This window comes from Apium graveolens, chromosome 3 (genome assembly GCF_009905375.1).
Source record: "Apium graveolens cultivar Ventura chromosome 3, ASM990537v1, whole genome shotgun sequence".
Lineage (NCBI taxonomy): Eukaryota > Viridiplantae > Streptophyta > Magnoliopsida > Apiales > Apiaceae > Apium > Apium graveolens.
In genome coordinates this window covers 56717855-56789943 of record NC_133649.1, presented here as the reverse complement: position 1 = coordinate 56789943, position 72089 = coordinate 56717855, and the positions used below count along the sequence as shown (strand labels likewise).

The 72089-nt window shown below is 32.5% G+C and overlaps 7 protein-coding genes across 7 annotated transcripts; 5 read left to right on the top strand and 2 right to left on the bottom strand.

Annotated features, from left to right (window-relative positions):
• The first annotated feature begins 17904 nt into the window (after positions 1-17904).
• Positions 17905-23686, top strand: LOC141712311 (protein LIKE COV 2-like). The gene is made up of 7 exons (XM_074515195.1): positions 17905-18171; positions 20000-20052; positions 20141-20250; positions 20979-21146; positions 21520-21617; positions 22608-22734; positions 23333-23686. Exons 1-7 carry the CDS (start codon positions 18043-18045, stop codon positions 23431-23433), a joined length of 786 nt encoding a protein of 261 aa, XP_074371296.1. The 5' UTR covers positions 17905-18042; the 3' UTR covers positions 23434-23686.
• Positions 23687-24230: 544 nt separating this feature from the next.
• On the bottom strand, positions 24231-31039 carry LOC141712310 (5-formyltetrahydrofolate cyclo-ligase-like protein COG0212). The gene is made up of 6 exons (XM_074515194.1): positions 30566-31039; positions 28355-28445; positions 27590-27816; positions 26432-26507; positions 25673-25798; positions 24231-24518 (listed from the first exon to the last, which is right to left on the bottom strand). Exons 1-6 carry the CDS (start codon positions 30983-30985, stop codon positions 24370-24372), a joined length of 1089 nt encoding a protein of 362 aa, XP_074371295.1. The 5' UTR covers positions 30986-31039; the 3' UTR covers positions 24231-24369.
• A 1091-nt stretch (positions 31040-32130) lies between these two features.
• LOC141714239 (egg cell-secreted protein 1.2-like) lies at positions 32131-32544 on the bottom strand. Its single transcript, XM_074517771.1, has one exon. The coding sequence runs from the start codon at positions 32542-32544 to the stop codon at positions 32131-32133; it is 414 nt and encodes a 137-aa protein (XP_074373872.1).
• Positions 32545-40862: 8318 nt separating this feature from the next.
• Positions 40863-42272, top strand: LOC141714238 (protein FAR1-RELATED SEQUENCE 5-like). The gene has a single exon (XM_074517770.1). The coding sequence runs from the start codon at positions 40863-40865 to the stop codon at positions 42270-42272; it is 1410 nt and encodes a 469-aa protein (XP_074373871.1).
• A 12767-nt stretch (positions 42273-55039) lies between these two features.
• On the top strand, positions 55040-56875 carry LOC141714237 (uncharacterized). The gene is made up of 4 exons (XM_074517769.1): positions 55040-55316; positions 55435-55687; positions 55830-55996; positions 56094-56875. The coding sequence occupies exons 1-4, from the start codon at positions 55040-55042 to the stop codon at positions 56873-56875; spliced, it is 1479 nt and encodes a 492-aa protein (XP_074373870.1).
• Positions 56876-56914: 39 nt separating this feature from the next.
• On the top strand, positions 56915-57767 carry LOC141714236 (uncharacterized). The gene is made up of 2 exons (XM_074517768.1): positions 56915-57539; positions 57694-57767. The coding sequence occupies exons 1-2, from the start codon at positions 56915-56917 to the stop codon at positions 57765-57767; spliced, it is 699 nt and encodes a 232-aa protein (XP_074373869.1).
• Positions 57768-57800: 33 nt separating this feature from the next.
• On the top strand, positions 57801-58586 carry LOC141714235 (uncharacterized). The gene has a single exon (XM_074517767.1). The coding sequence runs from the start codon at positions 57801-57803 to the stop codon at positions 58584-58586; it is 786 nt and encodes a 261-aa protein (XP_074373868.1).
• Positions 58587-72089: the final 13503 nt, after the last annotated feature.

Below are 72089 nucleotides of genomic sequence, written 5' to 3'. Positions count from 1 at the left end.
AGCAGATCAAAATATTTCTTTTTGTAATCTACTTGGTCAAATTTCTTCTTTTCAGAAGTTGGCTTTCTGCACTCACTTGCAAAGTGTCCACTTATACCACAATTGAAACACTTGACTTGGATTTGTCCACCATGTTCTTATGAGGTTTAGTGGCTCTAGTGTTTTTCCTAAATTTCATCTTTGCAAATCTTCTGGACAGAAATGCAAGATGCTCATCAATACCATCAGAGTCATCTTGGCTGGAGTTGTCTTCATTCTCAGCAACTTGCTCCTTACCCTTGCTTGATTCTGATTTGCTTGTGCCATCTTTGGAGTTTAATGTAGATCTCACAGTTTCTTGTCTGCATTCTTTCTCATTTTCAGCTACCAAGGCAACTGAACCTCCTTTCTTTCTTCCCTTCTCCAATACCTCATCCTGTTCCAGCTCTAGTTCATAAGTCTTCAAGATTCCATATAATCTTTCAAGAGTGAAGTCCTTATAATCTTGAGAGTTTCTCAAGGAGACAGTCATGGGTTTCCATTACTTTGGCAAGGATCTTAAAAATTTAAGATTTGAATCCTTCACCTGGTACACTCTACCATACAGCTTCAGTCCATTCAACAGCTTTTGGAATCTATTGAATGTGTCATTTAAAGATTCATTTTCTTCAAAATGAAAATACTCATACTGTTGAATGAGAAGCTGCATTTTGTTTTCTTTTACTTGTTCTGTACCTTCACACAGTAGCTGAACTGTGTCCCAAACCTCTTTGGCAGTTGTGCAATTTATCACATTATCAAACATATCATTGTCAAGACCATTAAACAAAATGTTCATAGCCTTCTTATCCTTGTGGACTTCTTCTGTGTCTTCCATTGTCCATTCTGCTCTAGGTTTTGGAATGGATTGACCAACAGCAATTGTGGCTGTAGCAACTGTGGCTACTTTGTGGGGAATGTGAGGACCATTCTCAATGCAGTTTACATAACCTTCATCTTGGGAGAGTAGATGAAGGTGCATTTTCACCTTCCAATGGTGATAACTGTCTTTGTCAAGAACTGGGATTTTTACTCCAATATCCTTCTTACTCATCTTTGTTAGTTTCCAAGATCTTTAAACTCTTTGTGTGTCAAGAGCTTGCTCTGATACCAATTGTTATTCCTAATAAACTAACAATGAGATTTACAGAAGGGGGGTTGAATGTAAATCTCAAAAACTTTTTCAAGTTTTGAGCAGTTTCAAAGGCTATGTGTTTAAGATAAACAAGTGTATGAATTGCTTTAAGCTAATACAGACAGATATATATTCAAACACTAATGTAAAGAACACAACAGACCTTAAAAACTTTTCTGGTGGATTGTTGTTCCACCAGAGATGGTATTTCAGAAAATCTGTGATTCAAGAAGTTGATCACAGCTGCGTCCTAGTACAAACTAGATAATTTTTCTCTCAAGATTTTTCTAAACAGCTCTGGAAAAATTCTTGTCTAATTACTAGCTGCTACTTGGTTTATATATCACCAAGTTTACAAGTGAAGACAAAGATAAAAAGTACAATAATAAAATAAGTTCTCCACTTGTTTCTACTCCATTTTACTCCAGTGCATTGTTGACTATTACCTCTTTATGCTAGAGTAGAACGGCTACTTTTTCTGATGTTCCTGAATTAGGCTACCACATCTCAGTTGTCTCTGTCAACCCATGTGCCTCTGTTTGTAGGTACAACTACCACTTGTCAACTGCTATTTAACAGAACATCCGTTGAAGCCTTCATCCGCTGATGGCTTTATCCGTTGATGTGTTAGCAGTTAAAGCTCTATCCGTTGATGCACTCATCCGTTGAAGGATGTTATCCGTTGAAGCTTTAGAGACATCCGTTGAAGCTTTATTTCTCATCCGTTGAAGGTCTTTAAGTTATCCGTTGACACCATTTCATTTATACAAAATTACAAGGCATGAAATATTTACAATTGGCCTTCCTATCTGCATATCCTCTAGTAGTCAACATGACTTATAATTTCCCTCAACATTTAAGAATTATATCTCAAATTCAGAGACTGAAATGTGCTACAACACTAGACTTATTTCTAAGTAAAGCTACACCATCAACGGATAGCCAAAATGGTCTTATCCGTTGAGGCTACAAACACTAGATTTCTACTTAAGTGTTTTGTTAAACATATCATCAAACTAATGCACATATATTCCTAACAATTATCGACAGATTGACAAAGTCAGCGCATTTTCTTCCTATCAACGAAAGATTCTCAATGGATAAATTGGTACGATTATATCTTAAGGAAATTGTGACACGACATGGAGTTCCAGTATCCATAGTTTCCGATAGAGATCCTCGATTTAATTAAAGATTTTGGAGAAGTTTTCAAGATTGTCTCGGAACGAAGCTGAACATGAGTATCGCGTATCATCCACAAACAGACGGTCAAAGTGAAAGGACGATTCAGACTATTGAAGATATGCTAAGGGTATGTGCACTAGATTTTGAAGGTAGTTGGGAAGAACATTTGCCATTAGTTGAATTTTCCTACAACAACAGCTATCATGCCAGTATTGGGATGCCGCCTTACGAAGCTTTATATGGGAGAAGATGCAGATCTCCAATATGTTCGGAAGAAATTGGTGAAAGAAAAATTTTGGGTCCAGAATTAATCCAGCAGACAAAGGAGAAAATAGAACTCATTCGGAAAAGATTAACAGCAGCTCAAGACCGTCAACGTAAATATGCTGATCCTACCAGAAAAGATATGGAATTTAAAGTTGGTGAAGCAGTGTTATTAAAAGTTTCTCCTTGGAAAGGTTTATCAAGATTTGGAAAGAAAGGAAAGCTAAGTCCGCGTTATGTTAGTCCTTTTGAGATTTTAAAGCGTGTGGGAAAAGTTGCTTACGAGTTGGCGTTACCACCTCACATGCAGCATATTCACAATGTGTTCCATGTGTCGATGTTGAAGCGTTATCTGCCTGATTCGAATCATGTGAGAGAATATGAGCCAATCGAGATCCAACCAGATCTATCTTTTGTAGAGCAACCAGTGCAGATTTTAGATAAGAAAGAAAGAGTACTTAGGAATAAGTCTGTATCTTTAGTGCGAGTCTTGTGGAGGAATCCCAAGGTTGAAGAGTCGACCTGGGAATTGGAAAGCGAAATGCGATCCAAGTATCCTCATTTATTTTCCAAGGCTGATTTTGAGGACAGAATCCTGTTAAGGGGGGGTAGATTGTAATATCCCTTATATTTTCAAATATTATTATTATTATTCGGAATTGTTTATGTGATTTTATGTGAATTTCGGTGAATTATCTGAAAAGTGGAATTGATGTCTGAATGTTTATATGTGACATTATTTGAATATTTGAATTTTTATATGTCCAGTATAAAATATAGATAATTGTGGTATTTTCTGGTAATTTTTGGAGTGTTATATGATTTTATAATGATTTATGAATTATTAATTATTTTCAGAATAATTATAAAATTATTTTATTAAGCCGGGAATCTTCTAACTTTAACCGTTTTTGTGTTTTTACAACCCGAAACTCTTCCGAAAACTCCTTCCTAACCTAATCTGGTAATTCCAGACATTTTCCGTATTTTGACTTTTTCGATCCTGGATTACAGTTTGACCCGTGCACGGTCCGACGCAATATTTTGATACGATAATCATTTCGGTAATCAACAACACCCGTATTCTTTAAGGACGGGATATTTTTACGTTATTTTCGTATATGGTGTTTTATAAAAAGCCCGGTTTTGATAATTATCCAATTCTGGTATTGAATTGTATCATTTTTACAGTTACTTAGCGGCTAAGCAACTAATTTAACGATCCAGAACGATCCAATATTCCATAAATATAAATAGCCTATTTCTTATTTCGTTTATTCCGTTTATTCATTTGCAACCAGTTAAAATACCGTAAATACTGAGAAAAACCCGAGAAACCGATATGTTCCCGAGAATCAAACACACGAACGAAGACGTTATCGAACTCCGATTCGGGCGTGCAGCATATCAAAACGAAGCTCTCGAAATCTTCTTTCTGAATCAATCATCAGTTTCTGCCCAGAAATCACGGTAATTTTCTTATTTAATTATTTATATTCGAATTATTTAATAATTAAATTATGAAAATTTGTTCTTGATGTTGTTGATGTGATTTGATGCTTCCATGTTGTAGAGCATGTTTTTCTGGTCGATTTGGTATATTATACTTCAAAAATAGAGTTCAATATCATATAGAAATTAAGGTTTGATTTTCTGAAAATTTCTTAAATATGTGTTCTTGGTGTTCTTGAAGAATTCTGGAAATCAAAGTCAATTTTGAAGGTGTTATTGAACACCAAATCACAAGTATGAATAACCAAAATGAATCACAGACCATTCTCTATCATTTTATATCATCAAATCGTTCCAACAGTTGTTAAATTTTAAAATCGATTTTTAGGGTTAATATTCGAATTTTTGGGGGTTTATGATTTAGTGGGTTTTGATTGTTTGTGATGACCTGAGTAGATTATAATTGTTCTTGGCGTTATTTTGACACTGGAATCATCGTATTTGGTTAAGGATTGAGTGAATTCGAGTTTTTGACCGGAAAATTCAAGGTCCCGCCGGTTTTCATGGTGAAATCGCCGGTAAATAGCAGGAATTCTTGGTTATCATCGCTGTGGTGACACCTGAGTAGAGGGAGAAGTAAGGAAGTGATTTAGACTGAAAACCGGGTTTAATCCCGTTGGTTTTGATCCAGAAACGGCCTCGCCGGAATCGGCAAGAGCCGCCGGATTCTGGGTTAAACCCAGTTTCCGGCCGGCGTTCTTGATGACCCGGCTGGCGACCCGTTCTATTACAACCCCGACCCGGTTTCGATCCATTTGCCCCAATTCAGTTTTCTAAAAACATGTTTCTGAATTTCTATTTAAAAATAATAATTCAAAAATCCTATTTTGATTTCTGAAAATTCATTTTTTTGAAAATCATTAATTTAATTCTGAAAATTTATTTTTAATATAAAAATAAATCTAAATTATTTAGTTAATTAATTTTAGTTGATAATTAATTATTTAATTAGTCAATTAATTTAAATATTGATTGATTAATTAATTTAATTAGTTATTAATTAATTTTAATTGATTATTTAGTTAGATTTAATTATTTATTTTTTATTTAAAAATTTCGACAAATAGCTTCGAACTTTAAATTATCTTCCAGACTCGATAATTTTTATAAAATTATTTTCGAGTGTTCGAGCCCTATTATTTAATTATAAAATAATTCGGAGATCATTTTAATTCCGAAAAAATGATCAAAAATTCATAATAAATCAACCGTTTGTCCGTTTAATATGAAACGAACGCGTACAGACTCAGAAAAATATTGCGCTTCCAATAAAAATACTTTTGAGGGATAATTTCTGTTGTATTGCAATGTCATTTGATTTGTGTATCAGTTTGAGTTGGTATTTGATCGATAAATGTTAATATTTAACTGATTTTCATTCTGAACGCACTGAGGCGTATCTTGTAATGATCTAACTTATGTGTTATATGAAATATATGATTACGTGTTATACAAATGCTATGATTATGTGTTACATGATATGTATGTTATTTATTTACAGTTTAAAATACCATGCTTAGTTATATACGATCGGGTAGATGTCAAGACGTATAGTTACGTCGATTGAGTTTGGTTTTGTCAATTAAGATAGTCCTTTTGTTTATAGAATCAAGTAGCAAGGAGTGCAGTCAAGTGTTAGACGGAGATAGTAGCCCGCATCTATAAGCAGAGTTATAGTAAGAGGTTATTGGGCATACCAGGCAAGTACCCCTAACTTCACTTATTATTCAAGTGACGTTTATTTCGAATCATATTATGCAAGTACCTATATCTTTATTCATCATTCAATTGATATTGACTCTGAACTTTATTCTTTTGATTTCCATACTATTCTAAGTTCAGAATAGTTAAACGTTTTATATTTTGCTATAAATTACTCTATACAGTGGAACATTGAATTGAGATTAGCAAATAACTAATTGTTCTAGTTATTTCGCCATCGATTGTTGAGATAACTCTGGACCATGAGAAATGGGGAGTTATATGGTTAAGGATGTCCTTTGATTCGGCTCCTTTGATCAAAATGTTTTATGGATTAGATGAATGCGTAAGTGACCAGGACGGACGGTCCAGCGGAGGGCTATTTCTATATGTTGTATGAAATATTATGACAACATTTTTGCCACAGGCAGGTATATTACCTTTTTAATTGAGTACTCGTATTTTGGGGACATGTTTCTATGAATCATGACCTTGTGCTATCACACGGGCTGATCAGCATGTGATAGTACGTCCTTCGGAGTTAGATTCCAATCTAAAAATTATCATTTATTGTTGATAGCTTGTGAAGCTTTATTATTGATCAAATATTACTGCTTTTATCCTTTTGTCCAGTTATTATCAGAATGTGGTTTATCATTTCAAGTACATTTTATATTGCTTGCTGAGCATTTCTTTCGCTCATACTTGTTTATCAATCTAATCTTTCAGCTAAGCCAGAGCAGGCTTGAGATCCAGGTTTGGTCAGAAGTCGAGCGCTTGTAAATAGTGGTGTGTATTCCAGGTAGACTGTTTTGGGACGCTTGGATAGTCTAGGGGTTTGTAATAAAATTTGAATAATTTGTAAAACTAATTAGACTTATGGTTTGTAATAACAGTTGGTTTGTAATAGTGCCTGTTCCATACTATAACCTGTGATCAATCCAGTTGCATGCAAGGGGTCATATTTATTATATTATTCCGCTGCGATTATTTTATTACAGTTTAGTGGCAAGTGACCCCAAATCTAGACCCCGGGTTTGGAGGGCGTCACACTTATGACTCCGATTATTTACTAATTATTAATATTTATTTTATTAAAGAATAATGTGTCGATAATCAAACTCACTTTTGATTATTAAAATAAAGATATTACTTTCGTATAAGTATATCTTTGGTTATTTAATATTCATTTCAAGTATAATTTTTAAAACTTCTACTTCAATTATTTTTATAAAGATTATTCTTTATGGGAATATTATTTAAATAATAATATTCAGATATTTTCTAATATATTGGGACTAATTTATTTTATTAAATCAGCATCACTCCAAACATTCTTAAAAATATTTTCGAGTCTTCAAAATGATTTTAAAGGTTAGGGCGGATCCCAAAACTCATTTTTATATTTAAGATCCTCCTTTCGAAGGGGATTTAAATACTCGCTCAAAACCTGAGGGATCCGGCTCTGTGGTGTATTTTATATTCGCAACAAGGTTGCTATTTTGATAAAAGAGTTTTTGATTACTTATCCAACACTCGGGAAGTAAAATTCTTTGAACAAGTTAATCCATTAACAGGCATTGCCTGGGAAATATCGGTGAATTCTCCTTTCCAACTAGATATGACTTCTTGGTGGAGCCGTATCAACAAGTTTCTACTTGGGGAAAGGGGGGACGAGCTTTACGTTTCAGAGTCATGGATTTCATCTGAACTAGGAGTGGCGTAAGTGGTCGAGTGGCGCCGGCCCAGCCTTATTATATTGGCCCAATTGGCCTCGAAGTTCCGCTAAGACGGTCCACTCCTTAGGAGTCCAGTGTTCGGTTGACAAGTAAATCCGACAGGTTCTCCTCTATATGTAGAAAATGGTGGGGTTGCACTACTACGACTGATCATCGTAAGTGGTCTTCCTGGCGCGACAAACTCCCGTAATGAGTTCATCATCCAATTGGATATTTATGCAACACTACCCAGAGCACTTCGATAGAAAGGCTACGGCTGGGCGATTGTTGAGTGTTGGCAGGGTCGAGTTTTCAAAATGATGTTTTCATCAAATGAAGTATCTCGTAACTTCATTTCATTTTGATGATATTTCAAAGATTGATTCTATACAAGTTTTATCTTGTAGTTTCATCTATGTGATGAACTATTTATACCTTGAACGGTGGAGTTCAAGTAGTATTCGGAAAAGATATAAGTATATTGGAGTATCTTGTAACTTCATCTCTTCAACTTATATCTGGTTAATGATTATCTTATGAATGACAAAGATTTTCAGAAAAATGTTGAGCCAAGGTTAGATATATGAGATCACCTTGCAACGATACTTTTTTATACAGTTATAAACTGGAACTCTGTGTATATTATGCATGGAAGAGGACTTCCAAGATTTTGAAAAGTATATATACATATATACTGAATATTTTGTGACTTGGTCGTGTTAAGATATCAAACTTGGTTCATTTCTTCTTGACCAAGACTTTCATGAGTACTATGAGAATGCTCATATATTGTTAATTATTATACATATTATTTCGGTGGGCTTGTTGCTCACCCTTGCTTTCTTCTTTCATCACACAACATCAGATAGACAAGATGAACAGGACCAAGCTCCCAATTCGCGAGCGGATAGGAAACGTTCCGCAGTTTCCTATAGGTGTTGATGTCGTTGTAGCTGAGGTAGGAACTACCAATAGGCTAGGCTTTCAACTTTTGATGTACCAGACTTATGTATCTTTATGAATTGTAATAATGGCAAAGAAATGTAAATTTATTCAGAAACCCTTTTAAGGTGTAATGGCATATAATTTTGGAATAAAATGACTCGTGTTATTTTTGGATATTCATCTCTAAGACTATAACTTGTGGTGTGTGTGTATATTATGGGGTCACAGTACGCAGTAGTTGTTTGTTTATTAAGATTGAGTGTTATTAAGGGAAATGGAACTCGTGACAACCCGGATCCCCGACCCCGGATCAAGGTTAATTTACTTTGGCTAGAAATCATCCTAGCTAAATATCTTGTTAACCTTGCTTATGTCATCCTGCTTATGTCACTACTTAGCCACTTATCAAGTTCCTATGGTTTGATGATGTTACCCTGCTTCTAGTTCCTTACTTCTTGTACAAGCTTAACTCTCGGTCGCTTATTTGTTTTACGGTTCGCTTATCTCTCATTCTCGTTGATCGTGGATCAAATCTGGGATCTTATTACTTGGATTTCCCTAAACCTTTCTCAATATCTTATATTCTTTTAATGATCCTCTGTTATAATCCTTGAATTGAAATTATTTTAATCATGTTACCTTATACTTAATTCTTTCGGTATCTGGTGGATTTTCAGGAAAAATTAAAGTGTCTGAATTCGAATTCGGATGACCTTTACATACACCCATTTATTTTATGGAATACTAATACGATCTCAGAATTTTCATAACAGTACTCCTATATAGCGTGGTCTGATAATGTTTCTTAATCAGCATAATCAACAAAAGTTACTATTCATCATGATTTCAAAAATTTCAAAAATTGGGGCTATAACTCTGTTAGCATTGTAGTTAAAATTAAGTCTTTCGACAGTTTACAAGTATACCGTCCAAATATTCATAATAATCATAATTATGTGAATAATTCATGAATTTAATATATCACCTAATCATTCTAAAAATTTACATATACACACATGCACACAACATAATTACAAGAACCGGTAAAATGAGTTGAAAGTATCTGTTTTAGATAGCAAAATTAATGGCTAGAGGTTGTGAAGAGAGAATACAAGGTTAGGGGAGTTATTTTTTGATACAATTACCCGTTGTCAATAATTTCAATGAATCAAATCAGAAAACAAAAATAACAAATATACTCAAGAAATTTAATATTTGTATTAATAAATACAACATAGTTATAACATAAAAATAAATTTAACATCATAAGTGAAATCTTTTAAACAATAATATTTCAAGTGGTGTCTCATCTAAAATGCAATTAAAAAATGTGTAAAGAAAAACAAATGTTACTATTTTAAGTGTTTAAATTTGAAATACCATATCTCAAGTAATTTAAAATGTACACATATTACAGTTTACTCTTACAAATATGTCAAATTTATGAATAAAATTATATTCCTATTCAAGTTTGTATGAATAAACATCAAGAAAAATAAGTATATAAATTATACAAATATGGTTCAATATAAGAAAATGCCCGTAATACCCAAGAAAATGCCCGTAATACCCAAGAAAATGCCCGTAATACCCATTTTTGATTACCATTATCTCTTGATGCTTATATTTAGAATTATGGAAATCGCTTGAATCAGTAAATGACATGTCATGTTTATTCATTTAACACTCATTATGAAATATATATAATATTAGAATTTTTGCCCGATACGCTTGGCGGTTATAAATTAAAATTATATTTATATTATTTAAATTTGTTTGTTAAATACAAACTTTTTATTTTTTTATTTGGATAAAAGATTATTCACAGTAAAACTTGAAATTAACTTTGATTGACTTATTAAAATAATATATTTCTATTGACATAAATTTTTATTACTAAGACTTTTTAATATAGCCCAAGTCTTTATAAAAATTAAAATTTTAAATTAATTGTTAAAATTTTAGTAGTTTGCAAATTTTTATTAAATTTTAAAAATTATAATTTTGATTTAAACTAAACATTTATCTTGCGTAGTGATGATAATTATAATAATTAATAGAAAGGTTTAATATTAAATTTGAATTTACATTATTTGTTATATAAAAAAAACTCCAAAATATTATTTATTACTTTTCAATTTGTCATTTTTTCATGACAATATACATGAATTCTTATTTAACATTTTTACAATAATAAAATCAAAAATAGGTGACGATTTCATCTTAATATTAATTAAGAGTTAAATTTTATTACAAAGACATTTATGCCTCGACTTCTAAAATACCTCCTTCTAAGCATTTATTTTGTAATAATTATTGAAAATAATTATAGGATCATATATTAGTTTTTGATATTTTTGTGAGCTCAAAACAATTAAATTATTGTTAAAATGTACGCTAAATCTCATAAAATTTGTTTTTGAATTTATAAAAATATTAAAAATCATCTTATTCTTTGAGGTGTCTTCAATAACAAAATATTTGGTTGTATCTTTTTTAACCAATCAATTTTTCTTATACCGTAATTCTTTAGAATACAAAAACAACTTTTTTATTAAACAGAAAAGAAAAATAATATAAACTCACTTCAACTACATCCACTGTTGTCTTGAAAGACTACGAGGGCATTTGTTTACAACTGAATAGTGCTGAACCAGATGGAATCTGACCGATTCTGCATTTGTTTGCAATTTTTTTATTAATGGTCCATATTTAACTGAATCGCTCATGCTTAAAATTTCTGATGAATCATCCAGGAGACTTCATGAATAATGCTGCTACCTTGTATTTCATGCTCAAAATGTATGTTTGCTTCACGTACTTGTACCATATTTGCCTAAAAATCAAATATTATTATACATTTATATTTAAATAAAATTTGAGTTTGGTTTGTTGTATTAATTTTAGAAAATAATCTTAATTATTTTTTATGTTTGTTGTATTTAAATTACAGTAGAACTTCGATTAAATAATAGCCGACAAAATAATAATTTTGTTAAAATAATTTTTTTCCCGATCTCAATATAATGAAGACAGTATATATTTATTTTCGTTGAAATAATATATTTTTTCCGGTATCAAGACAATTACTCTGTATATAGTATTTAAGTTATAACTTTAATTTGACATAAAATTATACATAATTAGGACATAAAGTTGTACAATAATTTATGGATGGTTCAGTAGTTTTACAAAAAAAATTATTCATTCATATTCAGATTTATTAATCTTTCAGAAATATGAATTATTCAGATAAATTTGTTCAGATTTAACAAATGGCCCCTACATAAAAAACTACATGATGAAACTATCAAGCCTTTTATCAATTGGCCGATTACAAACACAACAAAACATAACATGTGTAGACCAACTTCAAATACACGAGAAACAAGGCTAGAACATGTTCATAAACATAAAAACATAACAAACATACATAGTTCAAATATAACTTTCTTAACTACATAATTTCTACTTATTTAAATGAAAAAACAGACTCCAAAATATAGTAACTGATCACTAGGGAGCTTCCAGGGATTTATTTAAATGAAAAGACAGACTTATTGACATAATAACTAATAATACTACCAGTTAAGTTCTCAGCTGCAGAACAAACTACTTCTTGTCCGTATCTCCTTCATCCTCAAATCCTGTATTGTTGTCAAGGCTCAGAAAAAACTGTAAAATACTGGGTACGGGATGAAGCCTTACCCTGAAATCACTTCTCGTAAAGCTTCCTTAAGGATGCTTACATTCACGAAAAAGTTAGCCAAGAGGTCATAAAAATATACTATTCAAAATTCATAAACACGTATTTCTTGAAAAAGTATTGACCATTTTAAGAATATGTAAGACACCACGATAGAATTTATATAAAATGGTGATGACGAAACCGGAACTCCGCAACACTATCTAGGTACTCAGGGATATAATTCTGCATACGCATCTGAACAGGCTTGATTCCCCTTGGTACATATACACATCCCATTAGTACATATACACGCGGTTTGATTGACAAATAGTAGAATACTTCGCATAATCAAGTTGTATATGTGAATAAAGCAAATTTTTACATACCAATACCTCATATACAATAGTTTACATAGAGGAGGAACACACTCATTCGCGAAAAAAAATATTATATAAAATATTTAGCTAAACACAATCTTCAGATCTTAATTAATGTTACCAACTAAAAAATCCACCAAGTAAAAAAATACAATACAATATTGTGGATAAGCTCATTTAGTTGACACCAAAAAATATCAAACGAAAGCAAGTCATGATAATTTGCTCGGTGCTTTGAAAAAGTTTATTCAAATTTTTATTAGCATGACATCCAAAGATGGATGGTCCTGTAATTCGTTCAAAAGAAAGGAGAACAATAAAAACAAAATGAATCAAAACTGGTAAAGAATTATAAATTAACCAAAGATAATATACATGTGCGTATAGATATAACTAATTAAATTAGCACATCAAGAAAATATATGCAGGATAGTTTTAAATACATATGGTAAGTTATAGAGATTGCATATCCATCGTTCAAACTCCATAAAGATTATTCAGAAATGTTATCATTAAGATAAACCAGAATGTATGGTTAATATATAATCAAGTAAACTAAGATGATAAAAAAGGAGACACGCTTGAATTTTAAACTCACATTGGCAAGAAGATTACAAACACCGCCCACATCATCAGCTACTGAATGAAGATCCATAATATATATGTATTCTTCATGCACTATAAATTTGTAATGATATATTCTCGAAGGCAGTACCAAGAGAATTGTATAATACTTTCCCGTTTTTTGCAAAGTCATCCTGCAAACATATATTACATTTCAGGCGGTGACATGATTGTCATAATAACTTTCACAAGAACAATTTCTTCACCTGCCTTTAATCTATTGTGATCTAACTAGTTAACTTTAGTTATATATGTACACCTTTGGTCAAATATTTGCTCCTTGTTATTTATTTTTTATGTCTGCAATGGCAATCAACCTACAAAAATTTATGCTATTATTTCATCTTTATCGGTCCTAAACTTGAAAATTTCATTCGATATCATTCCAAATTTCCAAATTTACTACAATTGAGGTGCTTGTATATAGTGGCGCAAAGATTCATAGACGTTAGCATGAACAATAAATACTATAATCATCATTTTTGTTTCATTTTTGTGAGCACCTTCGTTGTTCTCCAAAAAAAGAATTTCAAAACTCCCTCGGCATAGAACTTCATATTATGTCTCTGTCCATAATTTTCGAGTGCAATAAAGTGACCCTGCAAAACCAAAATTAGCATCATCAATTTTGAAATTTTCTAGCACAAACACGGTTTTTCTCCAAGAAATTTAGAAGCATGTAAATTACTCAAAACAAAGACTTGAACAACTAAAACTAAAGTAACATAACATCCAACAGCCTGGCAGGAGACCAACTAAAATAATTGGACCAACTCATCATTTGCATCCCAGGTACCAAGCGAATCCTCTGTATTTCTTAGAAGGTTCAGCTGAGCAGTAGTGTGATCCTCTGCATTTATATAAAATCATTAAAGATAGTAAAAACGTAAAAAATGCAGAATATAAAGAAATAAACAGCTGATGATATACAAATAGACAATTTTACAACCTTTAGTTTCTCATTTGCAGCGGCCAACTGATGCTACAATATTTGGATTTGCTAAGTCTGAAAAGAACATGTTCCCTGCCAAAGAACCCTAAACTTTTAGAAACCAGCAAATTAAATCGGAGATGTTATTAATCTTAGATCAAATTAACAGTACTAACCTCCAAAGCATCCGACTTCAACGTTAGATCATCAAACATAACAACTAATTTTCCCGCAAAATAGAATATTTGAAAGTGTGTACTTGTAAATATATTCATAATTTCTTGTCGTAATCATTATTAATTCTCACAACACTAAATTAAATAACAGTGTACTTTAATCAAAGACATTATGTGCATATATTCAACCATTAGTAAACATTGATAATAGTGAAGGCCAAAATCCTCAATCATATACGACTACATATACATAATTAAAAAGTAAATCGAATCATCTAAACAAATCAACTGTGGAACCTTTATTCAATATTCATAATTTTTAACAACTCGAGAGAACCATAAAATCAGATAACTGGATTAACAACATAAAAAATAAAATCATATACCCGATACGTACTTATGTAATTCTCGTCGACTTTCTTCCAAATTAACCTACAATAGAAGGAGAATAGATAAGAGTGAGATATAATATAAACACAAAAGGCTTAAAACTTGAAATTACATGAATCGAATAATAATAGGAAAATGAGTGTATAAGATTTTCAAAGATGAGTGTATGAGATTTAAGAGAATTCAAAGATGAGTGTAGAGATTCAAGAAAGAATGAGTCACTTACAAATTTCAAATTTTGAATTACTATGAAACTAAGAGGAGGCACAACCACATAAATGATGATATGGATAATTTGTATCTATCAAAATTCAAAAGTTTGAAATTCAAATTTTGATTCACGTTCCGAATTGAAGTTGAAAAGAGTTTGCAGGTAAAAAAAATGGGCCTTAGCTTATTTAGGAAGTTTTTAGATATTGACACAAGAATGGTCATTTGTATTTGTCTAAAAGGTACAACTCGAGGTCACATGCAAGAGCGGGCTTGGTCTAAAATGAAATGTAAATGGCTGTCAAATAATTTATTCAAAACTTGAAAGTGCATTGGACAGGTGAAGGCAGTATTATTGAAAGTGTGTATGTTTCAATGACATCTATGGTAATTAAATAGCAAGTGTTAGGATAAGGGGTGTAAAAAGTATCTTCAAATGTGGATTCAGGACTTATCATTAGGGCTGAGCAAAACCGAACCGAAACCGAAAAACCGAACCGAACCGTGCTAATTCGGTTCGGTTTGGTCCTGCTTTTTCAGAAAATTCGGTCTATTCGGTCCGGACCGAATAGACCAAAATAAAATTCGGTTCGGTCCGGTTCTTGTAAAAAATATTTCGGTCCGGACTGGATAGACCGAATAGACCAAATCATAAATAAAATATAATTTTATATTAAATCTTTTACATATATCTTAGAAATTATAATCATAAGTTTTAATTTATAATTGTATGCATATCACCTTATTTAATCATATTTTAGATTTTATAATTTTTGGTTTTAAAGTTTAATATGATTTTATTTTTTTCTAAAAATTCGGTCCGTTCGGTCTGGTCTGGTCCATAATACAATTTCGGTGCGGTTCGGTCCAAGAAAATATGATAATTCGGTTTTTCGGTCTATTCGGTTCGGTCCGGTTTTGGACCGAACAGACCGAATGTTCAGCTCTACTTATCATATATATATAGAATATATATAGATATATATAGATACTTTATATTCCAAGGAGAAATATTGGTTTATATATATATATATATCAATTTGAGTTGGAAACAAATCACAGTCGTGTGTCTCGGACACCGGAGTTAAAATCTTTTATCTAAGAATCAGTACGTAATATGAATAGCAGCATCTTTAAATACGAAAGCGAAGTACCGTAATCGGGATAACATGACCTTTCACCTATTTTGGACATTTTTGTTACAAAATAGGCCAAATAACCCTTCAATTTATTACTATTATTATTATTATTATTATTATTATTATTATTATTATTATTATTATTATTATTATTATATGAGTAGTGCTAGGTAAAAAAATAACTTTTAAAATAATTTTAAAAAGATACTCCCTCCGTCCCGTTGAATTGTATACGTTTGGTTTGGGCACGGAGGTTAAGAAAAAGTGGAATGTTGTAAAAAAGAAAGAAAAATGGGTAAAGTGGTGGGGTCAATCTATATTAAATGTATAAAGTTAGTGTAGTTGAAGAAAGTAGTGGATGTAAGTGGGTGTAGTTAATTTTTTTATTATAAATTTTTTACTATTTTTGGTAAATTTTGAAATGTATAGAATTGAATGGGACAGTACAAAAAGGAAAGTGTATAGAAATGAATGGGATAGAGGGAGTATATAGCATGTTTCAATTAGTATAGACTAAAACTCATATTAACATACATGAGTATTTTTACATTCATGGAAAATAACCAATCAAAAATCGATAGCTCATATTTTGGGAAAATTTGGATAACTTTTTTTGAAATTTCTACAATTATTATTACTATTATTATTATTATTATTTGTGTTGTTATTTTATTTATTATTGTTTTCTCTAAATTTTGACATACTTAACATTTCTCATAGGAAGTGTAATGTAATGTTATCTTAATTGCAATTTCTATCATTTGGAACTAAATTTTTATAATTCCAAAAGGGTTCTATAGTGGGATGGTATGCAAAAATGTAAAAATAAGCCCGCAAGGGTTGGCTCAGCTGGTTAAAGAGAGGAAAACTATCTTCTTGGTCACAGGTTCGAATCCCACGGGAGAAGAATTTATGATTATGCGTCCTGAGTCAGAGCATGTCGCTTAAATGCGGTTTACCTTGGTTCATGTGGATCAGGGATGAATTTATTTATTTAATCACAGCAACAAACAACTATAAATACGACGCATGTCAGCGTGTTTTAAATAAAATTTAAAGATAAGTGATAAATTTTAAATAAATTTAAAAATATTTGATTTTAAGATGCATCTTATATTAAAATTAAAATTTTATTTTAACATCAAACTGTATTTTTTGGGGTAATGGCCCTTATTATCACGATTAGAGGGAAAAATGTCCAAAATCTCACAAATAACAAAATATGGTCATTTGCATCACTCAATAACACATTTAAAAAAATACGTTTTTAGAAAACACATTTATGCTTTGCGTTTTCTTGTAAATTTTGATAATATTTTTATGAAAAAAATTAAAAATTAAAATAATAATTAAAAACGCATGTTAATGTTACGTTAATCCCATAAACGATGCTTTTAAATGCTTTTAAATAGATTACACGCAAACTAAAAATGTGTTACTCCATAAAATTGAGAAGCCCATGTTGAAGGTCCCTTGAGAAAATCATCTATTTTTTAAAGAAAAATGCTAAAAAACCCCAAATATTTTCCCAAGAAGTTACTTATACTGATGTGTCAAACTTCTAACTTGTAAGTTTCCTAATAATAATATGGACCATGCGTGCATACATATGCGTCCCCGAATTAAAATCCGTCACGTGTATGCCACATTATTTGGTATAAAATTTGGGGAATAAATTTAGGGTACATAGCACTACTCATTTTTAAAAATGATTAACACATTTTTTGTTTGCGTTTTTCTTGTGATATTAAGGGTCATTTTAATTGAACCGTGACATTTTGGATCTTTTACTCCGGTAAAATGGTCATTTTTCCCCTTTTTGATATTTCACCTTTTGGATATACCAAAAACCAAATTATAACAATGAATATAAGCTTCATTATACATGTTGCATTGTCTTAAGAAGAGTCCAAAAAACAGTCGAGACACAGCGAGACTTGTAAAATACACACACTATCTTGTCTTCTCACATTCTTCTTCATATACATACACAGTCCCTTCCAGATCTGTATCTATATTTCATATAACCATGGCTGACAACAAGGAATTGACCCCCTTGCAATCTCCGTCAACTTCAACTTCACCAGGTCAACCCCATGTTGAAGATCCTCAACATTTCTCTAAATCACCTCTTCCCCCTAATTCTTCTACTCGGAAGGTACCCTTTTTATATTTTTACTTGTTTTGTGCTTTTTAACTTAATTTTGAATGTCATTTGTGTAATTGGAGCAAGATTGAATCTGGGTTTTTTTTGTATGATTTTTTAGTTAGTTTTTTTATGTTTGGTTAGTTCAGTTCTTGAAATTGTACATTGTTTTATAGTTTGTTATTTTTTTATGTTGGAGTAGTTGGAGTTAATTGTTTGTATTAAGTTAGAAAGATTGTGTTTAGGACTTGATTGGATAGTGTTGTATGTTTAATACTTGTTCTTGCTGGACAGCTCTTATTTGTATTTTAGAGTTTGGATCAAGAATTTGAGGATATTGAGGTAAGGAGGGTTTGAAGTTGGGAGCTTTCGATGCTCTGATGCCGTTTAAGTTACTAGGTCTTGTGGAAGCCTGAGGTATATGGAGAACGGGTTTATTGAGTTATGTTGAATGTGTAATGATTTAGTTTAGTCTATGATTTGTTTTAGAGATGAACTGAGGCCAATTGAATATACATGTATCACACTTGTAGAACAGGGTTCGGGCGTAGAACAGGGTTCGGGCATGGTTAGTGTATTTTGTATTTACTTATAGAGTTGGAGTAGAGAGACTCTGGATTTTTTTAGTTTGACACAAGTTTGTTTAATTGCAAAGTTACACTAATGCAAACTTATATTTAGGAAAAGAGGCTTTGATAGATTAAATATAGTGGCCTGCCAGCTTGTTTGGCTAGTTACCCCCACTTATATTTATCATTTGTGCAAGTACAGAAGAAAATTATACTAGTAAATGCTGGCTTATCAAAGTAATAAATCTATGTGGGACTGTTCCTTTCAGAAATGATTAGAGAGACCGAGAGAGTGATCTACATTTACAAGGAGAAGGTTTGGTTTTACAAAGCAGATTTAGGTGATATGTAACTATGTAATACCCTCCTTAGACCTGGAAAGTGAAGGACCATTTTTGTAGACCAAGCCAATCAAGCTCATAATTGTTCAAGTCGCCTTCACTAATAATGTCTGGACCTGATCAAGTCAACTTAAATACTGTCATGAGCTAATTTCAATTCTGTGATGTATGGCCGTATGGGGACCTATTAATGTTAATTTTAGAGATAACTTCCAAACAGTATCCAGATAGTTGTCCGTACTCCTCGTGCTGTTGATGCCACTTTAATCATTTGCCTGTAAAACATCTAGTCTTAGTTTCATAATTTATAGACTTGCAGTGACTACTAATCTGATTCACAAGAAGCACCCAGTGTGCTTAATGCTAATCAGTTGTTCTTATAGTGTTTGAGAAATATAATCTATTAAACAAAATGCGATTAATAGTGGTTGTTGTTGTGAATGAGTCCGAAATTTTGGTCGATTATGTTAAAATAGGTTTTGATGAAATTTGGATTATTATCATCAGGCAATGACATGTGATTTCCTCTTACGGACTCTTAAGTTTTCAACAGTAGTTGTAGTTCACAAAGTAGGCGTGAAGTTGTTTTAGGTATATGCAAGTCAGTACTGTTGATGTTGCCTTGTTATTTGGTTGTTTTGGTAATCAGATATGTATCAAGGTAAAGGCGATGCTAGGTACCAGTGCACTGCGTTTGGTGGTCATTAGACGGGTTATAAATTTAGCTATATGTATATTGGTTATTTTTATTATATACATGTATTTATATGCTATAATAGAATAGAGTAACTATAATTTTGTACTCAAAAAATTACTTCTGTTTTACTTTCATATTAAAAAGTTCATAAGCATCTGCATCTTGATTTCAGTTGACGTAATTATATTTTAATTTCAATAAAAATAAGTGATTTACAATTTAACTTGTTTCAGGCTTGTTATGCTGTTCTCCAAAGCTGGGTTTCTACGAAGTTCATGACTGGATGGTATATATACTTCAGAAAAAATTGTATAAATTTCATCTGCTTCTCTTCTAATAAAGTAACATACATGGTAATTTTTGGTTGTTTGCAGCGTGGTTCTCTTTCCTGTAGCGGTCACCTTTTTTGTCACATGGTGGTTTATTCAGTTTTTTGATGGTTTCTTCAGTCCCATTTATGAGAGACTTGGCATAGAAATATTTGGTGCGTTTTCAAGCTCAAGTTTTGCAGGATGCAAGTTCTATATTTGAGGTTTACCTAAATTGTTGCCTCTCAGTTAGGAATGAATTGCTTTTATCGAAGTTAGCAATCTAAGGATGTGTTTGGTATTGCTGTTGCAGACAGCAACAACAACTTTTCGCTTAAAAGCAGTTAAAATACTGTTTGGTAAAATTTAAAAGCTATTATTTAGAAAAGTGTTTTTGGCCTAAAAGCTGTTGTTACAGAAAGTAAGTGCCCTCATGCTTTTAGAAAAAGCTAGAAAAAGCTGTTTTTTAGCTGTTGCGGGAAGCAGATGCTAATTTAACCATCAAACCTTACCAAAAACATTATTATTTTTAATTTTTTGCATCAAAACATATACTTATCAAAAAAATTACCAAACAGTCATCTGATTTTTACAACAACACTTTTTCTAACAGCACAACAATTTTTAACAGCAATCCCAAACAGAGCCTAATACGTAGTCTCTTGACAAGTAGAATAAAAAATATTGCAATAAAAGTATTATTTGTATAAAAATAAATCTTGGTTATGCTTGGCATATTTTAGCAATCTACACATGCTCATGATTACAACATTGATTCTAGCTTTATGGATCACCTCATTATTGGACCATTGTGTTTATGTTTGGTTCTGTCACTATCTTCTCATAGTGATGGACTGATGGTTATATGCTTATGTACCAGTATTCTCTTTCATGTTTGCTGCAGGCCTTGGATTCATTACGTCGTTGGTGTTTATATTCTTTATTGGTATATTTGCTTCCTCGTGGATGGGTTCCACTGTGTTTTGGTTAGGGGAATGGTTCATAAAAAGAATGCCCTTCATAAATAACATTTACTCGGCATCCAAACAAATTAGCGCTGCTATCTCTCCAGGTAAGTCCTTTGCAGTTATATTTTCTCTGAACTGACATTTGTTTGCTCTATCACCGAAAACACTTGTATAACTGGAGTGTCATAGATGTCAACAAGAATGCAGTTCTGTGAACTATCTTGCTAGTTGCTAAAATCTAAACAGTTTATACAGTTGCTTTTTACACAATCAATTTCTTTAACCACTCTTGTGTCATATGCCGCATTTTCCTGGCATATAATGTATAATCTGGTGCAAGGGTGTATTTATTTTGTGTGATGATTATTTTGTGTGATGATTAAAGCATTTCATTCTGTGCCAACTGATGAATCACCGTGACTACTCTTTTTTTGTATAACTAATGTGCAAGCTTACTTACCAGTTACCACATAACAGACCAAAACACCACTGCTTTTAAGGAGGTTGCGATCATCCGCCATCCTCGCCTTGGTGAATATGCTTTTGGCTTCATCACATCCACAGTAGTTCTACAGGTTTGTTGATTTTGGTTGAGACCTTTTAAGCTATGAAATGTGCTGCTACTGTTGAAATATGTTGTATATCTCTGTTCTTTTTCTTTTCTGTTTTTCAGAATTGTTCACCGAGTATCCGGTCCAAAAGCTTTTGTAGTTTACAGATGAGTGTATTAGAAATTTTCATGATTATCTTACATCATAGATGGATAAATTAGTCTGGTGTGTGCATGTATCTTTAGCATTTGACTTCTTTTTATCGAAGGTGATCTGAACTTCAACTTTCTGCACGTATTTTAAGGTGTAGAAACAAATTCAACAATATTTTTTACAAAAAATCTTCTAATAAAAAATAATAATTTAGTATTTAATAAATTATATTCAAAAAAATAAATTATGGAAGTATATTCTTTATGCATGTTAAATTACGTACACAAAATCAAAGTGACAAAAAGTAGGAGATGAAGAAAATAATATCTTAGTCATAATATAAAGCAACATACAAAACAAAGTAATAATTTTCAAACGTAGGGGCTTTTTAAGATTAGTTAAGCTTGTGAACCAGTGATAACAATATTGATTCTGATGAGTAAAAGGAAATTTTCACAAGTGTTTAATAAAATTTTTTATATTAAATTACTAGTTATGCTAAAATATTAAGGATAGATGAGTTAAAAAATAAAATGAGGCCTAGGCAAGATACTATGCCAACTACCATTGGAGCCAGCTTTGGAAGCAGACCAGAGCAAATGTGTATGCATATATTATTGCCATAATTATCATTCTTGAGAGTGATAAAACCACTTTAGAGTCTACTATTCCCATTGGACTTACTAAGACTAATAGATGACTATATCCTATCTTAATGTATATGAGCACAACAAGGACTTGAGCTTAGCAAAATATTCACCTTTTTCTATTTGATGAATTGAATTAATAGCACTAATAATCCTGGTAAAAAATAACTACTACCTTCCCAATTTAATTGAATATCTGTCTATTCTTGTGCAGAAAGAAAATGGAGATGAAGAGCTATGCAGTGTTTATGTTCCGACAAATCATTTGTACATTGGTGATGTATTTCTTGTCAATTCGGCAGAGATCATAAGACCAAATCTATCCATCCGAGAAGGCATAGGTTGGTTTACTGTTGTGCCTACGTCTTCCTTCCTTTTCTCCTAAATTTATTGTAATTGTTTTTTCTCAAAACCACAAACTTGTTGTACTGCCTACAGGAACCCGTTAATGTAGAATTTAGTTCAGGGCACTTGTTTTTTTCCTTCTTGTCAGAGAAGGACGATAGAACAGATATAGAAAATCGAATATCTCGTAGATTCAGTAATTTGACATTGAGTTTTCTGGAAAGATAGAAGGGAAAGGGGAATAATGAAATATGAGAGCTATTAAGTGTGGTGAGGTTTATAGTTGCTTGAACGAGAAATCTGTGTGCATGTATTCAAGAGATAAAATACCAAATTGATGTATGCAAAGGATTACTGGTATATGTTTTAAGAAGTAACTATTATGCCCTCTAGATTTATGGTGAAATTTTCGGCAGTAGGTATTTTGTGCCCACACCACACTCAGACACGTATACATACCAACTTAGTTATACAAGTATACTGTTTTTTGAAAATTTTAATGCCATGCCATGTAGGGAGTTCCTCTACGTAATTAGGTCTTATTTGTAGTTGCATAAATTTGTGCTAATATTAACTCATTTGTCTTGTTTTCAGAGATCATAGTTTCGGTGGGAATGTCAATGCCACAGGTTATATCACCCCTGGAAAGGGTTCGTCGGCCAAATGATAGAATTCCTCTGAATGGAATGATATAGGACAAGCATCTGCTGCACTGCATTCATTAATTTGTTTTACCTCGTGTATATGTCTGAATTGTGTAAAAAGAGGACGCACAATTTGTATCTGGTTTGTGTTGGTTGTATACAAAAGGCATTAAGTTGTATCTAACCCGGAGACTATGGAATGAGTGATAATTTAGACTTTGTCTAGCTATCTATATTGTATTTGTTAGTCATAGATGATGACTTCTCCTTGGGATCACTTCTATAGAAGGTAGATTGACCGTGAGTAGCAACTCAACGTGTATTAACTATCGAAGTTGCGTCTTCCTACATGAATTTTGTGAACTTTTAATAAATATTATGCATTTAAATATATCCATTATAAACATTAAAATCAATTATTAGTTATTTATATTTAAAACATTGGATTATCACTGGGAAAATCAGAAGAGGAAGTAGGACTGTCAAATATATAATTTGGATTTGCCTATATTCGTGTCTGTATATAAAATTGTCAGATTAAAATATCCAGTTTATTTCATATACGAATAATATCCCATACAAAAGCATATATAGCAGATGGATACTTTCAGGTTTTTTTACAGCCCTTCAAGGAGCATAACTTTTCCTTATAAATTACTACTTACGCCCCTCTTATGTTCTATATGTTTACTATTTGTACGTATTTCGAGATTTTTATAAAATATAGTTTTATATTGTTTTTTTAAAAAAAATTGAATAAAAATTTAAACAAAAAACTTTTATTCAGAAATAAAAATTTAAAAAAAAATATTATGGAGTTATGTTTTAAATGAGTATTGAAAAGCATGTGAAAAAATAATGTATATAATTGAATGGAACAGATGGAATATTGCTTTTAACCGGTGCATCTCTCTCCCCAGAGGCCTTTTTTTTTTTATAAGTAAAACAAGTCTTCTCTATACTTTGGTTTATGTGAAATCCAATACTTTAGCGCTTCCGTCGAGCGGTAGGTGGTAGCTTCTCTGATGGACCAGATGGAAGCTTATGTCCAGTTTCTCGCTCAATTTTACTCTTCAGCTGTCTGAGTATTCGAATTTGACTGAGCTTCTCCGGTGACAGTTTGTCCCAGTAAATACCTGAAGTGAAAATGGTGCTAGTAAAGATTCGCATGTACTGAGAGTACTGCTAAGATAGAGCATGCTCGGTGCAAACACAATATGTGCCAAATTTATTGTTTTGGGAACAGAAACTAGTACTTCTACACCCTTCCTCTTCTTCCTTTAAAATAAACTAACAATAGTTAGTTATACTAACTATAACTAACTCAAATTGAAATACATGTAATGGAATTGGATTTTGTTCAATGTATACTCTTCAAACAATTATAAGAAGCACAAGATAAAATCTTATTCCAAACATCTTTGCAATCAAATCACTGCAATTGAAAGACTTCTCTCTTTCTTTCTTTTTTTGACAAATTAGTACTCGTACTATAATGCAAGTGACTTGGAGCATCTCCAACAGTCTTTTAAGCCACTCTTCTAATATATTACTCCCTCCGTCCCAATTTATCCGTCTTGTTTGACTTTTGATGGTTAAATTGACTCAACTTTGATTATAAATATAAACTCATTATTTCATTATTTTGAAAAACTAAAAAATACATATAGAAGTAGATTGAACATATTTTCTAATGATATAATTTTTATAAATATTTTCGATAATGTACTATGTGCAGTTTTCAGTCAAAGTTGGGTTAATTTAACCGCAAAAAATCAAACTAGACAGATAAATTGGGATGGAGGGAGTATAAAATATTGACTCTTAACAACTTAACATGCATTCACCTCCAACAACACTCTTTATATTCACTCTTCAAATAATATTTTAATATTAAAATATCTTTATTTAATGGGAGTACAATACAAAGTGGAAAGAGAAAGTGGGTGGTTGAATTACTTTATAATAAAATATAAATTAAGAGCAAGTTGTTGACTCTTAAAAGAGAGCCGAGAGAAGAGGCTCTTAAGGTTTTAAAGAGCCTTGAGAGTCACTTGGAGCTCCAATTTTGACGATGCTCTTTATTTTTACTCTTAAGATCGTGTTTAAAGAGCTTGTTCTTTATTTTTACACTTAAGATCGGAGCTTGTTGGAGATGCACTTAACCGCTTAACCTCCACTGAGATAAGAGGGATGTCTCTGCCAGTTGGCATCTCTACTTGTCACACTTAAGATAAAATAAGAAAATGACAGAACTGAGAACACTAATAAAAACTAAAGTTTCACTGACCTTTAGGCTTTGGAATTGGTGTATTGGTGAAGATAACTTGGGTAGGAGTGCATATGATGTCAACTGGCACATCATGGATTAACAGCTTATCAACAGGAATATCATCAACCAGTTGTTGGTCATGGACTGCATGCAAGGAGAAATTCCGTACTCAGCTCAAGGTTTAAGGGCTATGCTTCTGTTATATTACTAGTGGGTGTCATAGTACTTTAGATGTATAATGAAGGGCTGGAAAACACATAATCACATGGACCAAATGTTGATGTGGTCTGCGTACTTACACTTAACGGAGATCAAACCACTAACTCTGGAATGAGTTTTAAGACAATCAAACAGTCTTTGTGATGAAACAACTGGAAAGAGAATGGTCGTGAAGAACCTTCATTGTTTTTTTGTAACAAAATTTCCAGTTTTACTACGAAGAGACGGACAATCAGGTTTTGCTTCGTAACAGTTGTATTTATTTATTTAATTGTTATTTTTGCTACAGTCAAAACAGTTATATTTGCATTGTACAGATATAAGAACAGCAAAGTCATGACTATCAGAACATGGTATCATGTATCAGGTAATACAATAAACCCGCTACACATTTGCTCAAACAATATATTATTGCGCTCAAAATGGAAGTTATAATAACTCTATCCTGCAGTCATTGTCATCTATAAATTGTTCAAAAAAATCCAGACTTTTAAAATTTACGAAGGTCATGCTAGAATTCAGACATGAAACATGTAGTATGAAATAAGAGCTTCTGACCCGAAGTAACAACAGGTGTTGAGTCATCAATTGCGCCCATGTACCGCAGCATCCCATATTCAAGCTCTGCAAACCCCTGCACCATATTAATATATGTATTAGCAATATAGATACTATATTTTTATCATGGTTTAGATCACATTTCAATAAAAATCTCAGGTCAATCAATTTGTAATTTTGGAGTCCCTTTTCATGATATATCTCCATGTACGAAAAGTCAAACTAATGTTACATTCTTACATTAAAGAAGAAGAGAATGGGCTTAGCAAGAAAAAAGAATAAAATGTCACTAAAGAACGTCTAGAATAACAATTTAAGCCCAAAGGACAATTCTAAACTGCAAGTCCAAAGATGTAACTTTAATTTGTAATAGCTTTGAACCTGTAGCATTATATTCTCATAGTCTTGTCCAAGCTTATGAACCCAATATATCATCAAAATTATGTCATAAACAATTTGTAATGTTGAAGATTTTTTCAATTGTCTGTAGATGCCTTTCTAGTGGTCCATAAAGTTTACAGCTCTTTCCTCGCTGAAGTTGAAGCATCTAATATAGTCATGTTATTCAACAGATATCTAATACTACCAATATCTATACCACAGATCAGTCAAAGCAATGGACAGCCAATAGACATATACAGACCAATTCCCAACAGTGCACATAAACTAAACAACATTGAATCCTAGCACGCTAGATGTAATGTCTAAATTTTGACCAAATTAAGTCTCTGGCATGACAGAAGATAATACAACGTGATGTCTTTACTGATTACAAGTTAATCACTATTATTGAATCATCTATATTACCTTGACCGTGAAGAAAACAAGAAGAGAGGGTACCATTCCCATAACATGAAACATATCAGAGATATATTGTAAGATTCTTTAGTTAGTTTATCTATTATAAATATCGAATACTGCAGTCTATATAAATGCCCACTTCTATACTTATCACAAGTGAATTAAAGTAAGAAGGCAATTATATTAATCTCACTTTCGCTAGAAAGTTACGATTGCTCATTGGCTGTCATTCTCACCAAAACGAGAAAAAATCCATTGAAATTAGTTCGGACCAACATGATTATGTTGCAACATAAAAATCCATCCGAATCCATTACCAAATTGTTTAGATCACTCTAATTATAAAACAGAATATACCTCACCCTTTCCAAGTCGAGCACCTGTCTTTGGGTCAACAGCTACTGAGCCAATGACTATAAGATCCACTTTGATATTTTCTTCCAATCCAATCGGCCTTCCGTATTTAGCAACCCCCACAGAAGTGCAGGCCTCATTTATTGTTGAAGGAGACAACATAGTGGATTCAAGTATAGAGAAAAATCCAGTTCTGAGACGTGGTTGCGGAGTTAATAGTCTTTTTCCACCTGCATAAGAGTCAGGATCAACAAAGTTTACACACTTAATTCAGCAGATAAATTACGACAAGTATATTCCACTTGTAATAAGCATTATAAGTATCATGGAATCCTAGAGACATTAACTAAGGGAAGAAACAAACTCACAGTTTCCCCCTTTCCTATGTTTTCTGCATAAAGAAAAAATTGCAGGACATAGGACCAGTTACTTATCTCGAGTTCTAAAAGTTTGATAATATCATAAAACTGAAAATTCTATTCCTTCAAAATGAAGACAGTGTGTCGCCCACCCAAATCATTGGCTAGTACCACTCAGAAGTCAGAAAATTGACAATTTTCATCTTATTCCGGTGACATGGATTTATTGTGTTGAATATATCTTGTTGAAAAGTAACAAATTTCATATTATTTCAGTGGCATAGATTCTTGAAATTGAATATATCTTGTTGCACATATAGTCTAAAACTTTGAGAAGAGGTGAAAACAATCAGTCAATCACAGTTACCGAGGCATTATAAATACCTCCTGTGCAGACATCATAACTTACTGTTCAGTGTTAAGAACCTGACTTGCTTTTGTGGCGAATCAGGATTCACCTTCACACACTTCGCTGCTCCAAACACTTCCAACTCACTCAACTGTCACAACTCCATTTCCAAAATAAATCATCAGCAACAACAATATTTCTCTGATACAGATAAAAAAAACAAAAATTATACTTGATTATGTTTAGAATCCCTAAGTATCACTACATGGAACAAGTAATACCAATACCCCCCCCCCAAGCCTTGAAGTTTAGTATCTGCATAAACCCTTATTTCAGCAACTTTAGCAAGAAATTTATCACTGCTGATTCACGGATGCCAATTTCACAGGTGAAAACCGATTTCTCTTGCTTTGCTGAAATGGCTTTAAGCAACAGTGATGAATTTGGGACGAAATTATCACTTTTAGGGTAGTTAGCTTATATTTCAGTTTGAAATAGTTCTTTTTAAGGGTTTGTCTAACTCTGTCCAAAACTGTATTTAAGCTTAACCATATAATATCCTCGCTGCAGTTAATTAGTCAACACATTCCTAGCTTGTGGATAATGGATATAAGAACTCCAGCATTAGACTTCTTACCTTGCGTTAAGTAATAACTTGCATTGCAGACTGGTGAAGAATGTGTCTTTGTGTGTGCAAATCACAGCCAAAACTTGCTACTGCTTGTCTAAAAATCATTAGTTTTAGACATCATTGATTTTTTCTAATGATCTATCAGTGTAAGTGCAAGTGAATAAAATTGGTAGAAATTATCACTTTTAGGGTAGTTAGCTTATATTTCAGTTTGAAATAGTTCTTTTTAAGGGTTTGTCTAACTCTGTCCAAAACTGTATTTAAGCTTAACCATATAATATCCTCGCTGCAGTTAATTAGTCAACACATTCCTAGCTTGTGGATAATGGATATAAGAACTCCAGCATTAGACTTCTTACCTTGCGTTAAGTAATAACTTGCATTGCAGACTGGTGAAGAATGTGTCTTTGTGTGTGCAAATCACAGCCAAAACTTGCTACTGCTTGTCTAAAAATCATTAGTTTTAGACATAATTGATTTTTTCTAATGATCTATCAGTGCAAGTGCAAGTGAATAAAATGGGTACATTTTTATGTCATTTTATCACACCAATAATATTGCAATCCAAACACAAACACTATACTATAAAATTCCCACAAAATTATTTCTAAACTTTTAAGACATGTAGAACTAATTTAAAAACACACCCGCAGTTTCATATTAACATGTAAGAAGTAATCAATACAATTGTAAATTTGTATTACCAAAAAAAGTAACATTTAAATATTGATCTCTTCTTTTTAGGACATTACTAATTTACTGCGTGACAAGTGACAAGACCATAATTTCTACTAGTCGAATATAAGGTCATCCTCCAACTGTTGTGATCCAAAAATCCAAATTTTGATCAACAACTGATCCAAAAACTGATCCAAATACTGATCTAAATTTCTAACTAACTCCAACAGTGGATTCAAATTACTTTTTACATATAATAATATATAAATATCATATTAAGTAATTTTATCTTAAATTTATCATTTAATCATTATTAATAATTTATATAACATTTCATAAATTAGAGAAATCAAACAAAATTAATACACATAAAAATTTTAAATTTGTGCATTTAATTAGAGAAAAACACATTAATTGCAGTAATTAACATATAAAATATTATTGATACACACTAATTTTCCGAATTAACATATTCTTCCCACAAATGCTCAATTAATGTATCTTTAAGTGCAATATGTGCCTCTTTTATTTTTTATTTTCATCGATCGGAATAGTCTCAACTTCTGAATCCGGCACTTCTGACTCTTCAATTTACTTCTATTTAAATTTTAATAAAATTATGTTTTCGCAGTTTTTAAGTTTTAGTTTAAAAATAAATTTTATTAACTATTAATAATATTATGTTATTAATTATATAATTATAACAACAAAAAATAATTTATAATATCATAAACTACAAATAACAAAACCATTATTTTATATTAAATCAAATGATCCAAATTTGGATCAGTGAACATAGTGATCTAACTGATCCAAAGCTGGAATAGAATTTGGGATAATCTGCCCCAAATTTGGATTTTTGAATTACTGTTGGATTTGCCCCGATGATTCTTATTCATGTGTCGTGTACAAAATTGTATAGTCTAAATAAACGTAAAATTTCAGAAAAGATAAGAAATTACATTACGAGCAGCGAGGTTAGCAGCAACAAAATTAGGGATACGGTGATGAACAGGCCTAGGGAACTGCGCAATATTTAGCGCCTCCATTAAATCCCAAACTCTGTTTCGGATCACCCATTTCCAAGCCTTGGGGTCATCATCATCATTCTCATTACTCGCTTGTTCAGCCATGGACTCGCGTGCCTTAGCGTCAAGCCTTAGTCTCTCTGCTTCGTAGGCTGCGTCGTCAAATACGACGCCGTCCTGGGTTGCTCTGCAAGTAGTAGTTGTAGTTTCCAGTTTCGGTGGGGTATGAGTAATGGGAAGTGTAGAGAGATAAAGTAAGAAGAGAGAGATTGAGCTGAATTGAGAGAGATTTCTGGGGTTGAGGAGTGGGAATGTTGATGAAAATGATGAGATTTGAGGTGAAGTGAAAGCCATGGAAGTAACTGATTGTTCGGGGAGTTTAAATCCCTGTAGATTTTATACTCGATTGAGTGGTTACTGGTCTTTCACTCTTTGTGAGGTTCTAAAAATGGGTCTTGGCGGTGTTAAAACGCCCCGACTCGTACTTAGGCGGTGATTTAAATATTTTTTCTTCAAAAAATCGGGATTAGGCAGTTTAGGCGGTCAAAAATCGGTCTTAGACGGATAATAGTTTAATTTTTTTTTCAATTTATAATTTTAATTTATTTATTTCATAATTTCACACAATATAATGTCAATTTCTAATATAAAGTATTGGAACAAGTAATCTAATATATTTATTTTCTCATTTAAAATAGAAAAATAACATATTATCATAATTTAAATTGTGAATTAAAATATATTTAATATTGTAAACTCAATAATTAGTAGATAACACATGTCAAATGTGTAGATATTGTTTAATACATTTCTAATTTCTTTTTTCAAACAAATATTTGACATATTGATCATTATATAATTATAAAAATTCAAAATAATATTTATATTCTTCCGATTAATGTTCCGATTAATAGGTCCGATTAATCTCCGACTTGCCGATTAATCTTTCGAGAGTACCCTCACCGCCCTGGCACGCCTAACGATTTCTGGAACACTGCTCTTTGTACAGCATTTGTCATGCAATTGTAATCCAACACCTGTCATTTCGTAATTTTTTTTATTCAATTTGATACTCCTTTCGTCCTTAAAAAAGGTCTCTAATATTTCCTATTTGTGTTGAACACGTCATTTTTAATTGTTAATATATCTTTTATTTCGTAAAAATATTAAATATAAAAAATTTATTGTATTAATTACTCATAAATACAAATCCAACAAGATCACTCGTTATTATATTTGATCTTATAAATTATACGTAAATTAGTAATCAATCATTTATGATGACGTAACATGCGACGGAGGTGTACTTGTTAATTTATAATCTTTCTTGTACAAAATTTAAGATAAGCATTAGGATAATTTGCGTGAACATAAGCTTATTTAGCATTCCAACAGTGTTATTCAAAAATGTTTTGTTATTCATAAGCTTATTTAGCATCACTCAAAACAACTCAAAACACCCGATAACATAACTTATTTCGCATAACCTTTGATCATCATCAGTAACCATTTATAGGAGCTTCAGTCGGAGATTCAACCGGAGAACTAATCATAGAATCCATGAGAGCTGCTGGTTGAGGAGGCGACTTAGAAGTACAATAATCGCGAAGAATATCAGCTTCAGAATTAAATCCTATAGAACTGAGCATAGAAAGCCAGCAACCATGCGTTATGGTACGAATGGCTCTACAACAGTCCATTCCAAGGTAACTTTCACCGTTGAGGAGAAAAAGTACAATCTCATTCGAGCATGATTTTAGTTCTAGGAGTGCATTCCAACACTCACCCGTGTCGCCTTCACCTTGGAGCCTGGCTGCAATGTCGGCCGTCATTGGCGTGTAGCATGCCGCATTTAGGACCAAAATGAAACATGAAAGCGCTGTAATTGTTGCTTCAAGATTTTTTGGTGCCATGGAATCGGTGAATATGTTGAGACGAGTGCTGTGCTTTGTTGTGTATTTTATAGGATAAACGAAATAAATGGGATTGATGAAGTGGAGAACATGTAAAGTCATTTTTCATGTACGTTTTGGATACAATAGGTTTTTTTTATTAATTATTATATGTACAGTCATTAGATTGATTAAAGAGAAAAACCAAAACACATTAAACCTGAAATAGCAATTACAGACAACTTGTATTTAACCTGTTACTTTTTTCCCTGTTCAAACTGATCATTTATAAAAAATCTCGACCTGGGAATCAAATGAATTTATATTTTTACTAAAATTATTTAGAATCGGACGGTAGTTCTAATAGCCAAATTAAACTTAACCTAACGAAGCGAATCGAAGAGTTCAATTTTTTCTCTGGCATTACTAAAGCTAACCCAATGATCAGGCAGTATGTGATACAGATGTTGTTTTTAGACTGGGCTGAAATTATAAAATGTGAAACGGGACTGAAATTATAAAATGTGAAACGGGACGCCAAGCAGGCCTGAAAATTTATAATGGGCTTCAGTCCATGTCCACAACTTTTCTGTGATTATGGGCCACGGTTCATACATGCTAGGGCTCAACTGCCAAGACTTCTATTCAGGGTAGGTCTGTCAATGGATCGGGTTTGGATCGGATCGGCCTAAATCCATATCCATATCCATTTATTTTTTCGGATTCGGATTCGGATCGGATCGGCTCCGAATTTTTTATAGGCCGATCCATATCCGGATCCGTTCGGATCACAGATTTCGGATCGGATATCCGCTCCATTTATGTATATTAATTTTTTAACTTCAATTATTACAAAATCTTTTTAAAATTAACAATTTCGAAAAATATTAAAATAAAAGTAGAATTAACGAAGTCCAAAGATAAATTGCGAACTAAAATTCGCTTTTTGAAACAAACATACTATTGGGTTGTACAGTATTTTAATTCTAATAATGAAAAAAATTGATGTTGCAAAATGAAAGTTTTATATGAATTGAGAGTTTGGTTATGCGGCTCTAAAAGGTAAAAAAACTAGGGTTATAGAAATGGACTAGACTATGGAGATCGAACTGAACGAAATATAGATAATGGGACTTGACTCAAGGATAATGGGACTTGACTCGAGAATAACGGTACTTGACTTAGAAATAAAAGTGTTATATGAATTGAGACTTGGGTGATGCGGCTTTAAAGGTAAAAGAACTAGAGTTATAGAAATGGACTAGACTACAGAGACTGAACCGAACGAAATATAGATAATGGGACTTCACTCGAGGATAATACGTTTAAAATTAGAATTATTAAAAAATATTTTTATTATATTATATATATATAAACCGGATCGGGTTATTAATGGATCGGATCGACCTAAATCCATATCCGCTCCATTTATAATCGGACTTTTCTTATCGGATCGGATCTCGGATCGGATTTTTAATAGGTCGATCCATATCCACTAAAATGGCCTCGGATCGGGTCGGATCGGATTTTCGCTCCATTGACGGACCTAATTCAGGGCCTCCCAAAACCAAATCCAAGAGTCTCCCGGAGATATCTTAAAAATATATCAAATATGATATTCTGGTAATTTAGTACAATATTGTCATGTATATACTCTAATAACAATATATTATAGTTGTGTCTTATCCTTAAAAGAATATTATATTTTAATTATATTTTGAGAGAATGTAAAACATAAGAAAAAAGATATGTGTTAAAAAAAAGGAGGGAAGTAATTTTTTTATTGAAAAAATTGAAGTAAGGCATGCCTAGTGGAGTCTTAAAAATAAGACATGTGATAGATGTTCTAATATTTTATAACACCACTGGGATATTGTTGTACTCCCTCAATTTTTTAATATATGACATTTGACTTTCTAGCACATATGTATAGGAGGTTTGACCATATAGTTAAAATTATTTTTTTTCAAAAAAATCTTTTGTGAATACAAGTTTTGATCTCATATTTTTATTCAAAAAAGAATTTTTTGAAAATAATAATTCTAATTATGTGGTCAACCCTCCTAAACATGTGTGTCCAGAAGTCAAACGTCATACATTAAAAACGGAGGGAGTAGCACTTAGGAGTAGCACTTCATTATTCAAAATGCCTCAAATTATAACTTAGGACAACAATTTAAGATACTATTGAACTTGCTCTAGGTCGTAAGACCTGAACCGATAATTATCGCTCTTTTTTTTTCTTTTGAAAGTCAAATATATAGTTGAGTTACAAATTATTAATAAAATATGATTAATTTAGGCCTCGTTTGTTTCGATGTAACCCGATTACGTAATTTAAAATTCCTTGGATTTCAAATGAGTTACAGTGTTTGGTTTGATGTATTTTAAATTGAGTAAGGGAAAGTTCCATGATTTTTGTACTTACTGCAATATAGGGGGATTTAGTTACCAAGCTCAACTATGGACACCACAAGTTACGTAGTTATTATAAAAATATTAATTACCTACCAAAATTAACTACATAACCTCTAGTTACATATCAATAAACCAAACAGCTATATTTTAATTACCTTAAAACTTGTATCTGTAATTTAGTTATCGGGAAGTTCAAATTGCTATATAATTATAAAATTTAACTAAACAAACGAGATCTCAATCTCCAATTTCATTTTTATTTAACTTTGGAGAGTTGGTCATTATTAAATTAGGAATTTCGAGTTCATACAACGTCAAAAATAATTTACCTAAACAAGAGTTCGGTGCAACATAGGCGCAACTTGAGTCCAATGAGAACTAAATGAGCTAAGAGCATCTCCAACAGTTTTTTAGTCATTTTCTAAATTTAACATAAAATATTGGATCCTAATAACTTAAAACATTAATATTTATTCTCATTTTCAACAACATAATATTTTATCATTAAAAAGTATCATTATTACAAAAGTGAAGAAAAAGAAAGTATTTCATTCAAATATTTATTATAAAATAAAAGTTAGAAGAGAAGAGAGGTAGTTAAAGATAAAGAATTGAAATATGGAACAAGATCTTAGTAAATTTTAGTGATTTAAGGAATTACTAGAATACTGTTGGAATGTTTTTTTCTCTTATTTCTTATATTATAGTTTACTAGCTTACGGCCCGTACGATGCACGGGTTTTGATTAATATTTATATATTTTCAAATTTAATTTTTATAATTTTATTAAAATTATATATAAATAATTAAATACTAAATAATGATTATTTCATTGTGCATAATTTCAAGTTAGGTTCAAATAGTATAAATAATATATGATTGATGCATAAATAATAATGTAAATATTTGTTGTTGGTAAGATTTTAATCTGATAACTTGTATGTATCTTTATAAATAACAGTGTTGTGAAAAGCGCATTAAGCGGACGCTTAAGCGGGGGCTTAAGCGGAATCAGAGGTAAAAGTGTTTGGATTAGTGCAAAATCGGATATTTAAGCGTTTGTAAAGTTTAAGCGGGTTTAAACGGAATTAAGCGGATTTTGACCGTTTAAGTGATTTTTGACCAAATTAAATGGGGATTAAAAATAATTAGAAAAAAAAAATATTATTTTTTAAAGAGGTGTAATTTGATATTTTAAAATGTTACTTGTATTTTTTTAGTTACTTATGACTTTGTGAAAGATCATTTTATAGGGTTATTATAATATGTGAATGTTATCTTTTTATTCAAAAAAATATCCAGTATTTTTAATAAATATACATATATTTATTTATTTATAATCCGATTAATGGCTCACTTTTAAAACCGCTTAAGCTTCCGCTTTAGCGCTTAAACGTTAGAAGGTGATCTCACCGCTTAGGTCCGATTTGCGCTTTTTACAACACTGATAAATAATAATATAAATGTTTGTTGTTGATGGAATTTGAACCTGAAAACTTGTGGAGTGTATTTTTTTAGTATTTGAATCTAACGGCTCTGATTATTTGATGAAGAATATCCGACGGTCGTGATGAAAAGGGATAACCAAAATGAGGGTTAACCAAACTACAAATTATACCATATTTTAATTATTATTGTATACTAGCTTACGGTCCGTGCGATGCACGGGTCTTGGTTAATATTTATATATTTTCATTTATATTTTATGTAAATTTATTAAAATTTTAAATAAATAATTAAATAATAAAATAATGATTATATAATTATATTTTTATTATGTATAATTTGAAGTTAAGTTCAAATATTATAAATAATATATGATTGATGTGATTTTGATTGATGTGATATGTGTTAATGTTTGTTGTTAGTGAGATTCGAACCTGAAACTTATATGTATCTTTATAAAAAATAATATAAATATTTTCGAACCTGAGAACTTATATGTATTGTATTTTTATAAGTAATAATATAAATGTTTGTTGTTGGCAGGATTCAAACCCGAGAACTTGTGTAATGTATTTTTTTAGTATTTGGATCTAACGGCTCTGATTATTTGATGAAGAAGATCCGACGGTTAAGATGGAAAGGGATAACCAAAATGAGGGGTTAACCAAAATACAAATTATACCTCGTTCCGGTTATTATAGTATACAAGCATAAATCCCGTGCGATGCACGGGTTTTCATTAATATTTTAAATTTTTATTTATCAAATTATATTATATTTTTAAAATATTTGTATAAATATATAATGATTATAAATTTATAATAAAAATAATAGAATAACATGTGGTCGTAATTTAGTAAAATAAATAGACTATTTCTATTAGTTTAACAATTTAGTAGTTTAGCAGATATGTAACACTATTACTTATATATTTTAATAATAGGATAACTTGTATTCGTAGTTTAGTAGGATAAGTATACTATATTTAGTAGTAGTTTAATAATTTAGTAGTTTATTAGATATTTAACACTATTTATCTATTTTTGTAATAATCAAAATTAGGGAATTATCGTTGAACCAAACCGTTGAACGAAATTATCTCTATTCCGGCTATTATAGTATAGTATAATATATATATATATAATATAGTATAGATATATATAATGGGAATTAATCAGGAGCCAACGTGGGTTGGGGGGCAGCCAGCCAACCCACAACAATGAAACATTGCGGGAGGAAGCAATGTTTCAATGCGGGTCTTGACTTCCGCAATGAAACATTGCGGGATGTCGTCATGCACAGGAAACATTGCGCACTCCGCAATGTTTCATTGTTGGGTAGGCTCCCAGTTTTTAATGTCCAAACTGCCCCTCTCTTTAGCTTATCTTAATATTTAACTTATTTATATAAGTATAAAAATAATATTAATGTTCAACAGTAATTAATTTTTTAAAATATGTTAATATTAAATATAAGTAGTAGTAATATTTTAAAATATTATCAATTTTAATAATAAATTTATCAATTTTATTTTTTCAGTACGTTTTCTTTAAATTATCGTATGAATAATTTTGGTTTAAAAAATAATATTATTAATTTTATACTTTTTAGTGAATTGAGTTATTTTAGTTTAAAAATTTTATCAACAGTCAAACTTATTTTTTGTGCAAAACTTATTTTATGTGCCAATATTAATAAGAATTGACTGGTCACACACCGCAATGAAACAATTCGGCAGTTATAAGTAGTAGCAATATTTTAAAATATTATCAATTTTAATAATAAATGTATCAATTTTATTTTTTTTCTGTACTTTTTCTTTAAATTATCGTATGAATAATTTTAGTTTAAAAAATAATATTATTAATTTTATACTTTTTAGTGAATTGAGTTATTTTAGTTTAAAAATTTTATCAACAGTCAAACTTATTTTTTGTGCAAAACTTATTTTATGTGCCAATATTAATAAGAATTGACCGGTCACACACCGCAATGAAGCATTGCGGGGTGTTCAACAATCAAATATTAATAAGAGTTGACTGGTCAACAGAGCAGAAGCTTGACCGACACACCGTAATGAAACAATGCGGCAGTTTGGACACCCCGCAATGCTTCATTGCGGCAATTTCAACAGTCAAATGAAATTTTTTCAGCAACATTTTTTTTGTGTCAAATTTAATTTAGTGAATTTTAAAATTCAGATTTTCACCTATAAATAGTCCTGCCTCATCTCATTTTTTTTCAACATTCTCTTCTCTATTTTCATTCTACATTTTCTCTTCAACATTATCTTCTCTAATTTCCGAAAAATGCCTTTCTACTACGATTTTAACAATAATAAGGTAATTATCGATGGTGTGGCTTACGACGGGCCCGAAGGAGAAGAAGACATGGAAATAGCTCTCCGCCGTATTCAAATGGCGCTTGAGCGCAAGAAAAAAAAAGAAAATGAAGCTAAAGCGAAGGCGGAAAAGTCGAAGAAAAAGAAAGACGACGATAAGGGTGATGAAGGCGGTTCTTCCAACACCGTTAAAGTTTGATCATTCTCGTCGACATAAAATGTTATTATGTATTTTTTTTGAAAAAATATTTGAATGTACTCCATTTATATTTGAATGAAATAAATTATTTAATGTTTTATTTTTCTTGTACTTGTCCAATTTATTTTATCAATTTTAAATTTTAATAAACAAATATAATACTAAAATTTGAAAATGTGAAAAACTAAAAAAATGAAAATTTATCGAATTTTCGTTATCTATAAAAAAATATAAAATAACTTAGCCCCCAAAATGTTAAACATTTCTTGGTAACAAACTATATATAAATACCGCATTTTATTTAAGAAATAATTTTTCTTAATTATTATAATCATTATATTTTAACATCCATATAGTTGGATCGTCAAAATTTGTATTTTACAACTTACACGTCAAGAAATATCAGTTGACATAACTATTATGCAAAATTTTCACAAAACTATGTAAAATAGTTGCATATTATAATTAAGTTACTCTTATAAACATTTATATTTTCAAAATAACATTTAACATATTAAATAAAATATAATAAGTCTAGAAACTATTTTTTATAATTTTTTTTGATTAATTTTCTAATTTTAAAGAAAATAACAAAAATAAACAACAGAACCGCAATGTTTCATTGCGATGGACACTTCCCCCCGCAATGAAACATTGATGGGGTACGTTGTAATTTTTAAACTGCAAATATTTACAGTTGTTGGCTTGGGGGTTTGTATAGTGCCGCAATGTTTCATTGCGGCCATCGCAATGAAACATTGCGGCCGTGCATTTAATGCACACACCTATCTTAATTTGTCTTTATTTTTGAAACATTGCTGTTTTTACTGCTGCTTAACATTCTGCTCAAATTTATTCTTCTGAAAAAAAGGTTAGTATTCAATATCCATGGCTTCTTATTTATTTGATTATTCAAGTTCATCTAGTGATCATAACGATTTTAATTATGTTACCCCCCACACAAAAAAGAGGATTTATCGTAAAATATTTAATGATGATGAAGTAATAGATGTTGATAGTATTGAAGATAAAGTTAATGATCCGGGGAAGCGAAAAACGCATAGTGATGATGATGTTGGTTTCGGTTGGAAGAATCACGATGTTCACGGTGATTCCGATGATAATAATGATTTTTTTAATGGCGATGATGATGATAAAATTAATGATGAAAATTTTATTGGAAATATGAATGATGTAATTCCTTGTGTTGGTATGATGTTTGATTCGTTGGATGAAGCGGAAAGTTTTTATCGAGGTTATGGTCGAAGTATAGGGTTCGAGATAATTATTCGAAGTAGTCATAAGCATTCAAGAAATGGTGGTATATCGTCACGTTTGTATATATGTCGAAAGGGTGGAAGATTGGGCCCAAAACCCTTGGAAGTTGAAGATAGGGCTAAAAGGAAACGACCTCGAGATGTTATTCCTCGAACTTGTTGTCGTGCTCGTATGTGTGTTGCTCACAAAGTAAGCTCAAACAAATGAGAAGTAACCAAGGTCAACCTAGAGCACAATCATGCTATGGTTACATCGGATAAGGTAAATTTCATGCAAAGATCACGCAACATAGATCCGTTTACCCGATCTTTGATTGAGTTATTCAACAAATCGGGTATCGAGACCCCGAAAGTGATGAATTTACTTAGTGAGACGTGTGGTGGTATTGAAAAAATTGGTTTTTCCGCTCAAGACGTACGAAATGTAATACGTGACATTCGAAGACGCGTTTTTGATTCCGGTGATGCAGAGTGTGGATTGGTTTTGTTATGAGACTTGCAAAAACAAAGTGATGGCAATTTTTTCTACCGAGTGGATGTGGATGAGGAGAATCGGGTTAGGGGTTTGGTGTGGGTTGATCCTCGTTCGCTTAACGCGTACAAGAATTTTGGAGATGTGGTGACTTTCGACTCGACATATCGGACTAATAGGTATGACATGCCTTTTATTCCAATTACGGGAGTGAATCACCACTACCAAAATATTTTGTTTGGATTTGCACTTATAAGGGACGAGAAAGAGACTACTTATAGATGGGTTTTGAAGACTTGGTTGGAAGCGGTCGATAACAAGCCACCTATTACCATTATTACGGATCAAGACACCGCTTTAAGTAATGCCATTTCCGAGGTTATGCCTAACACGAACCATATATATTGTACGTGGCATATTAGTAGCAAGTTTCCCGAGAAACTATCTACTTTGTATACTCAATACTCGGAGTTCAAGACGGATTTTAATGCATGTATCTACAAGTCATTGTCACCAACGGAATTTGAAGGTAGGTGGGAGGACATGAAAGAGAAATATGATCTTGAAAATCACAATTGGCTAAATGATATGTATGCAATTAGACGACAATGGGTTTTTGCTTTCACGAAACAACATTTTGCCGCCGGTATGACTACCACCTCAAGGAGCGAGTCTATGAATTCATTTTTTGATGAGTATGTGAAAGCGTCGACCAGTTTGAAAGAATTCATTGAGAATTCACAAAAAGCTTTGGAGTCACAATATTTACGGGAGGTTCAATCCGATTTTGACACCGAGTACAAGGAAAGGAGACTATTCTCTAATTCGTCAATGGAGATACATGCCTCCAAGATATACACAAAAGAGATGTTTAAGCAATTTCAAAAAGAGTTTCAAAAAAGTCAATCTTTTGTTGTGAAAAGCATGAAAGGTTGTGGAGATTATCTTTCAAAGATGTATTTGGTAGAAAAGTCCACTTTGCCGGAGATTAATAGAAGGAATTTTTTCTTGAAGGTTTCCATCGACGGGAGTTATTCTTGTACATGTAAAAAATTTGAACATTCCGGGATGATTTGTAGACATATGATCCGTTACCTTAACAAGAAACAAAAGACGATGATACCGTCAGATCTTGTAACAATGAGGTGGACAATAAACAGAAACAAAGTTGCGGGACCTCTATCGTGTACCCCTCGGATGCTTGGTAATGTTGTAGAATCTCAAATGGCAAGATATAGTGGATTGTGTAAAGCTTTCCAAGGTTTGTCCGTTGTTGGTAGTTGCTCCGTTCCGCGGTACAATTACTTGATGAGCGTGATCAAGAGAGAAAAGGAGTATGTGATTAAGTCTTTTCCGGGAGAAGAGAGAGAGAGAGAAAAAATAAATGAGGACTATGAAAGTGATGATGAAGAAGATGATCCGTTATTAGATCCCCCAAGGTCACAAACAAAAAAACGTCCAAAAGCGGGTAGATTCAAAAGTGGTATCGAGACGTCAAGTTCAAATAAACAATTTCGAAAGTGCAGTTTTTGTGGGGCGAGGGAAGAAGGTCATGATAGAAGAAATTGTCCCTCGAGATTATTAGGAAAAAAATGATTGTAATTTCTTATCATGTACTTTGAAATATTAATAAATTTTAATTAAATATTTTTAATGTTGTTAATGTTAGTACTTGTTGTCATTATTAATAATCCCAAAAAAAGAAGTGACTCCAAAAAAAAAATTTGAAAAAAAATTATTTTTGAAGATTTTTTTTTTCAAAATTAGGCAAGAAGTTTTCTGTAAAACATAAAAAGTATTATATAAAAAATAAATCATTTGCAAGTGCAATGACCAATCTGCAAAATTATGCAAAACCCAGATTACCCCCGCAATGAAACATTGCGGCCTCCGCAATGAAACATTGCGGGGGTAAACTGGGCTTTGCCGAATTTTGCAGATTGGTCACTACACTTGCAAATGATTTATTTTTTATATAATACTTTTTCTGTTTTACAGAAAACTTTCTGTCCAATTTTGGAAAAAAAATCTTCAAAAATAAATTTTTTCAAATTTTTTTTTGGAGTCACTTCTTTTTTTGGGATTATTAATAATGGCAACAAGTACTAAAATTAACAACATTGAAAATATTTAATTAAAATTCATTAATATTTCAAAGTACATAATAACAAATTCAATATTTTTAAAAGTACATAATATTTTTCCTTTATTATTTTAATATTTATTATTAAATATTTGAATATATTAATTTCATTTAATGTTTCAATACTTTTAAAATATTGAATATTAAATATAATATTTAATTTATTATAAAAATATTTTATAGTATTTTTTAATATACAATCTTTAATTAGAAATATTAAGAATAATATTTTATTAAATTAATATTTATGTAGATAAAAAAGTATAAATAAATGAATTAATATAGATAAAGGGCAAACAGGGAAATGGAGTCCGTAGGTCATGCCGCAATTAAACATTGCGGAAGCCGCAATGAAACATAGCGGCAGTAGCGGATTCCAGCCATCTGTTTTTTGCTATAACAGTCCTGATTTGTTGGCTGTAAGTGATCCCTATCCAACTATAACTATGGATAGGGACCCATATATAATATAGATGACTCGAAATAACTAAGTTATTGGAATTATCTTACCGCATTTAGGTCAAAAGATTTGTTGTCAATTCCAATATTTACGACATAGAATTTATAGTAATCAACATTATCAGTCACAGACAGGTACAGAAAGAAGTAAAGAACTGCAGTTTGCAGGACCGTGTGTGAAATTACTATAATAGATATGTGTGAAATTAATTAGAGTAAAGACAGAGGTGCAGAGATTCTAGTTAAGTTGCATGTGAATTAAAGGCCCACTGGTTGCTTTAAAAATGGACAGCAGTAAATCAAAAAATATCCTGAACGTTGTTTTCCAGGCTTTAATTTCTTACTTCAATTCCTTCCTCCCTCTAATTATTATTTCACCACCAAACACTCCAACAATATGTTCAAGTATAAATGGAGGGACCAATTTCCCCACATCAATGCCTCCTCGGGATACCAAATAAAACCATGCCCTTATATATACAACTCTTATCAGGACGAAATCTAATTTTTAATCAGCTGGAGTAATACTAATGTTAAATTATTAACAGCTTTAATTTCGATGGATATTGGGTATACGCGGTACAGTTTAATTCGAATTAAACTTAAAAATTAAATTAAATCATAATTTACAGTTTTTCAATATATTTATCGACAATCAAACCATTGATATATAAAAATTAACCAAATACACCCACGAACATGTGGTTGGTTGCAATTCAATCACTCAAATAGTTAAAAAAAAAACTAACTTCAATATATAATACATATGCAAAAATATAAGGCTTTATAAAAAAAATTTAATAAGCTTAAATGAAAAATAAATTCAATAGTGTAGAGACATATTACAAAATAAAAAATATGAAGATTAATGCAAAACTTTCCTAACTTTATTCATATTGGGCCAAGCTTCAATACATGAGTAATTTTATTTATATGTATATTTCAAATATTTTTTAAAAATATATTAATTAATGTAATATGCGCTTACACTTACGGTGGGATTTTCGCGGTTTTTAAAATAATGAATCTGTAATCAAATCGCAAATTAACAGTTATCTAAAATTACATTTAGACCCGCCCACATTTTGCGATTATCCATAATGTGCCGATTGATTGTTAATAGTTTTGTGGTCGATGGGTTGAGCGGATTGAAAGTGCAAGCCCCTGTGTATTTGTTTAATAAATATTAAAATAAGTAATTTATTAATTGAATAAATAACTTATAATTTATAAATAGACGAAAACTTAAAATTTATATCAATATTTGGATAATTTTACTTATACGTGAAAAATTATTCAAATAAACTAAACTAAATAATTTTTAAATACAATTATCTTCATTCCTGGATTTTAAATTAAAATAATATTTAAAAATATAATTTTTTAAACTAAAATTAATGAAAAGGTAGATCTTTATTAATATTTAACTTCTCGTCATAAATTTGACTTATAAATAAAGTAAATTGACGATCTCTTACGACCTATAAGAAATACGTCTTTCAGCCAAACAGGCCCTATAATACACGTGGTGGTAGCACCGGCACGAGGGAATGGAGATAAAGTGAGAACAATTGTTACTGTTTTTGAAGTTGAATAGAGTCCAAGCCAAGTATCCGAATTATCTTGTTTATTAACCCCCACAACTTATTCCACCGACACAATAAAACCGCCCCACCACCGCCTACACCCCAGTTGGTATAGCAACTTCTGGGGTACTAAACTCACAGTTTAAGGGACTGTTTGTTGCCCGGCTTTTAAACCCCTCTTGATTTATAATTTTGTAATAATTTATTATTTATCAATTTAATTTATTTAATTTATAAGTCGAATTAATAATTTATTTACAAACTGATAAGTTGAATATTAGTGATAATGTATTTTTTCAAAACCTATTTTGATTTTGATTTTTTTTTAACTTTAATTTTAAAAATATGTTTTAATATGTTAATCTTATTTAAAATTTATGAATTAAGATAATGATATTTAAAAATAATTGATTTTAGTTCATTTTAAAAAAAACTGACTAATAAATAAAATTATCCAAACGGATACTAATATGACTTATTTTAAAATTTTCCAAGCGGGCACTAAAGGATCGTTTAGTTCAAGATGTGGTATCAGGTTGTAATCAGAAATCGGGCTAAAGTGGTATGTGGATTAGATATTATATATGGTATCATGTGTTTGGTTGGATGTTGTAATAAATATTTTTAATTTAAAATATGTTAAGTCAATAATTTTAGTTTAATTAAATATATTAAATGTTATTATTATTTTAATAGATTTTAGGTTCATAGATTTTTTTTGGTACTAAATATTTATAATTAATTGCTTTAATAAAAATTAAAATAGTTAAATAAAATACTCATATTTCTCCCTCATATCAACCTCTCTACTGTAAAAAACAAAAACATATATCTCGCGGGTTTGAGAAATGAGTATGAAATTTGATTTTTCTGAACAAACCTATATTTTGGGTGTTGGAGAAATAAATATGAAATTTTATTTTTCAGAATCAAACGCGAGACATGGAGTTGGAATGAATAAAAGGAGTTGGAATGAATAAAATTTATATCAGTTTTTAGAATGTGTAGCGATTTATAAGAGTATTTTTTTATGACTTATTTTCTTAAGTTTAGTGGTATGAAATTATGGATTGTCTAAATTTTTGTGATGGGTAGATGTATGAGTTGGATAATTTTTTTTTCTATCAAACCGATGTTTTGAAAATTAACTGACTCGATTTGAGCAAATATGTACAAATTTAAATAACTAGGCAATCTCTGAGCAATCTCTTTTAAATAAAATAAACTGTTGGCATATACATTTGAGTCACCCGAATACAGACACTCATTTTTGATGATATAGTATTGCTCAAAATTCAAAGCTAACGGGTCAAAAATCTATATATCTTAATGACTACTCCCTAATTTACCCATGGGTAAATAAATTTACCCATGACCCAAATCCTATATATTTTGTCATATCCATGAACTATCCAATTAGTTTCAATTGACCTATCTTAATTACTAATAACCTATTTTTGAATTTCAAAATCAGCCTATCTATGGAAAATAATTTAAAAAAAAAACAAATCATGCATGATTTGCTCATTCTGTTACATCACTCTTTCACTCTTCCTCCATACTCTCTCTTTCTCTCTCACTCTCGCTCTCTCCCTCTCTCGCTCGGTCTCTCCCTCTCGCGAATTAGACGCTACAATGGATGACCATTGGATCTGAAAACTGAATCTTGGCGCTGAAACGTTATCATAATCATGGAATTTCAAGGTATTGCTTATCACCAGTTTCTAATTTGCTGTTTGATTATTATCTGTTATTTTGTCATGCGATTCACAGGATTATACCTTATGTATGTTAATCACTAATGGTAGGATCCAAACGTGTTTGTGGTCGTAATACTAAAAATATTTTGAATGCATCGCACACATCAGGTAATCAAGGTATGACATCTGATGAACATGTCTCATTGTTACACTTTTTGTTTTGTATTTGGTAATGATTTTTCAGTTTTTGTCCAATCAGAAAAAAAATGTCGCGTCCGTGGCCGGAATGTAGATTCCATTCTTACAGACATGACTAATTCTCAGAGTGCAGATAATTACCAGATGATTTCCTCCTGCAATGATTCATGTAAAGTTTCTTCATTTTAGTGACGTAGTTTGAATCTAAAAGTTATTATGCAGACGTTAATAAGGCTATCTTTATTCTTTGCTTCAGTTAAACCCAAATCTGATCCAATAAATATGCGTGAAAATGTATTTTCAGATAGTAGCAAGGAGAATCAGAATCCACTAATTTTGTCAGGTTAAACCTCTCTCCGCCGATCAACTATTGAACATGGCCAAAGCCGGACATTCTAACAATTTTGATGTATAGTTAATGTTGTTTATTTGTGATTGTTACAGGTACCAAACCGCAGCTGTTCAATCAGTCTTTGAGTACTAATAATGCAGAATATCTTAGCCGTAATCCTCTAAAAACAATTAACGGTAACTTGAATTGCAGGACAGTCATGTATGTAGATAGGTCTGGTATTTTAAGTTAACTTTGTATTCCCCTTTCATGGATGCAGGTAATTCTGCAAAGCTGTCTCCTTTGACTGAATTATCAAAGAATATCGAATTTAGTCAGAATTTACAGTCTGCAGGTTCGGCCACTTTGAATGGTTTTTGTTTGCTTCTTAATGTAATACTAATGTTGTGTTTACACAATACCATGATCAACATTCAGTGGAATTGAAAATAAGTTATTCTCTATTCTTTGCTTTAGTTAAACCCGGATCTTATCCAATAATTTTGATTGGACATGCATTGTCAGATAGTCGCAAGGATAATCATGGCCAAAGCCGAACATTTTAACAATTTTGATGTATAGTTAATGTTGTTTATTTGTGATTGTTACATGTACCAAACCGCAACCGTTCAATCAGTCTTTGAGGACTAATAATGCAGAATATCTTAGTCGTAATCCTATAAAAATAATTAACGGTAACTTGAATTGTAGGACAGTCATGTATGTAGATAGGCCTGGTATTTTAAGTTAACTTTGTATTCCCCTTTCATAGATGCAAGTAATTTTGCAAAGCTGTCTCCTTTGACTGAATTATCAAAGAATATCGAATTTAGTCAAAATTTACAGTTTGCAGGTTCGACCACTTTGAATGGTTTTTGTTTGCTTCTTAATGTAATACTAATGTTGTGTTTACACAATACCATGATCAACATTCAGTGGAATTGAAAATAAGTTCTTCTCTATTCTTTGTTTTAGTTAAACTCGGATCTTATCTAATAATTTTGATTAAACATGCATTGTCAGATAGTCGCAAGGATAATCAGAGTCCAATAATTCCGTCAAGTATATCATCTATCAGCCGATCAAGTAGTGAACATAGTCAAGGTCTATCGTATACTGCGGTCCACTTTGACATGTTTTTGTTTGCTTCTTAATGTAATACTAATGTTGTGTTTATACAATACCATGTTCAGCATTCAGTGGAATTGAAAATAGGTATCTTAAGTGTAACGCCCCCAAATCCGGGGTCAGAGGATTTGATCGTCACTATAAAATCTCAATCCAAATTAACCTGTTTAATCAATAAATAAATGCCAGCGGAAGATATTTAGCATCTATGACCCCAAACTAATCCAAGATCTTTTAAGGTTACAGTTCTAGAAACAAGAATCCAAATTCCATAAATAAATTTTCACTTTCTTTACCAATTCAATACTAACCCGCTAGTATAACTTCGAAAAGAAGTATACTAGGCCCAACTATAAAATACACAACTATAATATAATATAATATAAATAACTTTATACAATAAAACTTACACTAGTCCGCAAACCCTGGACCAACCACGTTCCAAAAACTTCTTCTTTGCTTCTTCGAATTACGCGGCTAAATAGCGCAAGTTAATCCTCACTGGAGGTTAAATTTGAAAACAGGTAAGTATGAGCGAAAGAAATGCTCAGCAAGTTCATTATAGCATATATATGGTCGTTTTGATATAAAATCGACATCTGCATTAGAGCAGAACATTTAAAATCATAATTGTTGAATCATAAAATTTTAGTTGTGGAGCCCCAGAACTGGTTCCTTAATTGTATTCAAAACCATTTTGATATTTTTGAGCGAAGTGCTTCAGCAATACTTTGAATCTTGACGAGAATAAAACTCGTAAAACAGTGTTTACGGAAATATCGTAAACAACAATAACAAGAAGCAATAATTATGGATTGAATCACAAACTTTATTTAAAATTGAACTCTTGAAATTAATACTTATTTTGCTGTCATATCAAATTAGATATTAATACGAACTTTGATGCTCACAACCTACCCGCGCTAAAATAGGGAAGTCAACATCAATCATCTGCATTAATACCACCTTTGATATTTAACAACAACTTAAATATCAACATTAATCAACAACCGAATTAAAACTGTATTCCACCTTTATTCAAAACCAAAACAGTTGATAAATCATTTTTCTATGATTATAAAAAAATAATTTAATAATTTAGATTGGAATCCTCGAACGACGGTGTGTTGCCGCCGGTGATCAGCCGCGGAGCAACACCGGTATGCCGAAGCATATCCAACTAAACAAAGGGGTACCCAAGGCACATATCGGCCTAGCAAGGTGTTATATCCTGTATAACATATAGCTCACGCTGGACCGCCGCCACGGCCTCTTACGCAACCATCCAATCTTAAAACATTTTTATTGAAATTGGGTCATGATACTCGACACCCGAAATAATTTTATTCCCCCAATTCTTGGGTAGGAACATTCGCAACCAAATCACTTTTCTCAAAATCCAAAATATTTGTAAATCCGATAATTGGATAAGTAAAATCACTTAGCTACTCTGAATATAGAATAACGGAAGAATACTTGCATAAACAGAGTTATTTAATTCAGCGATATGTAAAACATTTATCGATTCTAAACTGAGAATAGGGAAATCAATACTTGCATCAAAAGATTTAAAATAAATATCACTTGAACAATAAGTGATGATAGGGATACTTGCATACTGTGATTCGAAATAAACATCACTTGAACAATAAGTGAAATCATGGGTACTTGCCTTTGGGTTTTTAGCAGTTAGTCACACTCGCAAACACGCATCTATTCTGAAATTCTGTCTTAAAACATCACCGTCCTTCTTTTCAACACTTGACTGATATGCTGCTCCTGCGATTGCTAGAAGCCAGATGCCCAATACCATTCCATCTCATTCTTTATCCAACGTCTTGTCCTGATCAACTCGAATGATCCGCATCTATAATTAAAAGATACAACTTTAATTGTCTAAATGATAATTACTTGACGAACGGCGCGTCAAAACCCTATCGTCTACCCATACGATAGCCCACATATAAATATAACAGACAAACACAGGACTCTTAATCCACACACACACATAATTCACATAGCACATAAGCACATAACTCATGTATCACTTAATTCATATCACATATGACTCAGTTCGTCAAAAGGGTCGACTCGATATATTTAAAACTGAAATCAGGTCAAAAATATGATTTTTCGATCAATAATCGACTCAGAATAACTTGTAAAACAAACGACCTTTCGAAACAAAAAGGATTTGGGTCTCGAAAGTATTTTTAATGAAAGCGGAATATTTTTCTGAGTCTGTACGCGTTCGTTTCGTATTAAACGGACGAACGGTTTATTTAATATGAATTTTTGAACATTTTTCGGAATTAAAACAAGTCTCCGAATCATTTATAACTAAATAATAGTGCTCGAACACTCGAAATAATTTTATAAGAATTATTGAGCCTGTAAAATAATTTAAAATAATATTTTCTTGGAAATTGGACAACACCTCCTCTATTTCTCGGACTGCCAGTCGATATCATATCGACACAACCAACAACAATCAACACAATAATTTATATTTACGCATATAAACACTCCAGAAATGAATAACACGGCCACCTGAACCAAAACTCGGACCAAAAGTGACTTCTCCAACAATTTCTAAAAATTATGAAATAAATATATAAACACTAACATGCTATAATATACACAAGTACGAAGGCGGAATTTCGGAATCGTTACCCAAAATAAATTCTGATCAACCCGAAGAGAAAATCTGATGTCCGGAAAATATCTCCAGAAAAATCCGAAATTAATGGTCATAGACATATACACGCTGAGATACCATGTGGAGTAATCACCACCTCCAAACTCTTTTTCTACGCCCCGAAAATAAATTAAAACGGAAATATAACGGAAATATGCCCCGCAATTTTTCTTCTCAAAACCTTGCAATATATATGCCTATGCGTAGGTATCGAAGCGCTGATCGTTTATATATATAATAATTGAAATTTGGATGAACGGTTTGTGAGATATGAATTTTTGAAAATTGAAAAGTATATAAACAGGGAGGGACAGAGAGACAGAGAGGAGAGAGTGAGAGATGGGGTTACAGGGGTCATGTTTTGTGTATATGTTTCTGTGTATTGCTTGCGTACTATTTTTTTTTCTTTTGTTTCAACACAGCAGTGAACCAATCAGCAATTACCACACGTCTGTTTATTCATCCAGCGTTTGACACGTGTTTCTCCCTTCTCTAAGCCCGACTTTTGTCCCGCATTTTAAATTTTATCGAACCATGTTGCACATAAAACAAATTTATAAAATTAAAAAAATAGTCTTAAAATATTACAAATATCCCGAAGTTTATAAAAACATAAATTTCAAAAATTTTAAAATAATTTTTGAAATGCAATTTATACCCGCTTTTAGCAATTAAACGAATCAAATGCGCCAGTGAAATTAATCCCAAAAATTTCCAAAATAATTTTAAAATTCTCAGAATATTCCAAACTTAAATAAATATGAGTTTCATAATTTTTGATGAATTTTGGAATTAAATACGAATTTTACAAATAAATGAAATCAGAAAATCATATAGGGCTAAATAATTGATGAAATATTGATTTCTAAATTTTATAAAATCCTAAAAATAATTATTGTAATTATAAAGTCATAAAAATATTTTTGAAAGATAATTTAAATATTTATGAAATTAGATTTTCAATAAAATCACTTTTAAAGACAAAAACAAAACGATACGACTCAGTAATTAATAATACAAATAATCCTCAATCACAACTAAGTCACACACAATTAATATTACATACAACACATAGCAGACATAATATCCATCCAATCCCTAATATTACTAAACGAACTCAATTTACCGATATCAATAAATGATCGGGTTTCAAATAAACTTTTGAAATTAATACATTTAAGGAAATATTTTCAGATATTAACAAGGACCGATATAACACTCAACAATTAGCACATTACCAATTAATAACACAAACTCGTCAAATAGGAATAAAATATCCACCATTTTATTCCTTCTAAATCAGAAAATCACATAAACATATTCAAATATTAATAATAATAATTCTGAAAATACGGGATATCACATTAAGCACATAGAGCTGCAAGATATTAACGTAGAACTATGTAAGCAACAAATCTCCGGAAATTTTCCATTGTGTTTGGAAGATTTAGGCAAACAGTCTCTGCGCACTCTTGACACGACAAAGGCTGATAATTTCCCAAGTTTACATTTATAGCTACAATATTTTTAATTTTAATATACCTTTTGATTATACAATTTAAGTTGTCGGTAATTACCAATCCAGTGATAAGGATAGATTAGCCACCAGACAGATGTTAATGTCAACTCTCCATGAAGTTCAGGTTGACATTAATTTCCAACCCAGTTTTGAGAAACTAGGTACTGACGGATATTGCCTCAATACTAAACCAAATGCAAAACCAAACCTGAAACAACCTGGTAAACAATAATAAGTGTGGTCAGTTTTTTTTTACTAAAGAATCCTGTTTGATAATATAAATGTCTTTACTGGAAATTGCAGAAAAAAAAATCAAATGAGGGTGCGTCGAAAGAACTGCAGTTTTAAGGAACACGAGATAATCCTGAGTACACTGACGGATGATCCAACTGTTAGCGAAAGTATTGTGCACAAGCCTGTGGGAACTGCGTCACCTTCACATGCTTCTCAAACATCAGGCACATTTTACTTCACTTATAGCTGGAAAAATTTGTGTTTAATTTTATATTATATTGGCTGAATTGGTTATGTTCTTCTCCAGGTAAAAGATAAAATAGGCTGTGCGGAAAGAGTCCGCATGACAGAGAATTACTCGATAATTCTCCATACACCCGACCTGGAAACACTTCACGTTCATACTGTTCTCAAATATCAGGTCAAAACATAACCAACGTTATTTTTTATTACAGTTGTCCATGGTTGTCTTATTGCTATATTGATAAAATACAATTTTCAAATTGTTAAATTCATCGCACAATTTGATAAATTCTGGTTCCACCATGTAGGTGTACAGATAAATGGAGAAACATGCGCAACTCCTGATACTCCATGCGTTCAGAAATTACGACCCATGGGATTTGAAGGTGCGTTTCAAAATCAAAATTGTATATTAGAGATGCTTACTATTTATGCAAATAAAGATAGTAGTAGTTGATCTTATTAACAATGTTGTTGTTGTAGCAGGAGAACAACGAAATATTGCAGCTCCAAAAAATACTCAAAGTGCAGATAGTACTGTCACTTTTGCACTGCCCGCATCCACTATATTTAAACGACCACAAGTAACTTTAGGTTCCAACAGTGATATCGCTGTAAAACAACAATCCAAAAAAACCTGTAGAAAAATTAGTCCAGGTTCTTCAACATATGATACATCTTCCGTAAAAAGTTATTATGAGCGAGGAGAAAGTTCAGGTTCTAAGAACTTATTAGGAGAATTTAACAATGTTGAAGATTGTGACAGCAGCGATAGTGATTGTATATCTACCAGTATGAACTTAAATTCAGTTTCATTCTTAATTACTCTAATGTTCCACAGTCATAATATTTCAAATTTTGTAGGTGATTGTGACGATGTTGATGTACAGTGATTTTGACAATATAGTTACTAAGTGGAGTGAGTACCTCGATGTCAGTGATCCTGATAGAATTTGTTCAAAGTGTCAGTCCATCATGTGGAATCATGAAAGAAACAATAAAAAAGCGACCAAAAAGCCTCCAACTTTCTCTCTTTGTTGTAAAAATGGTCAGATAATTCTTGAGAAAGAAAAGCAACCTCCCGAGCCTCTCGCTTCACTCCTTACTGGTGGATCCCGTTTCAGGCATTTCAAGGAAAATATTAGAATGTACAACTGTATGTTTGCCATGTCGTCCACCGGAGGTCAAATTGATTGTAGTATCAATCGTGGCGATGCTCCTTACTGTTTCAAGGTAAAAGGTGTAAATTACCACAGTATGGGAAGCTTTGTACCACTTGATGGTGAGATCCCCAAATTCTGTCAACTCTACATATATGACACTGAAGATGAAGTACATAACAGAATAAATGCCGTTAAGGGAGGACGCGATGTCATGGATGAAGAAATCGTTGAGTCATTGTTAGAAATGTTGGATAAATATAATCGTTTGGTCAAAGGTTTTCTTATGGCACGTGAAAGAATTAGTCAGAATCCAGTTGATGAATTTAGATTGGTTCTAATATCTTCGTCTTCCGCATCTGGTCGACCTAATCATATTGGTCCATCGAATGAAGTTTCTGGGTTGATTTTCACTGACGAGTATGCTAAAGGATGCAGGGATACAATAATCCATTCGAGAACCAATGGATTAGAGAGAATTTTTGAAACAAATCCACGGTTTATGCAGCTTCAGTATCCTATTCTTTTTCCTCATGGAGACATCGGATATTACCGTCAAATCCTTAAATAGACCAAATCAAAAAAATCAGAAACAACGTCAGAATACCGAAGATGAAGATCCGGATGAAAAGGGGGAGAGAGAGTTCATCACGATGAAAGAATATTAAAATTATAAACTCATGATACGGCCTTCGGAAGGTATGTTCAAATTCAACTCCTAAATTTGAACACTTTTATATGAATTAATTCTACCATTCTAATTTTCTCCGAAATTGTCTTATGATATTCAGGTTTGACTCCACATCTCGGAGGACGTTTATGGCAGCAATATGTTGTTGACAGCATTTACTGCTGATTGAACAATACAGACTTAACTGGATCAGAGGTCACCAGACCACAATTCGTTCTGATATGTACCACAACATACGAGATGCACTAAACAAGGGTGACAACAATCCTGAAAATGTCGGCAAGGCAACAATTTTACCAGCCTCCTTCACTGGCAGTAAAAGATACATGCCAGTATTTCAAGGACGCAATGGCAATTTGTCGAACACTTGGACACCCATCATTGTTCCTTACGATGACCACTAACATAAAATGGCCTGAAATTCAGAGGATGTTAAAATTTCTACCTGGTATTGATGTTGTTGACGCACCCGACGTCTTTGCAAGGGTATTTAAAATGAAAGTTGACCAACTTCTTGATCAAATAAAAAATAAGAACTACTTTGGACGTTGTATTTGAGGTATGCTATTTTCAGGATTTCTTCCTCTAACAAATTGCTTATGATTTAAATTTAATATGACATGTATGTAAGGCTTTATTTAATTATTTTCATCAATTTCATATTACAGTAATGCACGTCACAGAGTTTCAAAAGCGTGGATTGCCACATGCTCACATGCTAATATGGTTGCATCCAAACGATCGTCCCAAAACAACTGAACAAATAGATAAAATGGTTTCTGCAGAAATTCCTGACCCAAGTATTGATCCAGTTGGTTACGAAGCTGTCAAGAATTACATGATCCACGGACCATGTGGCACTGACTGTGTCAATTCTCCGTGTATGGTTAAAGGCCGTTGTATTAAACATTTTCCTAAAAGGTAATTCTGAGATCTTTTACATTAAATTAATTTTCCAAAGAATGCTGGAAGAATACAACATTTAATTTTTTACCTTTTAGTAAAACATTCCTTTTAGATTTATTTTAATTAAATTGAAACATCGTTCTTTCCTTTTTAACAGGTATAATTCTCACACATACTTTGATGATTGTGGCTTTCCCATCTATAAGAGGAGGAAAACTAGAATTACCGTAAAAAAAAAGGGAATTGACCTGGATAATCGTTATGTTGTCCCCTACAATCGAGATCTTCTAATAAGATTTCAATGTCACACAAATTTGGAGATTTGTAACAGCTCCAGATCATTGATATATCTGTTCAAATATTGTTTAAAAGGACATGATACCGCCACCATGTGTCTGAGGAAAAAAACAAACAAAAAAAGGGTGCACAACCACAATCACTCCTGAGAAACGACCGCTTGATGAAGTCAAGCAATACTTGGATGGAAGATATGTTTGTGCATCTGAAGCATCATGGAGGTTATTTGGTTTTGACATCCATTCCCGGTGGCCTTCCGTTGAACGATTGCCAGTACATCTACCGAATGACAAACATGTGTCGTTTAAAGGCTCAGAAAATCTACAGGAAGTTTTCAACAATGCTGGAACAAAGAAAAGTAAATTAGAAGCATGGTTTGATGCAAATAAAACATATGCAGAGGCCCCAAATTTAACCTATTCAGAATTTCCAAGCAAATTTACATGGCATCCACAACCTGGTATCTGGAAACAGAGGAAAAGAGGTGATGTCATCAGTAGTCTTGCTGAAGTACATTCATCTAGCGGTGAACTATTATATCTCCGCATGCTCCTGCTCAGGATTAAAGGTGCTGTATGTTTTGATGATTTGAAGACAGTCAACGGCCATGTTTATAACTCCTTTCACGAAGCCTGTGCCGCGCTAGGTATCCTCCAAAACGACCAGCAATGGCACGAAGCTATAGGTGAAAATGCGCATACATCCATGCCTCCACAATTAAGTGCCATGTTTGTCAACATTTTAGTATACAGTCCAGTCTCTCATCCGCGTAGCCTTTGGGAAGCTCATTGGGGATGCATGTCAGATGATATTCTTCTTGTGAGGCGATATCTCACTGGGAATCCAAACCTTTGTCTATCAGATATTGAGATCCAGAATTACGCTCTTGCAGTTATGAGCTGTTAATAATGCTTTGTACATATTACATGTTCCATGTTTGGATTAATGTTATCAAGTTTTATTAATTTTATTGCAGAGATAGAGAAATTGTTGAATGATATTGGTAAAAGCCTTAGAAACTTCCCAGATATGCCATATCCCGGAGATGCTTTTTTTTCCAACTCTGAGAATAGACTAATTCTTGGGGAAACATCCTATGATATAGAAGAAATGAAGAGAATCCACACAAGAAATCATAGTCTTCTCAATGATGAACAGAAGATAGTCTATGATTCCATTCTTGACAATATCAACCAGAAAAAAGGTGGTGTTTTCTTTGTTTACGGAAGTGGAGGATGTGGAAAAACTTTCTTGTGGCAGACACTGTGTTGTCGATTGCGATCAGAGCATAAAATTGTGCCTCCTGTTGCCTCATGTGATATAGCTGCTGTGTTGCTTCCTGGTGGAAGAACCGCACACTCCCGCTTTCATATTCCACTGAAGCTTGATGAAAATTGTTCTGCCGGTTTAAGATACGGGACTGATATTTCTGAGCTACTTCAGCGAACTGATTTAATAATTTGGGAAGAGGCTCCTATGCAACATTGTCATGTTTTTGAATGCGTTGATCGATCCTTGAGAGATATTATGACTGCTATTGATAAAAGCAGAGCTAAAAAGCCATTTGGTGGTATAACCATTTTTTTGTGGAGATTTTAGGCAGATACTTCCTGTCATTCCAAAAGCGTCAAGGGCTGAAGTTGTCTGCTCTACCCTCAATAAATCCAAGATTTGGGAATCCTGTAAAGTATTTTTATTGAAGCAAAACATGCGGCTTAATGCAGGAAATAGTGATTTGGAGAACAAAACCATTGCGGACTTTAGCAAGTGGCAGCTTGCTATCGGCGATGGCAAATAAACCAATATTTCTCCAAGTCCAGACACTGGTGAAATGTTAATAAAGATTCCTGATCAATATATCGTTCATACGTCCGGAGATCCAATCCAGAAGCTTCTTGAAGTGACATACCCAGATTTTATACAAAATATCTCTTCACATGAATACCTCAGATCAAGGGCCATACTCACACCTACCAATATCGTGGTGGATGAGATTAATACAACAATACCTGAAAAAATTCCTGGCATGGTTTACACTTATCTGAGTCAGGATTCAATTGATGATGCAGGTGATGATGATAATGATTTCAGATCCGCTTTTCCAGTTGAGTATCTAAACTCTATCAATATGCCTTGCATTCCTAAGCATGAGTTAAATTTGAAGGTAGGAGTTGTCGTCATGCTTATGAGAAACTTAAACCAGATCATGGGATTATGCAATGGTACAAAAATGATTGTGAAATCCTGTAGGAAGAACAGTATTGAATGTGAGATTTTGTGTGGCTCTCATGTTGGAACGAAACATCTAATACCTAGAATTAAGATGATTCCAAGTGACACGAACTGGCCGTTTGAATTTAAACGCGTTCAGTTTCCGATTCTAATATGTTATGCCATGACGATTAACAAAAGTCAGGGACAATCATTTAATACGATTGGGCTTTACCTTCCTAAAGCAGCTTTCTCGCAAGGACACATTTATGTTGCTATATCCAGAGTGACCCGACCTGAAGGCCTCCATATTCTCATAGATAGTTGTGATGGTATTAGCACAGATATCACAAATAATGTAGTTTTTGAGGAAGTGTTTTACAATCTTCCAAGTGTAGACAATTGACATGATATATTAAGAACTTCCTGTAACATCTTTCTATATTTCCTTCTTAACTCTGGATTTATTGTGTTTGATATATCAATGGTGTGAGTTCAACATCCAAAATGTTACACTTTTTTTACTGCATCCGTCTATAAACATAATATAAACATTAAATCTCCAATTATTTTTTCTACTAAAAATATGTATAATCTGTTTGATTAGGAAGATTTTCTTAATTGTTTATATACTGTACATATTTTATTAGGAATTGGATTTCAGTTTTCCCTTTTTCTGTTGGCAAAAACCCAAATGATAAGGTTGGTTAGTTGTCATAATCACATCAAACACTTACCTTAAGAATTATCAGCAAATTAAACCAGGGATATTACTCTAATTCTCAATTAAAGGAATAGATTTGCACTATCAATTTCGAGCTAAATTGTTGGCATCTCCCTAATGCCTTGCTGTTTAAATATATTTTCAACATTTTTACATGAGTTTTGTCATTTGCTAAGCATCATCCTTTTTTCTCTCAAAAGTTCAACCATTTTGTAAGATCTTCAATTCTTTAAGTGATTTATACAGTTCTTAGAATATTGAATGTATAAATATCTTACCTGCTGAGTTGTTATTAAATTTTTGAATGAACTTTTTTCTTGCTCTTCTGATAGTGATCTTTTTCAATGGAATCATTTGATCGTCTATCCAATCTCGACAAGGCAAACACTAACTGGAAAATTAAGGTCAGGGTTACCAGGATGTGGGCTAACATGACTTTAGAGACGAACTCATTGAAAGGCTACAATCTTATTCTCCTTGACGATGATGTATGTTTTAAATTTATTCATCTTTGCATTATTTGTTGTCAATCCTTTTTTCCAGTATTATATATATTTATGTCATTTAAAATATCTAAATGTAGGATAACCATGTTCATGCCTTTGCCTATCATAACATTTGGAATGGATTCAGCACGAAAATTGTGGAAGGCTGTGTCTATGTTTTTGACCAGTTTGCAGTTAAAGATCCTGTTGGAAACTTGAAGCCTGTGCAGTCAACCCTCTGCATCAGATTTACAGGCTCCACTACTGTGAGGACTGCTGATGATGATGGCATGATCCATTCACAAAAGTTTGAGTTTTTAGACCTGGGAGATTTGTTTGCAGAAGCAAATAAATGTCTTCCTCAACAGCAGTCTGAATTTGCAATAGGTCTGGTAACGCACTCTTTTAACTCGATATTATCATAATTAACTCATATGGAACAATTCTCCTACAATTATAAGACATCCTACTTTAATATTGTGTAAATAAATTTTGTGTTAAACATATATTATTGGAGTTGTGGAGGAGTATGAAGGTTTGAACAAGCTTCATACTCGATACGGAGATAGGGACATTGTGAAGTTTATAATATGCGATTCAAAGTAATATTCATATATATATTTGATCAGTAGTGTAATTACGCATATACACCGCATATTGCTAATAGATTATTAACATATATGATATCTAAAACTTTTTTGTAAGTAATGCCCACAAAGTTACTGTTTGGGGTGATCTTGCTGTGTCTTTCAACAACGAGATGGCTGGAAATCCCAAAAAACCGATCATTGCTATTATAACAAGTACAAAAGTGACGACATTTATGAGTAAGTACTTATGCAAACAAATCTATTACATAGTTATATTCTTGCTGATTAAATAATTAACTTTATTCCTATATACAGGTTCTGTTCAGATTGGTACATTCCCATCTACTCATCTATATATAAATCTAGATGATGAATCTGTGAATGATATGAGGCAGAGGTAACAAGTAAATATAGAGTTAAAATTAACTTATCGACGTTTTGCTCTGTTTATTAATTTCTTCAATATGTTTAGGTTGCTTGAGGAAGGATATATAATGAAAAGAGACAAATTGTTCCAGGCTAAACAAATTGAACCGGTTCCCACATTATTTGAAAAATTGTCACTCAAAGACCTTAATGAGAATCTGACATACGATCATCTCAAGGTGTAGCATTTATATAATATTCAGAAATGGTATTTTTTATATTGTTGCTTTTGTTGTTAAATATTACATTTTCATCGTACCCCAGAAAAGAATTTGATGCACCTTTAAGATCATTAAGGTCGATGAGGAAACAAATTGGTGGTTTTATAGCTGTAACAAATGTCTCCACGAGGTTGAGCGCATTGGAACAGTATTCAAATGTACCCATTGTCCTCGAAACATTCCCGTGTCTCCGAAGAGGTAACCTAACTATTTTAATTTATTAGAAATATTTGTAGGCTAGATACTGTTAATTAAAGCCTTTAAAAAATAGCTAACTATTTTCTCAAGGTTCCGTATCATGGTCCTTGCCGAGGATGAGACATTTGCCTGTAATATTGTTTTGAACGATCGAGTTTCTAGAAGAGTTTTTGGAACAAGTGCTGCAAAGGTGGTTTCTGATTACGATAAGGTAAATAACTGTTGAAATAAAACAGCTCCAGCGTCACCATGTTATACCATATATGCATTCTTATTTTCTACAACTGTGTTCAGGATTCCTCCAAAGCCTTTCCAGAAGTGATTAAATCATTAGTCGGAAGACTAATTTCAGTTGAGCTCGGTCTGACAAAATTAAACGTTCTTGAGGATAACAACATCTTTTATGCTGATGATTTATATGAACCAACGATGAACACTCCAACTCCTTCTGAATCTCCAATTATGTCCGAAGATTATTCCATCAACATGGGTTTTGAAGTGAGATTATAATGCGGTTATGTTACATTTGAGTTCTTTTTAGTATTCCATGCTGAATACTAATATTTGCAGACTTTCTTATTAAAATGTCTTTGCATGTATAGTACTCTGAAGGTGATGACGGTAATGGTACTCCAGGCTCTGCTAAATCTGTTACCAAAAAAATTAAGAAGGTACTGACAATAACTAGCATCCTATGTTAGACATCCTATTTACTTATATACCAAAGTGCTTTTCGCTGACTAGGAATTGTCCTTATTCATCACTCTAAAACTATGTCCACCTAATTTAATTAATGAATATGTCACTTTTGCTTGCAGGATGGTTGATAGCATGCTTCAATTTTGAGTGCTTTCCAGAGCTTTCATCTTGCTTATGGCTGAATGATTTTTTACAGTTTTTGTCCACATGACATTATTTGCAATTTCGACTTCTTAACAATGTTTTTACCCTGTTTTCATAACTGTGATCAACGTCATCACACATAAATAAAAGTTTGGTTTACAATATTTAAATATTACCTTGATCATCTACGTTTAATGAAGCATGGTTGAAGCACTACTTTTATTAAAAAATAGTACTTATTTATCAAGGACCCTGTCGTACACCATTTAATTTGACAATCAATGTCCTTTATGGACATAATATTTTATAATGGAAATAATGTTTAATTTCAAATTGTATAGCGAAAAGATCAATTTTTCAAGAGAAGACAAGTTCTTAAATTTGACTCGAAACATTCATGATGGGCAGCCTTAAATTCAAAATAAAGTGTCAGACTATATGTTTTAAATTCTCCGCATTACTCAATATTGAAATTTACCAAATGTAACTACTTTCCATCTCATCATACAAGTTTCCACGATATTTTCCGTGAATAACCTCAAAATATGCTCCTTAATTTTGACATAAATTAATACCTTAATTATGGCAATCCTGATTCACACATTGCTTTGTTTAGGATTATGATATAATATGCGTATTGTTTGTGATTTGCAGAGTATACCACAACCTATAAAAATTATCCTAACTGCCTACAATCAAGATGACAATATCTTCCTTTAAAATTGGTGTTATTGAGTATCTTTCCCATATTCAAAATCGATCCTATTCTACTTAGACGGTACTATATATTCAGTAACTTTTATAGTTGTTCTACACTAAAATTGTTGAAGAACATACAGGTTTGTACACATATTTCTCTTCAATTTCAACAACAAATACTATACATAATACATTAATCCTATAAATATTTATCATCTTTCAGCCAGGTATGGATGACCATCAATATTTGTCCGATCTGAATGCCACTCAAATTGCATGGACGTTGAAAGTTAGGGTGACAAGAATGTGGAGGTCATTGAATGGTCATGGAGAGGTCTCGAGGCACAATCTTATTTTACTCGACTGTGAGGTGTGATTGCTTTTAATCTATTGCAAGTAATTGAGTTCACCACGTTTCTATTTTTCATATTCATTATTCATGCATATACTCTCTTTATATTACAGAATACGCACATGGTTGCAGTTGTTTCACCTGCTATTTGGAATCAATTTGCCGGACTTTTGATTCCAGGAACCTTATACCGTATAAGGAACATAGGTATCATGCCTGCAACTGGTTTGTACAGGCCTGTGCGTAACACAAACTACATACGGTTCCTACCCATCACTATTGTGGATGTAGTTCCGGTGGATACTCTAATGATTCCGTAACACAAATTTGAATTGACTCCCCTGCCTGCTATTTCCGATGCTCTTTTGAATTCGAATTATGATGAGATGCCTGTTTACTCCACAAGTATTGAATTTTAAACTTCGACAATCAAGATTTCTAAAGTTATAAACGTTAGTAATTAACAGTGTCAAAACAAATGTTATCGGTGTTGTCGAAGACTTGGAACCAAATCGAACAATCCTGAGCAGATTTGGTTCAATGGATATGATCCGCTTCAGACTAAGTGATGGAGAGTAAGATATTCCGTATTCTGGCCCTTATAATGCAGATTTGTACAATCATAACTGTTTAAATTACCACGTCTTTACTTTAATTTCAGGACATCGCACCGTGTTTATTTTGTGGGTAATTTCCCACCGAATATAGATTCTTTATACCAGGATATAGGAACAGAAAGGAAAATTATTATCCTTGCATCTGTCCGCATCAACGTTTACCAAGGTTTAATTCTTGCTTTCCTGTATGTACTAATTGTTTTTGAAAAAATCAACAGTCTGACTCTCAAATTCCATTTAAAGCATTCCTAAAGTATTCTATTTTTTCTATTTGAGAAAAGGTATAATTCGCATAGGTAATTTGCCCTCAACAAGTATCTTCATCAATATTGATTATCCGGATGTCGCCACTTTGAGACTAGATGTATGCACATCAAATCAACTCACATTTAAATTATTATATAATTTACTATTCATACTCTAACTTTGTTTTCCTTTTGTCATGTAGGTTAGTGAATGTCGATAACTGACGCGTTACAGAGATATTGCGGCTAGAGCATGTTATTATATTTATTAGTTTATGATATTTAACTAAATAAAGTTTTATCGATATTTGGAATAAGCGTGTAAATTGTTCTACCACAAATATTATAATTTGTTATTCAACGTGTATGTTTCTCATATTTTTGGATTTTTAAATTATCTATTTAAATCTTTTGGTTGAATTACGCCGCAGTTATCTTATGCAATATTTAACGTAATACTTCTCTGTTCGGACTAAGATATTATGATAATTAATACAAGCACGAAATATTTACCATATTCTAAATACTGTCACACTTTATCTAAGTAATCCAGTACGAAGATTACTATTTTTACTTTTCTGTAGTCGTAGAAATTGTACAAGTTATCTATATTAAAAATATACAATATTGATTGCAAATATATAATTACTAAGTCCTCAATCAACCTTAAGAATAATGTCATTGCAACAAGAGAGCTTTTCCATTGTTCAGCCAATAAGATCCATAATATAAATACATCATACTAAATTTGGAAAGTATTTTAAAATCAGATCACATCCAATAATCTAAATAGCTACAAAATCAAATTTCAAGGATAAAAAACCATAATATTAATACATCATGTACCAGACATAAATATATTGATCACATTGATCCAATATGAAATGTAGTGTAGATTAAACAAACTATTCGATAACTATATCGAATATTAAATCTTCTTGCTGAAAAGTATAAACCAAGTTATCGTCTATTTGTAGCTTATTATCAGTCGCAAATTGGTTCCATCCAGCAGAGAATCGAGGTAATCCAGTAGAAAACATTATCTTAACATTCCAGGTTAAAAGCCCCATCCTAAAAGTACAATTTCGCCACTTATCTATGTCCTACCATTCGGCTGTACAGCTGCTGGGATATACTGAAAGATGATATGTCTTTGTTATATCAATTAACCACAACATGAGTAAAATTTATATTATATTTGAAAAAAAAGTCTATGTAAATTGATCGAGTAATGTAACAATACCGCTCCGTGACATGTGTTGTTCACATTTGAAGCAGTCATGGTGGCAGTGAACTCCATTCCCAGGAGTTGATCATTTTCCTGATCACTTATATTATTGTCTGCAACATCATCAGTTACGTCTTCAACATCCATATCCAAGTTGTCTTCTACTTGCTGAATTCCTTCTTCAGGAACTTCTGCAGCATGATCAGTGTCAACTGTAATATTCATATGAACAATTTCTTCTAATTCCTCAAATCCACCTGGAAGCTGTTCATGAATATCTACAGAGAAGTAGCAAAAGGTATTAATATTATTATCGTCGTCACCCGCGTTTCCATTATTACCGTTTGACTGCATAGCTTCATTAATCACCAGATAAATAAAATGGTATGTAGTATTTAAAGTAGTACCATTTCTTCAAGAACAGCTGACCATAAGTTTTTCATTTTTTGAACTATCAAAAATGATAGTTTCAAACTTCCCAGATCCTCTGTAGGTAAGCAACATGAAATCCTTCCTCTCGAACATTTTATCATTTACTAGTGCCAGTATATCAGAAATCTTCCCTGTGGATTCAGAGTACTGACAATTGTATATCTTTCCATTCTGCAAGATCAATTGTACTTTTGCAGGAATCAACTTCCCAAAAGAGTTGTGAAAATTTTCTGGTATGGCCTGCCACAAGCATAATAAGTATCGATAAATTACAAAATTACTATTAATAGAGAAAGAGATACAAATCATAATGCGGGAAAGTGAGAATTGCTTAATTAAAAGCTTACTATTACTCCAGAGTCTATTGCACCGCCAATACCGAATATCATGAATTTGCAACCAATCCCAGTTATTTTATCTGTAAATTAATTGTTGGTATCCAAGTTCAGTCATAATGAATAATGAAATTTAAATTTATGTATCCTAAAACAAATACGTAAAAGCTTTGTAAAAATGTGCAATTACCTCTACAAGTTGAATGCGATTGGGAAACAACTCTTGCAGAATTATAATCCACTTCAATTGCATCAGGATTTAATGCATATACCATAAATTGTCCCAGGCCCTCATGCGTGAAAATCAGAATTGTAGCCGAATACCGTCTAACTTCTTTCAGGAACCATGTACGGTTAACAAAACTGTGTTCCTCCACTAAATACTTGACATGAATTTCACGACCACTTGGGAACCGAAGCCAGACATTTTTTGGTATCACACTTGCAAATGTTGTGGCCAACTTCTCTGGTAGTTTCTGTATAAATCAATTAAATTTTAAACACCAATTAATTTGATCCATATTCGCAGCAACCTTAAAATTCCACCCAAATTTAAGATATGAAATGTGTACAACATTAAATGAAAAACGTACCACTACATTTTGTGCATAGTTATCTTATTTAAGAATGACGATAAATCCTGGAAGCTTGGTTTGATTATTATCCACCTAATAATTACAGGAGCATAATACTTTTACATACATTTTTAAAAGAACAAATAACTCTATTCTATTAAACTGAATCGATATTATCACATACCATCTTATGTCTCTTCTTCAATCTCTGATTTTTTTTATAATATTTCCATCCTTTCTTACTAGCAATGAATTACAAAATTCTTGCAATGAATCGATGTCATTGTCTTCTTCCATTAACATACTTTCTCCTCTTTCGCAACCAACAAATTCATGTTCCGCCTCCATATCTATAAAATTGTAATATAGAAACATCAGTACAATAATTATAACTTTAACCTTCATCAGATTTTGCCACATTGATATGTATCAAACCTTCATCAGAATCTAAATGAATCTGTAGAAACCAATCTCTTCCTATCATCTCTTGTCCTCTAATACACCTTTTTAAGTAATCAACCTCAAATCCATCTTCCTGAAAAATCCTAGCTGAAATGATATTGCTATCATCCATAGTAAATACAAGTGTATCTCTTTCGCGCAAATAAAATATCACTAGCACATATCCAAGGCAGTAAAAATATCCACTTGACGAGTTGTATGAAACGAAAGATTCATGCCCTCCAACCCGGATTTTCTCTATCGTCTGGAGCTTTTGACTGTATTTGTACCGCACCAAACTTGGTACATTCTAGGAAAGAAACAATAAATAATGTTATTTTTACGAATTACACATAAAAGCACAAACATATACGGATGCACAAACATATAATTATATATGCTCTTCAATTTGATCACAACGGAAATTACTCACAAATCCTCCACATGCCAGAGTATCTTTAGACATAATTTTCAAGAATGATGTTTCCGCCAACAAGTTTCCTACCCCAAAAAAATATTTGATGAGTTTCTACAGATGTACAATTTCCTTAATTCATAAATAATTTATATGTAGAAATCAAAAAATTTAACTTATGACATGATAGGGAATAAAATAAACTCTGATTGCGTAATTAATATCGCATTAATTGTATTGACATTGGGCTGACAATGAAGCCCAGTTAGAAAGGGCCCAAAACCCTGATTATTAATTAATTTCGTAATTAATTAATAAGGGAAAAATCAGCTATTAAGAAGAGTCCCAATAAGGACATAAATCCTAGTAGATTAGCCTCCAAGGGACCTAAAAGGATAAGGAATCAGTTTCCTACTAGTTAGGACTCCTAAGTCCATTCTAATTCTGAGACTTGCCCACCAAGTCTCCTAACCCAAGTCCAATTCAAGGACTCCCAACACCTATATAAGGGGTCTCACCCCCACCAATCAGAATGACATTTTTTGGCTTGATTCTCTAATTCACAGAGATACGTAGGCATCTCGTAAAGGCAGAGTTAAGCTATGAAACACGAGAGCAGCCATTAAAGGCCTTGAGCTCCCGAACCTTAGCAATAAATATAGCAAACAATAATCTTAGTTTTTTATCCTTAACATTTGGCGCCGTCTGTGGGAAAACACAATAACAACCATGGAGAAAACACGGAGAACAGTTAGAGCCCTTGAAGGAGGAACACCAACGGGGACAACCCAAGTGATTTCTTCAACTGTGGAGGTACCTCCTCATTCAACTTATGCAACCACGCAAGGAGAAGCCCAGATAGGGGCAACTGAACCTCAGCCACAAGGGACGATTCCCTCGGCTATTCAAGGTACGAATCCCCAAGTTGAGCAACTACATGCACCTGTGAATTCTCGACCCATTGGGTATGAGTATTCAACTATTTTGACTACTAACCCCCCATATGGGATGCCCCTTTACCCCGAGGTTGGAGAAAGCGGACATGCTGGGCGGAGTGAAGCACGAGGGTGATCACCCCCCTATATATAAGATGATGGAGTGGCCCCAAGAAGGAGGCGTGCTGACAAAGAGCCGATGGCTGATGGTCGCCAACGTCCTAGGAGCACCCAAGGGACGAATTCCCAAGAAGTGCAGGAAAGGATCAGGGCTCATGAGGCTGAGATTCAAAAGCTGAAGCGCGACTTGGAGTCACACCAGAACACTAGACCCCCATTACCCCCAAGGGGGAGGAATCCTCCTCCTATCATAGACCTGGATGGTCCAATACAGAGAAGGGCTGTTGTCCCAAGGGCTGATCCAAGCAATCTTCTTCCCCTTGGAGATCCTGATGATCCTACTTCGTCATTCACCAAAGAGATAATGAATGCCCATATCTCAAGGAAGTTCAAGATGCCCACTATCAAAGCTTATGATGGCACGGGAGATCCCGCTAATCATGTCAGGACATTCTCTAATGCACTGTTGCTGCAGCCCGTGAATGACGCTATTAAGTGTCGGGCCTTTCCTCAAAGATGGTATAGTCGTTTGCCCCCGAACTCTATTGGGTCCTTCAGAGAATTAAGTCATGCTTATATTAAGCAATTCATCATTGGGAGAGTGCATGAGAAAAGTTCGGCATCCCTCATGAACATTGTGCAGGGGGCGAAGGAATCCTTAAGAGACTACCTGAATGGTTTCACGAAGGGAGCTTTAAAAGTCCCAGACCTTGATGACAAGGTAGCCATGATAGCACTGCAACAGGGAACTTGGGATGAGTTTTTCGAGATGTCCTTGGCCAAACGCCCCCCTGAAAGCATGTTGCAGCTCCAGGATAGGGCAGGGAAATATATCAAGGTGGAAGAGAGTATGAGGAAGATATTCGTGAGCAACGAGCCCGTAGGAGGCAAGAAGCGGAAAACTGATCTGGAATATATTGCTAAGGACAAGTATCCTAGAACTGAGGAAAATCCTGACTCAACTCCCAAGAGAGGAGGACCTGGACCAAAATTTACTGAGTATGCTAAGCTGAATGCTCCAAGGAGCCAAATTTTAATGGAAATCGAGATAGATCGAGATATTCGCTGGCCTAAGCCCTTGAAGGCCGACCCTGCCAAGTTAGATAAGAGCAAGTATTGTAGATTTCACAAGGATGTTGGTCATGACACCGATGAATGTAGGCAACTGAAAGATGAAATTGAGTTCCTTATTAGAAAAGAGAGGTTGAACAAGTACATTGAAGATGGAGGGGATATGAATAATAATGGAAGAAAGAACTTTGAAGATCGTAGGATGGACCAAGACGATCAGAGGCGGAATCCCCAGCCTAGGGGACCGGTGATAAATACAATCTTCGGAGGACCACGACCCCGAGGGCCTGTGATAAACATAATTTTTGGTGGACCAACTGCTGCTGGGTTATCCAAGAATTCCAGGAAAGCATATACTATAGAGGTTATGCATATTGTTGGAGTAACAATGACTTTTGATGATTCTGATCTAGAGGGTGTGAAATTTCATCATGACGACCCGCTGGTCATAACACCAATAATAGGAAGCAGCCCGGTGAAGAGGGTCCTAACTATGAGCCGCTACATCAGTTATAATGTAAGTTTTTTTTGAACATTGCCATTATTTTGCTTGAATTCATTACTTTGATAATTATATATAGTTGTTTCAATTTACATATTTTATGATCACAATTTACAATCACATAAACAACTGCATGTTTAAAATTTTGATAAATATAGTTTGTGCTAAACTAATTATTTACTTTGTATTGAAGAAAGTTATTTAATTCCTGAAAAAGAAATTCAATCATAATTACTAATTCATAAACTATTAAAACATGTTTTGTTTTATTTCTAATAAAAACAGCTAATTGATAAACTTTTATTAGTACTAATAATAAATATTATTCTATTAAGCTTTTAAAAGAATAGTTTCAATGTAACTGTATATGTATCTGAATTTACCTTAGCTTTCATCATATGTAGCTTTCATCATATGTAGTTGAATTGCCCATGAACAATGTATTTTAGAATTGTTTTTCTAATGGAATATTAAACGTTGAATTGATTAAATCATGTGTGAAGAAAATACTATTATTTCTATAATTTTTTCAACATAATAATTATCTTTAGGGCACATAATTATGATGACTATTGCGATCTAAATCCCATAACTTTTTAGAATAGACAAATCTCCTCAACTCTTCTATTCTTTTTTTAGATAACTAAAACTCTTCAACTATTTGGAGCAAACACATCTATTGAATTCTTTTCTTTATATACTACAAACAATCATTTAATAATATCTCATATAATCAAATTAAACCCATAAACAGTTAACTTTTGTTTTATACATTTAGGTAGAATGGAACATGTTGAGCGTGTATGACAATTTCCTCCTAATGGTTGGGTGAAGATCAATGTCCATAGTGTGTATATCCAGAATGCTCCTGAAGGCGATAATAGAAATGGTATTGGTGTTGTTGTAAGAGATGCAGGAGGTCATCTTCTCAGACTTACTTATGGCATAATTCCAGGACTCACAAATTTGAATAGTGCATTATGGGCTATTTTATTAGGTATGCGCCGTGCATTCCAGGATTCTTACGAACAGGTCATCATTGAAACCGACAATATACAAGCATACCGATAATGCAAATATTACAAAGAAGAAGGGATTACACCACATTCCAGAAAGACTTTTAGACTTATTCTTTCAAGGCTTAGTGATAAGAACATCCGTTATAAACTTAATTTGGTTCATCCTAATAGGAATGCAGTTGCACGTCATTTGGTAACACTTGGAAGACAGGAATCTCATGACCTTCGAACATTTGATAGGCCTGTTACAGATATACAGAATTTCCTAAACATGGATTTAGGTATTGGGCTGGAGCAAGCAAGATTTCAGGACTTTGAAGTTAATGATCCCGAACCACCAATTGATGGTCAAGTTGTGCAAGTTTGAAATTCTTTTAATGTATGTGAATGTGATATATGTCTATCATGTAAGGAAGACATATTTGTATATAGAATAAACTGCATTTTTAATTGTTGTTCAATGTATATATATGTTTTTAAACATCTACAATAAACACAACATGACAGTAATCCAACATAAACAATGTTAGTCCCTTAACAATATCGCAAGAATTACAGAAGGGTGGTTAAATGGAATTCTTGAACCTTTTTCTTGAAATAAAAATGTTCAACTCGATTATAGATATATTTGTTTTGATTAGCACAATGCGGAATGTAAACTTAATTGAATCAAAATATAAGTAATTAAAAATAAGAGCCTTTAAAAACTTTCTGGTGGATTTAAACAATTCCACCAGAGATATATATAATATATCGAGAGGACTCTGTGTGCAGAAATGCTCACAGCTGCTTACAAATGGAACTACTGAGAATACAGGAAATGCTAATGATTCTACTTACAAAGATTTCTCTGTTTTATATTTCTCAGCTATCTCAGTTATTTTTCTATTTGCTACTCTCTTGGTTTATATAATACCAAGATTACAAAGTCAAAAAGTCTGAACAAATATAAAATCTAACAGTCTTAAGCTTTGCTGCTTTTCGTCCTCTATTACCCAGTTAATGGGCTTCCACAGTGTGTTTGTATACATCTCGACGGCTGTGTGTCAGCTTTCACTGTTCAACTGCTATTTGAATTCTTCATATGATCATCCGTCGACTTTCAGAACATCCGTTGATGATTTAATTGATCATCCGTCAACTTCTATATTAAACATCCGTTGATAGTCATTTGATCATCCGTCGATGGCTTTGTTAATCATCTGTCGGTAGCTATTTTGGCACTTGACTCTATATCATTTATGCAGAATTACAAGACATCATTTATGTACAATTAATCAACCTATTCTGCATATCTGGTTAAAGTCAACATGACTTATATGCTACTACAGATTCTATACAAAGGTGTATACATAACTGTGCTACAAACTTATTATTACATAAGCTACTCACTCGATGGATAATAAGTTAATCATCCGTCGGGACTATAATGAGTT

Bases quoted from the DNA above. Each gene is read 5' to 3' on its own strand.
- LOC141712311 (XM_074515195.1), top strand. From the start codon at position 18,043: ATGGCTGACAACAAGGAATTGACCCCCTTGCAATCTCCGTCAACTTCA. The intron at 20,053-20,140 runs GTATATATACTT...GGTTGTTTGCAG, and splicing joins ACGAAGTTCATGACTGGATG to CGTGGTTCTCTTTCCTGTAG. The intron at 20,251-20,978 runs GTGCGTTTTCAA...TGTTTGCTGCAG, and splicing joins ACTTGGCATAGAAATATTTG to GCCTTGGATTCATTACGTCG.
- LOC141712310 (XM_074515194.1), bottom strand. From the start codon at position 30,985: ATGGCTTTCACTTCACCTCAAATCTCATCATTTTCATCAACATTCCCA. The intron at 28,446-30,565 runs GTAATTTCTTAT...GAGTTGTGACAG, and splicing joins CTAACCTCGCTGCTCGTAAT to TTGAGTGAGTTGGAAGTGTT. The intron at 26,508-27,589 runs GTATATTCTGTT...AATATGGTGCAG, and splicing joins CTCGACTTGGAAAGGGTGAG to GGGTTTGCAGAGCTTGAATA.
- LOC141714239 (XM_074517771.1), bottom strand. From the start codon at position 32,544: ATGGCACCAAAAAATCTTGAAGCAACAATTACAGCGCTTTCATGTTTC.
- LOC141714238 (XM_074517770.1), top strand. From the start codon at position 40,863: ATGCCTTTTATTCCAATTACGGGAGTGAATCACCACTACCAAAATATT.
- LOC141714237 (XM_074517769.1), top strand. From the start codon at position 55,040: ATGTCGGCAAGGCAACAATTTTACCAGCCTCCTTCACTGGCAGTAAAA. The intron at 55,317-55,434 runs GTATTTGAGGTA...TTCATATTACAG, and splicing joins TAAGAACTACTTTGGACGTT to TAATGCACGTCACAGAGTTT. The intron at 55,997-56,093 runs GTAACAGCTCCA...AAACAAAAAAAG, and splicing joins TCACACAAATTTGGAGATTT to GGTGCACAACCACAATCACT.
- LOC141714236 (XM_074517768.1), top strand. From the start codon at position 56,915: ATGTTATCAAGTTTTATTAATTTTATTGCAGAGATAGAGAAATTGTTG. The intron at 57,540-57,693 runs GTATAACCATTT...GGCTTAATGCAG, and splicing joins AGCTAAAAAGCCATTTGGTG to GAAATAGTGATTTGGAGAAC.
- LOC141714235 (XM_074517767.1), top strand. From the start codon at position 57,801: ATGTTAATAAAGATTCCTGATCAATATATCGTTCATACGTCCGGAGAT.